The sequence below is a fragment of the Cyphomyrmex costatus genome, unplaced genomic scaffold (assembly GCF_001594065.2).
Source record: "Cyphomyrmex costatus isolate MS0001 unplaced genomic scaffold, Ccosl1.0 scaffold135, whole genome shotgun sequence".
Taxonomy (NCBI): domain Eukaryota; kingdom Metazoa; phylum Arthropoda; class Insecta; order Hymenoptera; family Formicidae; genus Cyphomyrmex; species Cyphomyrmex costatus.
Window position 1 is genome coordinate 678,905 of NW_017275337.1, and position 72,089 is coordinate 750,993.

The 72,089-nt window shown below is 34.2% G+C and overlaps 2 protein-coding genes across 2 annotated transcripts; one reads left to right on the plus strand and one right to left on the minus strand.

Annotated features, from left to right (window-relative positions):
- The first annotated feature begins 35,035 nt into the window (after positions 1–35,035).
- mRpL30 (mitochondrial ribosomal protein L30) lies at positions 35,036–36,517 on the plus strand. Its single transcript, XM_018551198.1, has 4 exons — positions 35,036–35,134; positions 35,284–35,433; positions 35,850–35,976; positions 36,049–36,517. Exons 1-4 carry the CDS (start codon positions 35,127–35,129, stop codon positions 36,340–36,342), a joined length of 579 nt encoding a protein of 192 aa, XP_018406700.1. The 5' UTR covers positions 35,036–35,126; the 3' UTR covers positions 36,343–36,517.
- Positions 36,518–38,942: 2,425 nt separating this feature from the next.
- On the minus strand, positions 38,943–55,896 carry PsGEF (Protostome-specific GEF). Its single transcript, XM_018551208.1, has 15 exons — positions 55,657–55,896; positions 54,669–55,291; positions 53,478–54,232; positions 50,329–50,569; positions 48,333–48,387; positions 46,852–47,133; positions 46,179–46,493; positions 43,831–44,246; positions 43,047–43,259; positions 42,337–42,699; positions 42,088–42,202; positions 41,501–41,904; positions 40,865–41,086; positions 40,282–40,624; positions 38,943–39,218 (listed from the first exon to the last, which is right to left on the minus strand). Exons 1-15 carry the CDS (start codon positions 55,894–55,896, stop codon positions 38,943–38,945), a joined length of 4,863 nt encoding a protein of 1,620 aa, XP_018406710.1.
- Between the last annotated feature and the right edge of the window lie 16,193 nt (positions 55,897–72,089).

Genomic DNA, 72,089 nt, shown 5'->3' on the forward strand with positions numbered 1-72,089 from the left:
CGCTCTTTTCCCGATGCAGCTGGGATCGACAGGAATTCTGTGTTTGACAATACTCGTCGAGCTTGTTTGGCGGAATCGAATGACGTTTCTCGTGACATGTCGTAAATTCATATGGCGAAATATACGTAATTAAACGGTTTCGTAACGGAACTTTACATGATTTTTAATATTTTTATTCTGGGCAAAAATAAAGAGTATAGAATTTTTCTATAAAAAAAAATATTTCAACGCTTCAATGTATTTTCTTGGCAATCTAAAAAAATATTCTTTTATATACCTTAATTCCATTAATTAGTTCCATTAAAATTCTAAAGTAATTTTATCACTCCCTTTGATGGTGATAAATGACTTAATAAATTTAATCATGTGTGTGTTGATAAAGAATTAATTAAATGTATAATTGTAATATTGAAAAAATCAGCAGCTATTCGACAAAATCATTTAGTTAAAGCTGTAAAAAGAATATTAAATCAAATTATATGAGGTTTTGAAATTATAAAATATTTGTTTATATAAATTTAATGTTATTTTATCAATATAAAATACTATCAAAATAATAAATTCTTTCTATTTATAGAGATAATAATATACGTATAGATACATAATTTACAGTCATTTATCATGTCATAGTTTCGTTAAATAATCTCCTAATATTAAAAAATTATTTAATATTAAACATTTATACATTTTTTTATTTATTTTTATCTCTCTATCTTTCTTTTTTATTATAATTAATTTGTATGAAAATATCATTAAATCATGTAATATAGCGTATTTATTCTGCGTTGCATGTTATGTAATTCCACGTTCATTCTGAAATAGCAGTAGATAACTATTTATCGCGCAGTATTTTCTCTTAGCTATTATTCCACTACTCTGTCACAACATATCTGACATCGTCGACATCAAGTCAAGCTCAAGTCCGGCACGCTCGACAAGCACACGTGTGATACACGCCTGCGTACAGTGTACGTGTACCCGGTTCGATACGGTCGTCGCGTACGGTCATCGGCCGTAATACGCAATACGAATTCCACTAAATCTCAATTATGCGTGACTTGGGTTCACTTTGTAATTCCGAATCTCTTCTCGCAAGATGTGAACAAAGCATTGTTACGTAATTCCGTGCACAGGCAATGATCAGAAAATGCATTAACCAGGGCAAATGCATGGGATACATGTACCGAGAAAAAATACTAAAAAGCAAACATTTGTTTAAATAATACTAATTTAACCCAGGATAAGAAAATATTTTCTGTTTGCTGTTAATTTAGAACCATAATGGATCGAAATCTTCGTTATATATTTTATATATAATATATATACGTATATAGTGTGTGTGTGTGTGTGTGTGTGTGTGTAATTATATTAAATTTATAAAATTTGTCTTAAATGTGGAAGAAGATCTAAAATAAAATAATATCCAAAATAGAGCATTGCGAAAGAAAATCTCACGAATTGTGGACTCAACCCATTCTGATCTCCAATACTTCATTTATCATTCCACCTTCTATTCATAGAATAGCATTGGCTGTTCGAGTTCCAAGATATTGATCTATTGTATATGATGCGTATAAGCCTGATAACGCATCCGCAATATTATCATACACTATAAAGAGATATAGAATACTCAAAACCGCCACTAAACGGATATCTTTAAGATAATTAAATAACTTATTATTTCAGTTAATATGTCCGCAGAAAAATTATAACATACTATTAATAAATCTTTTAAAAAATTGCAGATTCTTTTACATTCATTATGCATACTGGAAGAAAGTCGCAGTACTTGGATGCGAGATTTATGTGTAATCGCTCGAATAATAGCCATGAATAAAAATACAATTTAAAAAAAAATGTAATCAGCAGAAAGCGTGACTCGCGTTTATCGGAGAGCACGGTACTTTAATGAACTTCGATTGCGCACAGTAAGCGTATCGGCTTATTTTGGACGTTTTATACGAGTTTTTATTAAAATTGTGCCTTTAGTAAAAAAAAAACGCACAATTGCATGTTGAGGTAATTAAATTAATATATCTTGTATCTGCTGTTTTACGAATTATATTGATTGAAAAACTCTCGATTATGACAAACAAGATGTTCGGATATTATTTCACAAGAATAATTTTATCAGTGTAAAACCAGCATTTTTTATTATTATGTAAGAAATCGTAGTAAATCACTCTGTCTTATTATAAAGTGGTGCAGCGTGAAGTCGAAGGGCAGCAATCGATGGTGTTCAATCTAATTGTTCGATTGACTTTTGTTTAAGATATGTAGATAAATTTCTAGATAATTTAATGAAATCGTTCTTTCCGTGAAAAAGTGTACTTGTATTTCCAATCGCTTTTCCACCTTACAGTTTTCAATAGAACTCGTCGAGTACTATAAGAAACGCAACTCAGAACTACTCGGTACTCTCAAAAAAATTTTCAAAGATTTCTACTATTTTTTTTAAACTTTATTATTCTTCAAAAATGTTTTTTATGTATAAAGAACTCTAGGTATTCACAAAATAGTTCTGTTAAGCTGATCAGAACTATGCGATCTTGAATTTCGTTAAAAAGTTAGCACCCCATTTTTAAAAAATTATTAAAAAATGATTATTAAGCGCATATATCATTAAAAATCATAGAGAACTCTTCGTATCGTCAAAAAGAAGCAGAAATTATCATCAGAACTATTGTATCTAAAAATTAATTTTTCAAAAATTTTTAATTTTTTTTTAATATTGAAAAATTTTTTTACATATCAGGAACTCTAGGCAATCGCAAATTGAAGCTATTAAGCCGCTCAGAACTATTCCACCTCGAAATTCGATAAAAAGTTAGCACCCCATTTTTAAAAAATGTAAAAAAAATGTTTATTGAGCGGAACTCTTGTTATTAACTATAGGAAACTCTTCGTCTCGTCAAAAGGAAGTGGGAACTCTAATCAGAACTCCTGAGTACTATAGTTGGGGTGCTAACTTAACATACCCATACGAATGAGAGTTTAATGAAATAAATAAAGAATTGTTAAAAATTTGTAATAATACGATAGAGATACAGCTTCACACTTGCTAATGCGCATCATTATACCGCTTAACCCGACGACTTTTACTCTTTTTACTAACATAAGATAAATGTCGTACGATTGAAAATCTAACGGGTATTGGCCGCGAAACGGATTCCAGGGTTCATCGCAAATGAATTCCATCCGATTCCTCGTCTTTGATGAGTTAGCGCGCGCGAGCGAAGAAATGGATCCTCTTTCGCGATTCCTACAGGTGAGATGAAACCCAATTCTCTACTCGTCGAAGTAATCTAGATTAGGAGAGAGAAGGCGGGAAAATCCGACGAAAGGAGACGACGCGCCACCGTCTCTGTGAATAACTCGGACTCTTGAGTATCGCTGCGTATGCGAACTATGCCAGCTATTCTGAGCTTCGTCGAAGACAGTACGACTTTACGACACGATCTTTGCGATCAACTCTGCCACGTTTTCCCTTCTTCTCAAGAAATATTCGTAGTACGTAGATACCAACAAAATTTTGCCCAGGTAAGATAAATTCTCTACGTAGACTATTCGTCCACGGCGTTCTCGACTTCATCTATAGATTCTTTAAAAAATTCAAAACTGGTCTTTCTTTGTTAAAAATTCTATTAATTTGTAATCTCTCTTTACTACCTTAACATTTTATGTCAAATATATTAAGACAGCAGAGTTGAAACGTTTGGAAAATTCGAGAAAATTTTATCTTAATTATAGTAGCATCTATCTCGAAATCATACTAGCTTCCTCTAATTCTCTTCTCTTTAAATAAATGCGTAATGCAAGTAAACTCCTTCGCTGTTATACGATATCCGGCTTCATTCGTTAAGACAATGTAAGCCGAGCATGTCGGCTTGCTATTATGCTACACGAGTGCCTCAGAATTTCACTATTATAGTATGTACGTGGGATATTCAAGCTATTTCGTGATTATCGTAAACTGTACGATTTTCCAGAACACACACACCACATAACGTATCCGCAATAGCTATTGGTATGATTACACATTTATTTTATATGCAATATTAGAAATTTACAAGGAAATATATAATACACACACACTCTCTCTTTCTCTCTCTCTCTCTCTCTTATACATATAATAAAGAAGAATTTATAGGTTTATAAAAATCCAGAAACTTTTTAATTCACATTTTCTAAACTGCATATGGTGCAATAAGTTGAAATGAAAAATAAACATATATTATGTACTAATTCAGAGAGTGCATTTCTAATGGCAGATCATTCACAAAAGTTATACGATATTTAGAAAAATACTGGTTTTTATTTTTAAAAAAATGTAAATACAACTATTGAATAATAAGGTTGTCATGCGACCTAAATCCTTGCTCACTAGAGATAAAGAACTTTGACCCTTATACATATGTATATCATTGATAACATGGACCGTAACTTAAGAAGATGTCGACAGCAAAGTAAAGACTTCATGTAACAGAAGGAGGACAAGGAACGAGAGACGAAAGTCTCGAGAAGGTTTGTGTCAGCCTTGCACTTACGACCAGTATATTGTGTGTGTGTATGTATGAACTTCCCGTGTACCTTAGAGTATATCTTCAAAGGTAAATACCTTGAAACAAGAGACTGATTATTTAATTTAATTTGGCCATGGTATCATCGGCCAAATTACAAATTTACAAATAATAAATTGCAATAAAAAATAATAAAATAAATTCTATAAGATATGATAATAGTTATGAAAATGATATAAACAGTTTTTTTTTATTTAACGTGTCTGCAAATTATTAGAGAAAATAAAAAATATTAAAATTTATTAAAAAAGTATTTCTTTAAACTTGTTTTATTTTGATCTACGACATTAAAAAAGAGGAAAAACTAAATTCTCTTAGCAACAAAAATCAAAGATCTCTCATTTTATTACAAAGCTCACGCTTTAAATAATTATTTTCAAGTTAAAATGACAGCTCTTATGCGTATAATATTTCACATCTTTTTTCGTAAAAAAAGAAGAAATTATTTGACTAAACAAAGGAAAGTACACAGAATAATAAATATTCAGGAGAATATAAGTAAACGTAGTGACATATTCGCGCTAAGTCGCTCTAATTGTAAGATGTGAGAAAACCGAGAAGGATTCACGTTCATCGTGACGGATTCTTTCATCGTCTTTCATTGTCTCCTCCCCTCCCTCCTACCTCTCTCTTTCATCTGTCTAATAGTACGGCTACTTATAGCCGCTCACTTTTTCCAACTCAATTGACAATCATATTTCTCATTTTACATGTAAATCTTCCAGCTCTGCCGTCACTTTCCCGTGTTTCTTCCTCGTTTTTATCTGCCGTCTGCCTTTCCTATCCATATTTCGGAAGCTTTATCTTTCTTCTTTGAACCTATTCCCGACATTTTCGACTATAGCCTTGATTCAGTAAAGCCAATCGGTGATTATTTAGCAAACTTTCGAAGCTTCAAAAAAAAAGACTCTGGTATTTTTTTTTTAGATTTTTAGAACTTTCAATCAAGAAAGATAATTCAATCGATCGCCTTGCGATAAAAGTTAATTTGCGGCAACGTTGACTTTTATACAATAACGTTACAGATTGTGTAAAAACTATTTAGATTATGTTACATGCACAAAATCTATGTCATGTCCTTGGTGTAATCAGTATATAGATAGAACTTTATCGTCCGTGTTATATAACTTCGCCTCTTTCTTGCTTATACGTCGTATTTCTCATTATCGTTAATGATATTGGCCATTAATCCCATACTATACATGCAGGAAAATTAACTATTCTTCCGTTAAGCCAGATAATAAGTAATTTAACGACAGAATTATACATTGGAAGCTAGGCTTGAATGACTTTCTCTCGTATTACGCTCGCAGCTTTTACGACAGAATGTCATCGTTTCCATAATAATCCCATTTAATGCTTGAAAAAACAGTGTCCGAGTTGCTCGATGTCTAAAATGGGGCAATTAGAGGAATTCCGCTCGCAAATGAGAACAAGAGTGAGATATGTGTGACGTTTCCGCCCTCCGTCGAGGTAGCACTTGCTGCTAGTACTTGCTGCGAGTAGTCGGCACAGCTCGAATCACGGAGATCGCAATTCGTGTTCACAATTCACATGTCGGAAGCCTGCGTCTCGTAGACCAATGTACTAATACGTGAGCTTTTTCCTATCTCAGCTTGTCGTTCTACTTGAAGATTTAAACAGCACCGCCGCAAGACCGACAACGGCAAAACAAAGACAATCTTCAGACAGAAATGCTATTCGGACATTGCAAAAATAAAAGTTATGGCATACAAAAAACTTGAGCAAGAATGGCCAGTAGAGACCGTAAGAAAATAACGTAAACAACAGCAAATTAATTTTAATTGATTTGCTCATTGCTTACGTCTTATACATTTAGTTTTTCTGTGCCACAGCACGCGCCTTAATTAAATCTATACGATAAACTAAATAAAACAGGTTCAACTTTGACATTACGTGAGTTTAACATTATGAGAGGTCATTAGAGAATTATTTATCAAAAATTGATAGTATTATAATTCTACAATTACTTCTTTTTCATTGTCATCAATTTAAAAAATATTTTAATAATATTAATACAACTATTTGATTAAATTCATTAAACTCATAAGAATGACATGATGTAAAATTTAGAAAATAAATATTTTCAACGATTTTTCTTCCTTACAATCTCTGAATTTTTCTATCTTTTTCCTGAGTGAATTTTACGAACTGACATCGGGTCGTTGCCAAATACCAAGATGTACAGAGCGGACTCGAGTGTCGTCCAGGTACATATGTACATACATACATATAAAACCGGAGGTAGATGCATGGCAAAGAAAAATTTATCTCGAACAAGAAGAAGAGAAAGGAAGAGAGGGCAAAAGATCCGAGAGAATAAGAAAAATTTCGCGACCGTTAACCGGCTACAGGTGAACGTGTGCGCTTGCATGCACATGAGAAAGACGAGTCAGATGCATGTCCAAGACCGGCTGATGCAAGTCCGGTGCGGGCACTCGTGATGGAAAGGCCAGACATGCGAAAGAATTCAGGGTTGAAAGTGTGTAAGTATAACGAGTCGTCGTCGTCGTCGTCTTGCGAGGCTGAGAGGAAGGCCGATTACAGTCACGAGGAGGAGAAAAGAAAAGAACGCTTGCGGGTGGAGGAGGGATAATTGGGCTCAACGGGAATGCATGCTGACGCCGGCTGATGCAACAATCGAGTCTTTGGTCGATCTGGCATTTCCTTACTGCGGAAGGAAGTCTAGTCAGTTGGCATCGTCTTTCTCTCTCTCTCTCTCTCTCTCTCTCTTTTCGATTTCAAGATCTCACAGGCTATTAACTTTCCCTATACTTCGTATAATTAGTTGATGCGGTTAAATATATGGAGCGATTTTCACGCTGCTAAGTATTTCTTTGCGCGTTGCAGATGGAAACTCGTCTGACAGCTCAAATATCTCTAATTTTGCCTTTTATAATGATTCTATCGTGATAGTAAAAATGATAAGAAAGTATTTAAATTTGTTATGGGGATTCACTGTAAATTATATTAATAATTATATCAGTTGTGTTAACAGTAAATTATAACTTTTTTTATATTATTGATAACACAGAATTGTATATTCGTGTTAAAAAAGATTAACAATAAAAAAAAAGTATAATATAACTAAATGGAACAAGATCTTGTTTTTTAAATTTTCCATGTATAGATAGTTCATGTCTAATTATTCTTCATCAATAAATAAGAATTCTTTATGAATGTTATTATTATCTGTTCATCGTTCGAAGGAATGTAGCGCGATGCTTCCGCCATTCACGATCGGAAACAGAAAAGCGTGCATCCCATTTTTCTTCGTTAGGACGTGAGCACGTTGAAGAAAAAGATACGACGTTGAAGTGAACAGGTCTGCCTTTCAGGGGCGCATAGGAAAATATTTGAACCATCCCTATTATTTCAAAAATGTATTTTGACATTTCGCAAATAATGTGTGATAAAGACATACCACATGAAACATTAGGAGATAATCATTGAGATTAATGAAGCATGTAATATTTTTCTTTAATTTAATACAGATTAAAGAAAATTTTTTGTTGTTCTATAGAGTTTAATAAATAAGAAAAAATTACATTTTGCAAGAGCTCATAAATATCTGAAAACCGCTCGAATTATCTTCGACTTTAGGATATCGTCATGTTTGTCTGATTTCGTGATTCTTTTCGGACCAATGTAGTTTTTTGCTTTTTTAACATTTTAATCGTGAATTCGCGCACATATAATCTTATGATTTCGCCCAATATTCATCTGAAATTCCTACGTGCGTCCCTGCCACCTTTGTTTTCACAAGGCGGATGCGGTGATGCCCGTATTCTCGAAGAGCCACGCAAGAGCCGTAAATCTCGCGGTAGCGGAGGGCTCGAGAACGCTTTTTCCGCTAAAAAAGGTGAGAGAAAGAAAGGAAGAGAGAAGGGCAAAAAACGGCGAGAGAAGATCAGATGGAAGAAAAAAGGACTGCAGGAAAGAGCGAACTTTCGCACGAATTCTCTCGCGGAAATCAAGTAATTTCTCGGGGGACACCTACGACTCACTCTCTCACCATCATTGTTCTGTTCACTGTTGGTCGTAAAAAAATGATTATCCAGTGAGACTACGACAAAGGGAAAGTAGCAGGTTCGTTGGAAAAGTAGCGAACGAAAAAAACTAATATAGAATCGATCGTAGATGTACAACCAATCTATGGATTGCAATTTATTTCACATAAACGAGAAAATACGTGAGGGAAAATTAATTTTCTTGATGGAAAATACTGTGTTTTTTCTTTCTATTCTACATTCTTTTAAAAAATATTTAGAATTAAAATCAAAATCTTAATCGATATGGATCATATATTATCGTTATTGATTATTACCTTTATATATAATATCTCGCTAATGTATAAATTTTTTATTGTATGTTACATGCAATACAATAGAAAAACGTAACGCATTAAAATATTTTTCACGATGTCGACGCGTTATTACCGTAAAAGTCGTTTATAACCAAGTTCGGCGACAGTCAGAAGAGGCGCTCTTTATAATTCCAGGCACGAAATCGCACCGAGAAAGTTCCTTTATTTTCCTATCGGAAAATGTAACAGGAACGAGGTCAACTCATGCTTACCCGTTCTCTGTGAAAATCGACAAAAAGTCATCGATCAAAGTCCGCATTAAAAGCATTCGCATTCGTCATTCCTCGTCGACTATTTAAGTCTCCGATACCCCGTTATGCATTCATGTACACAAAGCTGATGAAAGTAAAAACTAACATAGATTTATGCTCGCAAAAACTTTCAGCACGGTATTTCAACGCTAACAAACAAATAGCACATCCAACGCGTTGCGCGCGGTAGCGTTATTTTCTCTTCCAAGCCTTTCGCGTATAGTCAACTTTATTTTGATCAACGTATATACCGATATATGTATACTATTTTACTTCCATGTAACATTTTAAAGTTATTTACTGTATCACACTCGGTTTTCACTATTTAATTTTTCATAAAAATGTTTTATAAAAATTTAAAGAATATCGTTTGAAGATAAATAGCATATGGAGATACAGTCTCTATGGATATACTATACAATAAATATAATTTACCGCGTACAATCGTTCGTTTCCCACTGCCATGGAAAACGAGAATGGAATCACGAATGGTTCAATTCATGAATATCGTAGACAGTATTCGCGGGAGAATAATATACCGCCCGGGAAAAGCCAGAGAATTTTCCATAGTAAGCGAAAAAAATTATACATCCCGCTCGCGGATTGTAGCAATTCTAGAATAATGGAATTACGAGAGGTGCGCGGAAAAAAAAACCGAGAACGACGAATGTACTAATCCGGTGCTTGATCTCTCACGAAGAATCTCGCGAGAAGCACAAAAGCTCGGCGTGAGATTCACAATCGATTCATAATCCTCGTTTTCTTCTTTTTCTCTCGCAAGAACGAACAAGTAGAAATACGTCGTCGACCGAAATACCGGACAATCCGCACGAAAGCTAGAACAAAGAGGCAAAGTAATATGCCGCATAGTAGATGTACGAAAGACATGGCAAAATTTTGAAACGCTAAAGGATGAACTTGTGTTCGCGAACGCGAGTTCGGAGACAGCTCCTTTTCAAATTCAAGCTCTCTATATCTGATATTCAGCCAAAAATATGTAATTCAGAATAGCAAGCAGGAAAATAAAGCATATATTAATGTTAAAATATGTGAAAGACAGGCGGAAATAATTTCTATCTTTGTGCTTATAAATATTTTAATATAATCTTAATGTATATCTTATATATGTAATTTTCATCAACTAAATTAAAGTTTAATTACTAAAATTATCTATTCGTTCTTGTTTATTCAGTTTTTACTTTAACTCTTCATATCTCTTCATAATTATATTTTTATCTAAATGTGTTTGCTAAGAAAGGATTATCCTTGAATCCTTTAGAGATTTTGTCTCTACTCTTGAAAAATAGCTCTCAATTCAGTCGTATATCATTTCTTTGTCACTTTTCGTTTTCTATACACTTTTCTCTCTCTTTTAATTTTTAGTTTTACTCAAAGAAATGCCGATCAAATTTTTTTTCCATAGTTTGATGATCGCCGTTTGTACACTTCAAGCTAATATTTCATGTGATAAACTTTTTAAACGTGTTGATTGGTTACAAAACAGGAGAGTCCGAGGACTTATGTCCTGCAGCCAATCAAATAGACTTGAAAAGCTTCGTCGACACATGAAATATCTAATAAATTCGTCGACGAGACCAACGACGATATTCCGCGACCTTGTCGCTACATTCGCTACTCGAATACATTTCCAGTCGACGAGCTAGTTAAACATACTAATTTCCCCTCCACTCCCTTTGATGTATCGAGTCACAGGCATGACTGATGGATAGATGAGTCGCGCGTGTTGAATAATCGCCAATCTCGCACATTAACAAAAATTACCAGTTGCTCTCATATGATTATACTCGATTTGTTAGTACTGATTGTAATACATGTCAAGCATCTTCGTCATCTAACAAATCTCATTTTGATTATCTATCGCAGTCATTTAACATTACGGACGATCCTTTAATTTATGAGAATTTGTTAAACACAAGAAAAGTTGAGAGCATCCGTTGATATTTGTTTAATTAATAATATTCATATTATTTTATAAAAATTTCTCATAAATATCAACAACGTCCATTAAATTGATTTCCAAAATTTCATTCTTTTTCATAAAAATGCATATTAGAATAATATTTTAAACTTCTTATTGATACCTACTTTGTAATCGTTATAAGTGTTAACATGGCATACTTAATCCTTGTTAAAAGAACGTTAATGAAAATTTAACTGAATATTGGATGACTAACGGAATTTCACAGTTGCGGATTGAACAAGATACTGATAAATAAAGCATAATGATTATAATCTTCTTTATTAATTTGTATAGGTTAATCTCACGACTCGCTACTGTACGAACGTAAGAGACTTTTGCAATTCAACGTGATAAGAACATAAATATTATGCGACGCAAATGTGTCGAAACTCCACGATAAGTTTTGCAAGCTGCGCGTACTGAACTTGACCCCGCGCGATTCGCTATGTCGATGAATCTTGAGGCCTTCGAGAATTCACTTCTAGTCGAATGAAGATCAATCGTGGTTCTTTATTGCGCGTGCTTTATTGGCATGTATATATTAACTGCATAATATCGCAATAAATTTTACTATCATTCATGTCAAGCTAATTGTGAGAGTTGCATATAAATTCTTTATACAGGGTGTACAAAATAAACCATTTAACATTTATATGATAGATGTTACATACCATAGTGATTGAGAAAAAAAGCCTTATTAAACATAGGTTAACCGTTTTTGAGTAACTCTAAAAGTGAAAATATTCATCTTTTTCTTGTATTTTAAAGAGGAAGTATTACTTTGGATTTAGGAAGTTAACACGCCATTTTTAATTTTGATTTTTTAATATACTAAAAATGCAAAACTTTTTTTTTTATAAAAAATTGTAAAACTATAAAAAGTACTACTAAAACTGTCATTATTGTTTTTATTAATAGAAAGCAGAATCCACTTTCGGGTATCCGTGAAATTATCACAACATTTTATTAATAAGAAAGAAATAATGATAGTTTAGTGGTATTTTGAATAGTTCTATAATTCCTTATAAAAATAAAAAAGAATTCCACAAGATTTGCATTAAAAGAGCAAAATTGAAACTATAACAAGAAAAGATTAATATCTCTACTTTTAGTTACAGATCTCATTAATTTGTATATATACGAGTGTACATATATAGTATATACATATTATAGTATAAAATATGTACATAATTATCTATAATCAATTTTTTATATTAAAAAAAGAGGCAAATATGAGTTCAGTATAATTGACACAAGATTAAAATAATTATTATATTTTTAGAAGTAAAAATAGAAATAATTTAATAATTTTAATAATTCAAATATATAGTTCAAAAAATATCCGTATCATTCATTACTTATGCATATTATTTATTAATTATACAGCAATTACTGCACTACATAATTAATAAATATACTGCCTTTTTTATTTTAGAAAGATTTCAGATATAACTTGCATTGTACAATTTTAAGATATCCCTAATTCCTAATTTGCAATAATTCCTAAGAAAAATTCATATAAAAATTGTGTATACTTAAAAAAATTAAAATCAATTGATATGCAAAGCAATTAATAATATATCAGTAAAATATGAGATAGAGAAAGGGTTTACGTAATTTGTACAGTATAATGCAAATGAAGGGTTAATCACACGATTATCGATTACGCTAATTGCATTAATGCAACACATATTCTCATGCGTTATCTAATATTACGATACATATCGCTGGCCAGATTTAAAAGTCGCCTGAAGCGCAATAATATTTTGCAATGTTTACCGAGGGCGATATAATCGGCGCACAAATATTGCAATAGACATGCAAAAGGCGGGTATAAATTACACAATTTCACGATGGCAATATGAAGTACGCCATTATTTATCGTTAAAGCGAAATAAAATCGTCTGAAACACGAAACGCACTCAACAAATAAACTCACTTCTGCCGCTTCTGCCGTTATCTGGAGAACGGAAAGAGAGCGATATTAATCTTTCTCGCCTCGACGAAGAAAAGCCTGTCGTGAACGCACTTGCACTATTATCTTCGCTAATAGAATGTGAAAAATTGATCGGTTCGCGGGTCCGAAAAAATTAGCGCGAATCTAGAAAGAAAATTAATCATTTGACGGAGATAGATTTCTTTTAAGCGTTGTTACTAATCTAGTATTCTTTTAAGCAATATGTTAATGTTTAAGTTTTTTTGCTTTTCGAAAGTAGAGCTTTATAAATTTGTTTTGTAGTACACTACAGATCGTAAAAACTACTTAAAAAAAATATGTGTTAATAATATTATAAAAAAAGAAAGTAAATCTATGATAATATAATGCAATAGTTGACGAGTTAAAAATGACGAATAAAATTATATCTAACATTAAAAATTATAACAAAATTAAATTTGTAGTTATAAATCGAGTTTTACAACAAAATGAGGAAAATCAAACTTAGAAAGACAATAGTTATTTAAAAAAGGAAGACGTTCACAATTGACGCAGACAATTTGATTTTGATAAGATTAGATTTAAACAATATACAATAAATTGTAGTGTACTGTATATACTTTCTGTTCAACTTAATGACAAAGAATAAATGGATTAAAGTTAATTTATACTGATGTGCATGAAATCTCAATTTCGTCGATAAATCCTTCTTCGCAGCGAGAAACCGAAAGAAAACTCTCAGCTGCTGCCCAAGAAATCGAGCAAAATGTATGATAAGGGATTTGAAATTTTCAACCGCGAAGGGCTACACCCCTAAACATTTACAACCCTTAAGCTGTCTGCACTGAACTTTTCCACGAACGTGACTCCAGATTTCATCGCCGGATTTCAACTACTATATCCGCGATGCTATTTTCAGGACGAAAAAGTTTAAGGCCTCAGGCTTTAAGAAGATCAGTGAAAAAGATATGTAAATTGTAGAATAATCGATAATCTTAGGTTGTTGCCGCTTAAATAATCTTTCTAAAAATAAATTCAGGTCGTCAATAATTCGGAATCTAAAATCAATTCCAACCTTTTTATAATTCAAAATATTAAAAATGAGTTCACTTTATAATAATTTTGAAACTTCAATAATAATAAATATAATCCCTTAATAATAAAAAATAGGACGTTGGAAAATTTATTTAACTCGATACATGATATTGATTTTACATATATTACGATCAGAAATTTTATTTAATTTTAGCGAAGTTTGTACTAAATACGTTAAAATCGATTTTCACGATAAAAGATTCTATATATTCTTACATGTTGTTTCTTCCTTCCTGTTTCTAACATAAACTCTATTATTTTTTCAAATTCTCTCTCTCTCTATCTTTTAAATAATTTTAAATTTAGTAAATTCTGTAAAACAACATAATTAATGCAGTTTCTTAACGAACAGGTAAACATATTCTTTATTTACTGTACTTTTATTTAATCATCAAATAATTAAGCACAAATGGTGTTCGTTATAATATTATTATTTATTTCAATTTATCTCATGCAGCAGTAATATGTATACATATAAACATTGATGTTTATGATAAAATGGCGTAAAAATAAATTTTTGAGAAAATTAACCGTTTTCCTCTCATTTTATTCGTAACATTTTTAGACGTTTTATAACATCGACTCCTTCGTGCAGCTGCACAAAGGCGCACGCTACATTGATTAATCTACTTCTTGCGAGTGCTATTACTTTGCTACTGCTTCAAGACCATAAAGGTTAACGGCGACGTTTCGGGATGGGAAATGAATTTCCGTCAGGTCACACGCGATATAAGCGATATTCTAACAGCGCAGCTCGCCAAAAAGGATGGAAATCCAGTCACCGAAATGATGGACGCGCACGCTCGCATGTATTTGAATAAACGACGACGCCAGATGATGTAAACTCGCGAACATGTGCAAACATATGCGCGAACTGTAAATTTGTCGGCTGATGCACCGCTGTGGTGCATCGTAGACATTGTGCTGCTGGAAAAATGAAAGCATAGCCTAGCCAGAGCGAAATTTATGTAATTTAAAAAACTGAAAGAAGAAAGCAAAATCTTGAGGTATAAGATTGAATTATAAAATAAACTTTTCCCGAAAAGAACAGTTAAAGTGATAAATCTTCTCATAAAAAATTTACGTACATATTTCTATTATATTCGTTTCTTTATATTTCTCTATTTTTTAACTTAAAAAATCGCATTACCATATATACATATTTTAAATTCATGCATTAACAATAATTAAAATATATTATTTAAATGACTAATATTAATATTTAATAATAACTGCAATACGCAATTTCCTGATAAATGTATTGTCAGAGTCAAGAGACCTCACAAGGAATGGACAAACAAACATTTCATATATATGTCGTTTTCTTCAAGGAAACATATATATCAGGGTTTTCTAGAAGAAATATATGTTCCAATATTTCTGAATTTTTCGAAAAATTCTTACAGTAATGGCGAAATCAATAATATTTCCTTTAAAATGATACTGAAATAACTGATGCAATACTTATGGACACTCCGAATTTGTAAACGACTCTTGCTATCACGAATTCGAGGAAGCGAGATTACGATCCATGAATTACACCATCGACCGATTTCTGACAGAACTCACGATTGGCGAAAAGTGAAAACTGCATTTATTATGTAAAGCAGCTGCACGCAGCAGACGAAAATTACATGGTACAAGAAAACTACAACGTAGAAAACTTTACAAGGAAACATCGTGCCGCCGAATCGTCGTTAAATATAAATTAGCGAAAAGATTTGTACAAAATTATTTTTAAAAACGGACGTCTAACGATCGTGAGTGAAAGGAAATTACGCGTGCGCAATAACGATATATAATTACAAGATATCGCAATGTATATTGAATACAAACGAAAAAAAATATCGTTGACAGGAAGACGTTGATATGTTGTTTCTGATCTTGTTGCTAAATTAACTCTTTATAGCGCAAATTATTGAATCCCGCGGCAATGTAATAAGTCATCTTTCAGTCAAAAAAAGAAATATACGTTGTTTTATACTTGATTAAATTCTTTCTTTTTAATGTTTTCTTATTATCTTTGAACAGTGATGAATTAGAATTCCTTATCTACATACCATACAAATATTTCTTTTCATCACAATTCTCTCCAAATTAGTTGTAAAAATGTAGATGAGTTTGAAAACTATTATATTAAAATAATATATAGATATTAGAAGAAAAATTAAAATCAATCAATATCAATTTTTCAGTCAAATAATCAATAATATTCTTGGTATTTCGATTTTCCCATCATAACTGCGCAATTCGTATTCGTGTTATTATTTTCGAAGCACCATATCTCAACGGAACGTGTATTTTGAGGAATTCAAACACCTCGCAATAAATATTGACCGATATTTATTCCGAACGCGAGAACGCAGCGAGGATTGATGTACGCGAATAGCTTGACAACTGTAAACATGGCGTTGTCACCATAAAATAGAATGCGCGACAACGCACAATGTACGTCGCACTCGTATCTTCACAAACGAGCGTATACGCGACTTCAATATTTCATCACATTCGATATACGCGTCGTTTGTTTCACAGTAAGGCAGAGCGGCATGACCCCGCGATAAAATCAGGACAAAAACTGCGTGTGATTTTTTACATTTACACAACAATCAATGACCGTACGTGTTAAAAAAAAAAAATAATTTAGCGAACAATTGCACGAGACAATTTTTTAATTTGTGCATCAGAATTATACCTGCATAATTTATCCTTCAATCTCTCTAAAAACGAAATACTATTTATAGATGAATGAAGCCCGGTAAATAAAAATCTAAAAATATCAGGAGACGCGGTAGCGTCTCCGGCCATGTTCAAAAAAACTGTGATAATATTATTCTTTTAAGTATTAACATATATAACATCTGAAATCAAACATTCAAGACTTATTGAAATTTTAGTATTCAGAGAAAAAACCGTTTAATAATGTTGAAATTATGAATATTTCTGAATAAATTGATCATTTCTATTTAAAAAATATAAGCCTTACTTTAATAAAGTATTATTCTACTTTATGTCATGTTTAATTAAATGTAAAAGTCATGAATATATTAATCGATAATTAAACAAAAATATTAATATTCCATTAATAAAGTATTATCTTACGTTATATCACGATTAATCGAATGTAAAAACTCATATAATCTATTATTATAATTCGAAATTAGACCGATGAGAATAAATTAATTTAAAAAAATAATTCAATTTTCCGGTCAAAGCTTAATAACGTTAATGTGCAAATTTTTGCGAATACATTTTTCCAGTCTCTCAGAACTGCTGATTCATTTTGTCGGACTTGAAACGCAGCTAAAGTTTAATATCTTAAACTAAATTGGTTGTCAATTTTAATAATAAGCATCTAAATAATTTATAAATTATTTATTGCAAAAAGTATTACTTTAACCAAGGTAAATAGGATTATTTCACTTGATTGATTTAATCTATTATGTCTGAAATTTACACATGGATTGCTGAGTCCAGCTCTAATTAGTCACAGCGTGCATTAATCACGATTACTATTTGTTCAATAACCATAATCATTTAGTTACTCAATCGAGTTTGTTCACGGTAATCGGTGATTTGGTTGCATTTCCAACTGTACTTTGAATCAATGCAAGTCTTCAGTAACACCGTTGCATCGATTACGACGATCGGTGCGCGATAATCAGCGGGGGAAATCGCGTCGTTTGGAAGTGTTTCATTTGGCAGCAGCTGAGTGCGTTGTTGCGCGAATTACACCGCAAATGCTGATTCGCTGTCTCCTGAGGGAACGTCATGTCTCGATCAGTTCGAAATTGCATTAAGACGAAGGCGATGGTCCTCGAATCGAGGCGCGCGTCCTTAAAGGAAGCGGGCCGTCGAGCAGCGCTCCGAGAATCTCTTCTCTCGTCCCGGGACGGAATTCGATTACGAACGACTTTAGTCGAAGAGATGTGCTACTTAGCAAGACGGGAGCCGAGAGGAAATAGCGTCGTACGTTGTATCGAGAATGTCGAGCGGCGAATAAAAACGACCTCGGACTAGAATTTTTTATTGATTGGATGAAAATAAGTATACTGAAATAACGAATTTAAAATTGCTATGTAAACTCAAAATATAATGTTGTAGAAGATAATAAGAATTTATATGTTGAGGATTATAACAATTTCCATTTTCTCACGTGCGATAAGAGAAAATGTCGGGCTTTAACTTTGTATCAAGTGAAAAGAATTATGAAGTAGAATAACATTACAGATTATGTAACGTAATTAATTGCTGACTGAATATGCAACAATTTAAACGATGAAAATGACGATTCTGCTGAAGTATCTAAAAAATTTAACTAGATATAGATTTGGAAATAACTCTGTTGCACAAAATAACCAAAACAATTGTGTATAAGATGCTCAAATTGGTTGCTAGAATGTAAAAACTTTTTGTAACATTGTCAACAATTTTTGCCAAAAAAATTATTTTCAGGTACACATTTACTTAAATTCTTAGATACTTCAACAAAAAATCGTTCTTTCTATATGCTAAAACATAAAAAGTAACAATCAAGAAGAACTTTGTACTTTTATTCTGCATTTAATCAAATTAAAAACAGAAAAGGACTCACTTTTATGGCGGGAAAATCTACGGAGTTTCTTGAAGAACGGCATGCCGATTCGCTCTTTCCAAACACTACGTCGTCGAGATATTAACCCAATATACGCAATCGATCGCGATTCACGAGCCACGTTCACCAACTGAGAGCGTGATCGCGCGAAATGAATGAAGGAGGACGGTCGCTCACGAGCGTGCCGACTCAAAGTGCTTCGTGATTCTGTCTCGTGTTTCTCGGCGCGCAACACATGCGTGTGTACGTCGCACACTCTCGCGAAGTTTACTACTTCTCCCACGCGGCGGACTCGCACGCGTTGCATCGCTTTCCCACTTAACCCTTCTTCCCCCCCCTCCACCGTGCCGCGATCACGACTGGCGTGGTCATTACGTGCATGCTCCGCACCGGGAAGGCTGACATCGTGTATCTCTCAATATAATTGCTTTATGATCTATTAATGAGACTAACGAGTCACCATCCCGTTCGGTGTATGAATTGTTTGCGATCTGCAATTAATTACTTTACGTAATTCATAATGTTATTCTTTTTCATATTTAAAAGAACACGAAAATTTAAATTTCCGTATAAAAATAACGAGTTTTATATTGTTTGATATTTTTTCTCTATCAATATTTTAGTTATATTATGTCACAGTGTATAATTTCACTGAATATATAACGTTCAAAAAATTGTGATTACAACAAACGCTAATTATTCTCTACGATAATTAGAGTACGTCTTTCACTGTGCGCTTCAATTGAAAAAAATTACTGATTTACATACCGAAACAATTCATTAGAAAGTCAATAAGTTTCTTGTTAATACTAAAATTCTCAAATTGGAAGAGTTAATGTAAATGTAAATACTGCAAATTCTTGAACAATATTCATTCTAGTTAAGTCAAACGAGAAATTATTCACGCGAATGCCATTCGTTAGTACATGCTCCAGTTTTGCACAATCCAATTCAAGTTAAAAATGTTAATTTTAGAATTGAATTAAAATTGAAAATTTTGCAAAATTTATCACAAAGAAAAAGTTTTACAAATTCTACACTAATTAAACATTAATCAAACATGTGTTTGAATTTTAAATACGCCAAATAAATTTATTTCCATTTCGTTTTTTTATACCGTTATTCAAAAGCTGTCTAGCTCAACTCATGGACATTAATTCAATCAGATATCCTCTACTTTTCAGCTTCTTTTTCAGGATCAATCTCAATTCGTGATTTTGTAGTATATATGTATACTGTTATCGGAAATGTCTTATCGCTGATACGATCTATTGAACTCTCAAGACTTAGGAATTGTTCTCGTCCTCGTACCTCCGCTAGAGGATTCGGCAAGAACCGCACAATCTTCTTTATGACCGTAAATAGAACGGCAAGAAGAAAAAGAGCAGGAATTGAACAGCCCAGACGGTGGTTGCGACTTCAGCCCCGATCCCTCTTATCTAAACTCGGTAAAGAAGTTAACCTCGGCCAGGTTAGCTTAGGCTACCATCCTTTGGGTATTCGCGGATCCGTTTACTTTACGATGGACTTTGAGGCGATTGGAAAATACGAAGTCGACAGGGAGCACGATATGAAAGAAATAGAGAAAGAGAGAGAAAGAGAGAAAGAGAAGTAATTGTTGGGTGGAGCCGCGGATAATTGGGAGGAAAACTCAATTAGCTTGCCGAGCGAGACTCTGTTAATTGTTGGAAAGTTCAAGCTCGAAAGGTCGCACTGTAACAGAAAAGAGGCGGCACTGGCTGAGTATTTCGAGCACAGCTTAACCGTAAAAGCACAGCTTTTCCCGAGTTCGAATTAGCAAAATCATAAACGCGCAATAACGAGGTTCTAATATTATTCGTAATTTAATTTCTTATCCAGAATAGAGACAAAGTCTACTTTTGGGAAATAGATATCTATTAAGTATTATATATTACGGCAAAATAAATACTGTGGATAAATATATAAAATTACGTGTAATAAATATGCATGTCAAAGATATAGACGTATGAAAAATTTTATATGTATCGGATAAAATTCTGAAACCTCTTGATATTTTTGAATTTTTTACAAGTCCATAAAAATCTTCAAATTTTACCCGTGAATGCACATATATGAACGTATAAATTTGTTATTATATATATATATATATATATTTGTATATATTTTTAAACAGTTTCGTTAGCAAAAATCTAATTCGTGGGACGTTACATTTAATATATAATGCAATGATGTCAGCCCATATTATTTATCTTAGCAGGTTTTGCGCTTGCTTATCATAATATTACATGTTATATGTATATGGCGCACCACACTATGGATTGGACATATACGAAACTTGGCAAACTGTTTGTAAATAGGCATAAAGTGCAATTTGGAAGTATAATTAACTTAGCAAAGGGAGGACACACGAGGCACAGATGTCACACCTTTCGGTGAAGCCGATCTATGTAGTTGAAAACAGGCGCTCGAGTTCGAGCTTGTCGGGCTTACCACGCGGGACTTTCTGCGTAATACGCTTTTCATTAAAGTTTCACGTCGTTCTAGGTTAATATTGAATAATAACGTTAAAGTAATTTTACATCGTTCAATGAAAAAACATATTTTCTTTATATTTATATTTTGTCTTATCTCAAATTTTTCTTACTAATAAAAACAAGAAATTTTGTAATATTTATAAATAATAAAAAATATTAAATAACATAACAACGAAACGATATAACGTGCAGTTTACGATAATAACTATATGCATGATTTATTTAATAAATTCATATTGTGATCAAACATATCAAAATATATCAGCCCTTGTAAAATATTTATATTATGCTTTGATCATTAATGTGTGCTTAAAACATATTTATTTACATAAGTATAACATTATTAAGGTAAATATTCATTTAAATTATAATTCAACGAGTATGCAAAAAGTAAAAGAAACACAGCAACATAAGTCATATTATTTTTCAACACAGACTCTCTGACTTTCAGAATATCAGCGTTATTGCTTTGACAACTTTCATATTCCTTTGTAATGAAAAGATTTTTTGCAAAGAATATGTAAAAACGAGTATCGATACATTGAAAATCAGAGAGAATAGTTAAAAATAATAGGACTTACACACACATTGCTGTGCTCCTGTTCATTTTTTGTAAAATTATTAAATTATAATTTGAATATGAACCCTTCTCATATATTATATAATATTCTGAATATAGCTGTTATATATACATATATATATGTATATATATAAAATTACAATTCTATAATATTCCAAATATGATAATCTTAATGTGATTTTGAAAAGTTAAAAGAGAGTATATAATCTCTATTTTGATAAAGAAACTAAGTGTTTAATTTATTCCATATTCACTTTGAAAACATGGTATTATATATAATTCAACGAAGAAGCGCGCTCTCTTCAAATGTCTGTAATAAAAGCAAGATTTCTTCTCATAATCGTTGAAACGTTCCGTTTTGCCGACGCTTTTAAAATAAGCAACTCTCGCAGCGACTTTTCGACGAATCGCTTGTAGAAAATGAGTCCGAGTTTCTCGAGGAAATCCAGTTTCGGAGCAAAGTTAAAGCCCTCTTCTTCCCATTCCCTTCTATTCGTAACTTCTGGTACGCGTTCGAGCTGCTACGATTCTCGATTAAAATTCGCGAGCGGCAGCACGGAGAAGAACTAACATCCAGACTTGGAGGAAAAGTCGGTTGTGAGCGCGCTTTAAACCGGCGATTATTCTACCAAGCTGAGAGGAAGGATCATGTGCACGGTTCTCTTGGATTTCATTAAAACCCTCGTCAAGGGAAATTTGAATATTGCCCAGCTGAAACGCGGGATTCATATCACACTCATTCGTTCAACAAGACGGAATGATATAATGCAATCAAGTCTCGTCATGTCGTTATATTTTGCTTTTCATACGAGTGTTGTGTGGAAAGAGAGAGAGAGAGAGAGAGAGAGAGAGAGATATCCATCTTCTTTCATTAATAAAAAAAATTGAAAACAAACATATTTTCTATATATTAATTAAAGAGAATTAGATAAGAAATTAACTTTATTATTTACAATCTCACATAAAAAGCTTAATTTTTTATCTTCCAAATTATTTTATTTTATTTTCAATAAATAATTAATTAACTTCTAGAAAAATTGTATTTTATTTTTAATATTAAGTAATTAATTAAACTTATTATTTTAAATTTGAAAATTTGCTAATTTATGAAAATCTTTTCATGATCAAAACTCGAATCAACTTCATACATATGTATGTACTATATAATACAATTTTTTACAAAAAAATTTGATTGTAAATTTGTGGAAAACGTATTACTAATTTCAAGCTAATCATCCTTGTGGAATAAAATAAATGGACAAGAGAGAGACCCATTTATAAAGCCAATAATAAGATTCTATGGGTATACGATATACATTATATTTTTCAATATTCGTGTACACTCAGCATGCCCTCGATGACTCGACGGCACTCTATGCAATCAGCTAATTGCCACGATTTAATTTAGCAATCGGATTTTCGCAAAATCACCCGGAATTAAAATACCCAATGACAAGCGCGGATGAACAAGTGTACAAAACGATATTGTATTTTAGTGCGAAAGAGTGTTCGATTCTAACGTCAATATCTAAAACCAATTTAATCATTTATTCGGATAATTAATTTCGAAATGATACATGAATCAATTAAAATGATTATTATGTAAATCTTGTCGTTTAATAAGTTTCGTTGTAACTAAATAATTATTAAACAGATTTAGTATCTACTATTTCTTACAGTTCTATAATATATTTGTACTAATTTTGTGCTGAGACTCTCTCTCTAGTTTTATTCTAATATTGAACACCTACTTATTACGTCCTTGAGAAATAAAGACATTACTTTAATAATATTTTAACAGTAATAAAATTATGCTTTTCTTCTTGGATTTAAAATAGTAAAGTAAATGAGAAGAAATACATTAAAACAATAAAATAATAAAATAAAATTTACATGTATTTTCATGACAGCTTTATTTAACCAGTTACATTTAGTATTAAATTCGCGTTAAAAATTTGTGTCGGTTTTATAAAAGCATGTGTATATGTATATTCTCAATACTTATGTATTCCGAAATGTCGTACATGCCAGTGCAAGAACACGGTCAAAAGTTATCTGTCGTAATTTCAGAAAGAAAGTTAAAACTGCGAAGTAAAAAAAGCTTTTGCAAAAAAGTTTTATCTTGAAACGCCCGACACGTTCAACAATCAAAGAAAAAAGAGGAAAAGTCCAACTGTATCTATATACACTGTACGTGTATATAGATAAAGTGTTGTACACGCGCGTGTGTGTAATTGTATATACAAGTCGGACTTTTATGCATCCAAGAGTACTTCAACTTACGCGTTTGATTACGTCGACTAGCTCGTTACTGTTGCTTTCGCACTAATTATCCGTCTACACGAGTCAAGTGAAGATTGCAATTAATTATTAACGAAAGGATATGAACTCCTCATAATTTTACGACCACCGTCACTACATGTCATTCAGATTTGTACAAATTATTTATGTTAAAATTGATTCATTTATCGGAATATGTTTGCAACATGCTATTTATTCATTTCCGGAATAAAAAAAGTAAGATTGTCATGATATTCCTGTTACTTATGTAATAAAACTTTTATTCGTATATATATATTATATTTTTTTTTTTCGTTTCCTAATATATATTTTTTCAAATACTAAGTATATTTATAGAAAAGATATTGTTAGAGTTTTGTTATTTTTTACCCGCGAATATATCGCTCAATATTTTTTCCTTAAAAAGGAAATGATCTTTGAATGATTTATAATAGTTATAATATAGTATATTTTTACAGTTTATGTTTTTATATTCAGCATTTCTAAATCTTTCTCCTACTTTCTAAATATATAACATAATTTACCTATAATATTGTATTTTTCTTATGTATCTAAATATTTCGTAACTCTTTTCTTAAAATTATCAAAACTAATTTATATGAATTCTATATAAACTCTGGAGTTATCAGTATTATGTACATACTAATTTTGGATAATATCACTTATATGAGATATAAGTAACATAGCGAAATACATGTGATTTAGTAGACGTCAAAATCATCTTAATTTTCATCATCTTATCCCTGTGGTATATTCAATAGCAAAACTTTTATCTCGATTCACGCAACGATGTCAACTAATATTCAAATACGAAAAGTTATCACGCGAAAATTCGATATGAGCTTGCGATACTAATATTTCCTGTCGTCGATCGAAAGCCACAGAGTACACTTGAAAGCATTCGCGACAGCTCGAACAAACTTTCTAGTTCGGAAGTTATCCACATCGCGAACTTTATCCAACATTTACCACATCTCCGTAAGGATCTCTTCCTTTTTTGTTCTTGAATGAAATTATACCGAAGAAATTTGACTATCGATTAGTCAGTATCTTGAAACGTAAAAGAAATCATGAAGTAAGATATTGAAAAAATTATTTTAAAAAGAATCTCCTAAGAAATTTGCAATTAGCATTCAATTCTTTAATATAATTTACAAAAATAACAGACATTTTATAAATTGTCTGTTACAATTTTTTTAGCTTGATAATGATTGAAGCCAGAAAGCCTCGTTATGTAATTATCCTCAAAATTCGAACTCAAACTATTCACAATTCTTTTAATATCATAATTCCACAAGCAAAACCATTTCTCGATTTTATTCTATAATACGAACGGGACCATTCAATATTCGATAGGACGTATATTATCAAACCTATTGTTGATGATCTGTATTCTACGGACATGCGACAAGCGCGATTTATTCACGATAAAAAAAAGATGCTTTTATGCGCTACATATCAGGAACTCTAGGCAATCGCAAATTGAATCTATTAAGCCGCTCAGAACTATTCCACCTCGAAATTCGATAAAAAGTTAGAACCCCATTTTTAAAAAATGTAAAAAAAATGTTTATTGAGCGGAACTCTTGTTATTAACTATAGGGAACTCTTCGTCTCGTCAAAAGGAAGTGGGAACTCTAATCAGAACTCCTGAGTACTATAGTTGGGGTGCTAACTTAACATACCCTGCAATCGGTAAAACTTGGCTTTACCCATAACGTTTCTTCCTTTTGAGAGTAAATTAATTATGATCCATATAAATTTCACATCAGACAGCATATTAGATAAGATACTCAAATAACATTTCATATTCTTTACTTTGCAATATTATATTCGCTATGAAATGTTACAGTTGTCGATATTTTTACGCTTTTAACCTAATATGCGCACATACGTATGTCTGATATACACAATATATATATATATATATACATATATGTATATATATCTATCTTAAACATAATTTCCTTGCAGATTATTATCTTGACAAAATAAAAAAATAATGTTACTCACCGGTACGCAACGGCGAAGTTTTGACTACACGTTCAATTCTAAAATAAAAATATATGTAGTAGCAATATCCTGCAGAATAACGTTTAGAAAAATTATTATTGCTCATGTTAAATAATTACATATATAATCACATACATAATTTTGCAAATAATGTGTAAAATAAAAAATAATTTATTTACCCTAAAGTGTTGCTTCGTCGTTGTTTGTGTGTTTCCTGATGCTCCAAAGTCTCCTCCTCCTCTCACTGTCAGATCCATTCGTTGTATTTCTATAACAATGTTCGCAAAACAAGATTAATTATGATTATGATGTATTAACGATCGCATGTATACATCAACACTCCCGATGCTAATCGTACTCAACGTATACTTTATTGTATAATGTAACAGAACCTCATCAAAACATGATTATGAAAATTACAAAATCATACTTATTAATTAAAAACGTTGCAACACCTCTCTACTCAAAGTCAATCAGAAATATCATACATATAGTTTATAGCTAAAAAATTCTAATACTTTATAAATCTATTCCACTGTAAAGCAGATATTTTATGTAAATAATCGTTCTTTTCTTTAGCATTTAAAATGGTGATAGTATAGTATGTTTCTGTGCCTCAAATGACGATTTCTGTCACGAAAATCTATGAAACTTGAATTTAATGAACGAACAAGCAAGTGAACGGATAGAAACAACAAAACCCGACACCGTTTTCACATGACGTTAATTAAATTGTCCTCACGCGCACACGAACATGGCATGTAATGGAGGTAGATGTAATGAGCGTATTTAATCAGGCCGTTTAATCAAGGTGTCCTTTTACAGCCGGCGGTGCAATATCGTAAATAACTCTCGCTGATATTCCCGGTGTGTTGTAAAAACGTAATGCGCATTCACTTCGCGGACGATGGTCGAATAAAAGCATTTCGAACACACAATGGCACATAGAAATACCACCTAATAGTTGTATTTTATTTTTATTTTTCCCATACAATAACAGCCATATAATCGAAATTTTCGGCGAGTGATCACTATATAACGTGCAATTTAAACACGTAAATGTATAAAGCATAAATATATGAATACAGAATACTGTTACGCATAATTATATAATTTCTAAATTAATTTACATAGGTTATGTGCGTGTATAATTGTACAATTTATAATCACATATCAAAATCCGCCTATTAACTGTAAAAGATTGCAAATTTGATAATAATTTGCCGATTGTAATAGATTCAGATAAACAATGATTTATATATGAATATATAGATTTAATATTGCCAGTAATAATATCAATGCAATTTCAATGATGATATTACAGTATTAATTAACGGGAGGAATGCGAATATCGCGCCACTTGGGGGTGCTCTATATAGTCTATATTATGTGATATTGTCCACAATAGACACCGGGACGAGATTATTGCGCCACGCGAACTGCATCACGGTCACGATTGAATTACCTGGGAAGCCATTAACAAATCGGGGAAAGCTCCGGTCGCAATCACGAATAAGAAATGCTGCGACATTATACCGAAAGAAACGCGACGATAAATCTTTGACAGGAATTACTTTCCGGAATGAACCGGAAGAGAAGCGAGAAATGCGCGGGGCAATGTGAAAGAGGATGTAATCGGAGATGAAAGATGATCGAAGGTCGACCAAGCGTTTTGCGCTCACCACTCGCAGTAATTTCCTGCCAAGAGTAAAGGAGAAAAGTCCGTTGCTCTTGCCGTTTCAACAAGTTCGGGTTCTTCATGGTAATCGAGGGAACTATTCAAGACTCAATCTTTACGACCAACGGTTTGTTCCGTATTTATTCTTCCGCCGATAGTTCCACAGCTTTACGGAATTTCGATAAAAGTCAGACTTTAATGAAACTCTATTAACAACTTTTCTTCTTTCCGTTCACATCTGTCTATTCGCTACTATGCAATCTAAAAGTTTCAAATTCACCGCGTATAAAAGTAATTGTAACTTGATACCAGAAAAAAATTTGAAGATGTTTGTATCGTTAGATTTCTCTCTATGTTTGTGTGTGTATATATACAAATAATTATAAATTATTTATAATAATATGAACGTTTAACATTAGAACAAAGCTCTGAAATATTTTAATTTAAAACCATAATCTGTTTGTTGAAATTCTTTGAACGTCATAGGAACAACGCTGCGGTATGACATATCCATTTAATTTGATTGTTTATAATTTTTGTAAAAATTAACATAATGTTAACCAAATTTTTTTCAATTAAAATGTCAGAAATTTGCTTGGTTGTGTTAATGAACATAACATGTACTAACAAACGTATATGTATATTTATTAATAAAAAAGTTAAATATGAGTAAACATTGGAAAAATGTCAAGTATGTCATATCAAAAAGGCGTTCAAAAATTAAAATATTATCAATATTATACTGAATTTTGAGCCACTCGATCCATCAATTAAAACCTGCTGCGGAAACATGTACGTGTTCCATAAATCATGATCTGATCAATGTTTTAACCACGAGTACGGTAGCCTCGTATATGTAACGCCTGGCGTTTCGGTGAATAATTTCATCATTGTTACAGTCGAGTTACTGAAGCGAATCTCGAATGTTCGAATCAAAATATTCAAATGTCACGTTCTAACATTTGAATTTAGAAGCACAAACTGCAAATAAATATTTCTCTAAGAAATATAAATATCCACGGAAAATAAATAATTTAATTAAATAATTATATTTAAACAAGTTAAATGTTTAAAATATTATATATATAAACATAATTATTTTTATTAAAAAATGTTTATTTATTATATACGATATACACACACAAATAATGTTTTCATCTTACTGCAAGAGAAAATCATAAAAAAATCGTTTATCTAAACTGAAACGTTGAGAAACTCTATACTATACCAAATACTTAAGATTTTCATATTTTATTAATAAATAATTTAATGCAAAATTCTATATTTGAACGCTTCTAATTTTTAAATCTTTCACGCGTATTTTATTAATATGTATATTTTACATATAAATATCAGAATATTTCTCTTCGCTGAAATGCTTTTAAAGTACTAAAGCTTCAAATCAGAAATAGTATACCCAACTATTGCAATTTTCCGATTCTATAGTAATTATAAAATAGAAATTGTAAATTCTCTTGTGTCGCCATGAATAAGCTATGTATTATACTGTATGCTGTCGCAAATGGCATGAAATGGATTGCAGGTTTCTGTCGGCTACCACCAAAGATTTATGGGCGCTTTAAAATGCTCGATGTTGTCGACCACATCGTTAGAACCGGCGGCAAAAATCGATGCACCGGCTAAATATCCCTGTTAAAACTCAAAGCGGCGTGGCGCATCCGACGTGCTCTCGCATGCGAACAAGAGCTGAGCGTTCTCGACGAAATATTTTTAATCCGTCTATAGTTCGCAAAGCCAGTATTTTCGTGTGACACAGAAACGCGTCAAACCTTCTTTTATGTTTTATAAAAATAAACATAGACAACTGCTTTTCGAAAGTTTTCAGACAAAGGTAACATCAACGTTCCTAGTATGATTTCTGATAATAAAATACATAAACAATAAAAAATCAAGAATTAGAAAATTTCAATATACATATTTTTTTTTACAAAAGACTTTTGTATTCTCAATAAAATTCTCTATTGAAATATCTCTATTCGAAATTTCTTTATTGAAAACCTTTTATAACATATTTTTGTTATTAGAAATTTTATAAAAATGTTTCCAAATTTCTTTGAAAAGATTGCGATATAATTTATGATATTTTTATTTAAAAGTACATTGATACATAACAAAGAAAAAATATACGTTACTTCAATTTATTTTTCAAATAATTTCAACTCACGCAATTTATTTAATATAACATTTATTACATGTTCAGCCAGAAATCAACCGATAAATTTTTAATAAAGACAAAGTATTGTTTCGCATGTTAACAAACGGACATTAAATAAATTAATTTTTCTCTGTATAATAAAAATCAGTTTTATAAAGCATTTATTTATTTACCTCAAACAGTTTTGAATCGCTGTCATTTGAACTATTAAAATAAAAACGAAAAAAACCGTCGAAGAAAAAATTATTTTCGAACGATATATAACGTCAATATAACATCGCGTGTATTACTCGCCAACTATAATGTATCCTCTGGCGAACGACGATAACGAGAGAGCAACGATATCACGCTTATAACGTCGAGACTCCCCATCGAGAGCGGAAAAGATAGACAGAAAAGTGGGAAGATGCGATCCTCCAAGGTCCAAGGAATCAGGAGACCGTAATATCGCATCTCCAAAATATAGAAGAGATATAAATAAAAATAAGTTACGTTTTTAAGAAATATTTAACATTCTCGTTACCTGAGTTAAAATAACAATCAAATTAGAAATGTTTCAACAATAACTCTTGTGATGGCACAGCTTTCTATTTACCCTGTGTCTACAAAAGACCATAAAATAAAAGAAAGGGATAAATAAAAAGTTGCTTTTTCAAAAGAGAAAGAGAAAGAAAATATGATGAGAAATTCTTTATACAAACTCTTGCATACAAACTAAGGAGTTTCAGAATAAAATTGAAAATTTTTAAAGCAATATTATTGTAGTCACATAATATCGAGGCTATTTCTTTTATTATAGCAATGCAGGGAAATGGAATATTGTAATAAAGAATAATGTAAAGAAAATGTTATTGTTTAGAAGAGTGGCAAAATGCTTTTTACATTTTATCTGAAGTTATAATAAAACATTTTCATATAAAAACAAATGAAACCTAAAAATAAATAACATGATATGTAATGACTCCAAAATAAATACCACAAATTTATATATATCGAGTTTTTGTAATATCAACGATAAATGTAACGATACCAACATGTTAAGAGACATTTTATATCCCTTAACGTCTTGGTATCATTATGTTTATCGTTGAGCAGTTTTTTTTTTGGTAAAAAAAAGCTGCAGCATCATCGTTAAAAGAGAGATGCACAACATAGACCCATATACATATTTAAAAAAGAATAGTTAATACAGATTTTCTACAATTCACTTCAAACTGTTATACATCTCATTCATTTTTAAAAAATATTTTCTAGCACTATCTGTTTTTCTTCTTATGTAATATTATATACTATACATATATGTATATATCTAAGCTTTAAGATTTCTTATCCTAACTCTATGTAAAAGATAAAAACATACTGTCTCCTTTAAAAACTAATTTATGTAATGAGAGACTAAATTACTCTATAGATAAAAATTATGTTGCAGATATCGCAAAGAGCATTGTGCGCGATTTGTGTACGGTACATAGAGTTCGTTAAAAGAACGTTGCCAGATGTACCCGTTTTTCACGCGCGCAAAGTTTTCTCGCTCATTCCCCTTTCTTCTTTGCTCCTATTTTTCGTAAGGGCCAGAAACCCTTAGGCGTCCCATCGCCCCAGCGGAAATGAGTTTTCATGAGAAACTTTCGAACTCAAGTCGAACTTACCGCCGCGGGATATTTCGCATCTTTGTCCCCCAACGACCGAAGTTGTTTTTTTTTCTCCGTGGGCTCACGGCTGTCACTGCTCCGCGAAATTTCATCCAATTGAAATTGCACAAATCCCTCCGGAAAATATACGTACACATCACGATGAAACCGATAAAATATCAAACACTTTTACGCGTGAAAAAAGGCAGAAATAATAATTAAATCTTTTCGTTAGAATGATTTTCTGTACAAATAAATAAAGCGTAACGTAAAACTTAAGCTTTTCATAGAGGACAGAGAAATTAATAAATCACGTTTGAATAATTCAATCACACGATCAACTGTACGATTAGTCAATTCTTTCTCTCCATCCGAGATCTCGGACTGATTTCTAGCATCGTGGACACAAGACTTAAACAGATACGAACCACACCTGATCCCGAGAATTCATCGACGAACAAATGGCGATGATTGACTCAATCGAAGATTGGATCTCCTCTCTGCTACTCTCACTCGTGCTTGATATTCTCGACACGTCTGAAGTGTTCTCACTCCCGTGCGGAATTCACGAAAAAATACGCGAAACAATCACAATCGAGATTTCGGGACTAAACGCGACACGACGCGACGCGATATGCCTTGCGTTGGCACGTTGCGCGGCTGACGTCAGATGATCCTGCGAAGTCAAAGCACAAATAGACGCTGGCGACGAGCGGAGCGGCAAGCAAGTAAAAAATAAACAAATAAGTCCGTTATCGGCCGTTGAACAATTGACTATAAATGTTACGTTACCTATAAAATATAATATAATGTACTGATTCTACAACTATAGTAATTAACTATCGTCATAAAACCGCACTGCAATTAATGCAATTAAAATACTAATTAAAGTTGTTATACAATCAAATAAGGTATTTAGTTAATTAATATTTTACTCGTTGTCTATTCATGTATAATTATATCATGTTCGAGCACATCGCGATAACAATAAGAATCAAACTTCGATTTCAATTTGAATATATATATCACGCGCGTGTCTATTTTTTACTTGACTCACGTAGTAATAAGTTGCTAACTTCGCGTTGCCGCGAAACGAGTCAGATCGGACGTCGGACTCAAACACCTCGACTACCACTTCACGTTTCTCCTATCATGAACGAACTTCAGGGTACGCTCAAGTATCGAAAGTGATCGAAAGTGTCGGGATGAGTGACTAGCTGTCGTTCTTGCCGCGAGCGATCGCGAATTTCCCTGAATTTTTCAGTCGAGTGTTCAATTCAAAGTCGAGAATGCTGTACAAAGTAACGCGCGATTATAGTGGACGCGCTCGCGAGTGTAATCAGCCACGTTTTCCGGCGATTTTCTTCTACGCGACAGTGAACGTCGAGTATCCAAAGTAATGGAGCGACGCGGAGCAAGAGGCAAAGAAGGATATCAGTAATGAGAGTATCAGAACGCAGGAATGGCAGAGATAACAGCTCGCTTGCATCGCGAGTGGTGAGTATGTATATTTTGTTTGTGTGTGTGTGTGTGTGTGTGTGTGTGTGTGTGTGTGTGTGTGTGTGTGTGTGTGTAACTTATGGGAGTAATATTGAGTGTTTTCTATTTGGTGGCAGAGTCAACACAAGTGTCGTTCTATCTTTGCAACGTTCTACTTTCTGACAATGAATGACAAGAAAGATAGGATGATGCGTGTGTCACTATTAGATACGTTCAGAGAGATGTTATTCCGTCTTCATCGTTTATTAGATATAAACAAGAATAGAATGATACAATAGCGACTCCTCAAACGCATCTTTATATGTAAAGTTACCCATTAATTGTGTAGTGAAAAATTCACCAATCATGGTCCATTATTCTTTTCACATTCGATTGTGATTAGTTTAGATTTGTGCTACATTGTGCCGCAAGAATTAATGACATAACTCAAAAAACAAAACGTTAAATTGAAAAAAACGTTTTTTTTGCCAGCACCGCCATTTTGTTTAATCGGCGAAATAAACATTGTGCTGAGTTGTGCTCGATTTGTGCTACAATTGATTAGTGAATTTTTACAATCATGCTTACACAAATGTAGAATAAACTTTAAAATTGTACAACTGCTGTTTGTTCGTCGTTCCTGATTGCGACGACCACTTGGATTATCCTATAAATATTATAGTACAGTCATGTTTTTCCCTGCAATTTTTTTCTTAGGCATAAATTGCCTATCGACAATGCACAAATCATTCGGTAATGATTGGCAACATGTTTGTTCGACGGAAATGTAAATATATCTACTGAAAAACGATTGTGTTTGGCGTCAATATTAATTTTTCGCTATGCCGAATTCTCTGGACGTTTTTTAATGAATTTCAGACGATAAATCGTTTCTCTTTGTGTGTTATATTGGTAAATTTAGGTAGAATAAAATTGAGGCCGCTTCCATTATATTTGTCGTTATCAATGCATGACCGACGATTTACTCTGTTTATTAGTAAAGTGCATATTGCACAATGAAGCGAAACGGGATGAAAATGAGGTAAAATTTGAAAAATAGCTTAATCGAGCGGGAATATGATTTAACTATTATTAGATTAATTGTATGTTTACTATGTGTGTATATTTTATTTTATAAGACCCCAAACTTGTGTTTTAATAACCACAAAATTAAACATCTAAAGAAAGAGAATATTATATTTTTTGAGAATTATGGAAGAAAGGGAAACATATATATTATATATATATGTACATACAAAGAAGTATACTATACAGAAACAAAGAGGAAAAAAGCAGGAATTTTACAATAACAATTCTATATATATATATAATTACAGAAATTACAAGATTTTAAAATAATTTTAGACTATTGTAAATAAAAAAGTCAAGTATCAAATATTTAATTCTTTTATATTTTATCTCTTATATATTTTGTAGCTAATTATGTTATTTTGCTCCTGGCATATATTTACTCGCCATCATCTTAAAACAAAATCGTATTCGTATTGACGTATTTTTTACGTAATTTCTTTCTTAAATATCCTAACAATTAAATTACTAAGTAACCCTTAATTAAATATTTTCGTTATATTAAATAAAAGAGCTTAAAACAAATTGGAAAAGTAAGACTTTGTTATTTCGAGATTGATCATAGAATTCTGCATGCATACACATCTTATATCTACAATTATTACGTTTCAAGCATCTAATATCTTGGTCGGTAAAGATGAATTCAGCGCAGCAAGATACTGTTGTTAGGTATTGCTCGTCCATGAGATTTCTCTATTGGTTTTTCCTTCGTACTCACTAGTTGGCGCTATAGTCGCTATACATCAGTTATGCACAATGCACGTAATAAATTACTAAAAAGTTAGGATTGTGTGATATTACGTATAATAAATAAAAATAAACGCGAGTATAAAAGGACAATGTTTACGTAAGTAAACAAATTGAGGTTGTTGTAATTATTTGAATTACGATAGAAACAATACACACGACAGTTATTGACTTTTACATACTCCAAAACAAGTTAACTCTAACCTATACATAGATACTCAAGAGTTACGAAATTATTTTAATTTTTAGCTGCAATGTGACAACTAAACTGACTGGTGCACCTACTTTCTTAAATTTCGTACGTCATATGACCGTCTTTATGAGACGGAGAATTAGGTATAAAGATGCAAAGGGTAACCCCGAGGGGATAAAATATGAACATGTTACATATTTTCCAAGGTATGTGAGGTTATATTACATCGTATTTAATTTTTTTCGACATTCCGCTGTTCATGAATTATAATAAAAAAAAACAGTATATTTACTACGAAGAGAAATTATCAGTCTTTTAAATTATATACATATTTTTAATTATTTTTTACATTTCTAAAATTAAAACATATTTTTGAACTTTTGCCGTTCAAAACAAATTCACTTTTATGTAACTAAAAACATAAACAAGAAAAAAACAATATTTAATAATTTGCGAAAATTTAAAGTTTCAAAGGAATTTTCTTTTAAACGTTGAATTCCGACAAATTGTTAAATACTGAGCAAAATACATTTTGAATTCTGAAAGAACTATGACAACTCTCACAATTAGTAAATCTCACGATTGCTACTCTTGGTTTGGGTACTCAAAATTACATTTGTAGACATCCAAATCATGTTGATCCATCATTCGAACCGAGCAAGTTGTTGTTAGTGACACGAGTAAAACCTTTTGCGGGTAATCCATGGTGGGAGAAAAGGATGCTCAAAAATATAGGTTTCGATGATGAGGTAGTCAAAATTGTATACATAAAGCGTAGGATAGTCTTTAACAATCTCTTTATTGACTTGCTCGTCTTACAGCCACACAAAAATGATCCAGTGATCGTAAAAAACGCACCAGACGTATGTGCCATGCTCTGGAAGATAAAGCATTTAGTAAAGATCGTTCCCATAAAGTTGCCCGACAAATTGCCAACGCCGGACGATCTAAATGGCACATATTTACACGAGAATGGCACGTTTTATGTTGTACCGAAAGTAGATCCTATTCGCGAAGAAGCCGTGGAACAGTTTATAAACAATCCAAAGAAGCTGAATCGTGATATTATACAAGAGAAACTCAGGCTTAAGTGGTTAGAAGGAAGCTTGATGTAATTGAATTAGATATAATACAAATAAATATTTGTTAATAAGTCATTGATATGAATCTATCAATGGAGGAACCTTTAAAATAATCCTTTGGTAATCCTCGGTGAAATTCCCTTCCTGAGTAAAAACTTTCGAAATATTCTGTATAGTAGTAACAAGAAATTTAGTCTGTTAGAAGCAGTCTGTGTGTATGTGTGTGTAAAAAATATATAAAAATAATATTCATGAAAAATAGTACTTTTGCACTTTAAGAGATACAAAGGAAAGGATGATTTGAATAAATAATATAGTTTTATTTATATTTTTCATATGCGGTCAATCGACCATTTTACAACTTACTAACAATAATGTTAAAATTTTAGTGTTTTATTTAATTCTTAATCTGTTTAAAGCATTCCACATTCCTAGATTGCGTAATAAAATTTTTCAATTCATTTCAATCTTAACTTTATTAAATTGATTCCAAAACTTAATTCATGAAATACATTTAATACTTTTGAAAATTAATGTTAAATTAAGATAATGACTCTTTGATAAACTCTCGCTAAAATAGATATGACTAATGAAATTTCAATTTTAAAATCTATGACTAAGCATCCAATGAATTTGTAGAACTCTTTCTTGACCAGGAGTAAAATCTATAAGATGCCCTGCAATAAGATTTTATTATCTTAATCATGGGTTTTTCGATTCACTTTTAGCCAAAAAGTTTAAATATAAATGTTTAGGTTCCAGTTTTTACAATATACATATAATCTTACGTTCAATTAAGTTACAATTAAATTTAGGACTCATCATAGATCATTATTGCATAATAACGACTGTAGTATAATAATAAAAAAACACACTTAAATTTAATATATTTTAAAATTTATTAAATTAAATTAATTATTATTATATTACAGCCGCTCAGAATAATTCGTACTTATTTATCTCCTTGACATAAAGTAGCTTCAACCTTGCGTAAGATAGCAGCTTGTTGCGGGACACCTAATATAATAAGTGGAAGATAAATGCCGCTTTGGGTCAGTCGTGCGGACCTACTTAGATACAGTGTTCCAAAAACAAAGAGTCAAAATTCAGAAGAAGTCTACATTCACGAGCGGAACTCGCCGATTCCAACTGCCGCCGATCAGCTCAAACGATCCGGAAACGATTCGCTAGGCCGTGCCCAGAGGCGTCCTGTCCTCGCAAGGTTTAGCAAGCTTACTAATAGCGCGATTCTGAAACTGTACTCGACTAACCCTGAAGTTGCGTTTCCTTTGTCACTGATAGAGGACCAACTGTAACTTTTATTCCCTTGCGGTACTAAGAAGTGAACTAGATTGAAACTGCAGTTAAACCTAATATCAACTATTCGTATTCACTACTACCACTCTATGAAAACAACTTCGGCCTCTTACATGCTCGAGCAGAATTCAAAAAATCTCGATAAACACGAATGTTTTGGAAGTCCTAGTAACGGAGAGGTAATGTGATTGCCTTTCTCCCTCGATTTTCCCCGTTTCTCGCAATATTTTCTTTTTAATATACATATAGTATTTCCTGAGTGACAGTTTACTCGTGTGTCAAATCTTATTGATTCTTTGCAGTGTTATCTTCAAATGTTTTTGTAATCAAGTCTAATCGTCCTCTATGCTATCACAGTAATTATCATATACTTCAATATGCTAATACATTTTAATATATTATCTAATATTTCTCCAAACTAACACGCGACTTATGAATTTAACGTTTTGTATCAAGATAACTATTAATTTTTTGCTTTATTTGCAATTTTGATGCTAAATAGTTATCTCAATGATCTCATTGTAAAACACAATACCCTCGATACCGATAGCCTTCATTTTTTCGCATAGAGCGACGTGACCTCTTTCATATACTCGACAGCAAGAAGCGTGACACACGAGTAAAGCATCACCCACACGACGATTCTTGTGAGTTTACGCGGAACTGGTTCGTCTCCGATTGCGCAATTTCCAGAAACGCCTGTCCCTTGACGTATGATGAATCGAGATTGTGTTCTGCGTTGACCTGGCGCCGCCCTTTTCCGGCATGTACATCCTCAGTAGTCGCGCTGCCCTCTCCTCTTGCGATCTGTCCGCTGCTTTTCCGCTCAGGAAACTCAGTAGCTTCATGCTCCGTCTCTTTAGCCTCAGTCTGTTCAGAAAATTTGTCTCGCCAGTGCTGGACGGACTCGCTCTCTCGTTCTGATCGTCAAAGTCTTCTTCGAACCTCTTTGACCTCCTTAGCTGATCGGTCCTTTTACTTCTGTGTCTTCTTTTGTCGTTCGCTTCGGCGGAGTCTGCCCTCCGCATCTCTTCCCGCCTTTTCTCGGCGTTCATCTCTTCGACGTTGCGAGAATTGGTCTCCTCCGCTCTTCTTGCGACGGCTTCCAGCTCTTTAAGACGTTCGGCCTCCTTGGAACTTTTTGAATTAGGCGAACCGACCATTTCCGACGCTGCGTCCACGTCTGACAGCTTGCGATGCAAATCGACGATCTTCCGGCGGAACTCCTCGTCTTCCTGGTTCAGTTTAGCGAAGACGCGGTCGCGCTCGTCCGCGTTCGCACCGACGCTCGACTTGGACGTCGTTTGAAACCGTTGTCACCACCATCCGACCTGGTGTTTACCGCTGCCAGGCGAATCCTCCTCTTCGGGCAGCGGCTCCAGCCGTCTCCTGCCGAGAAAACAGCGCAGCGAGCCCAAGCTACCGCTACTGCCCAGTAACTGGTCCATGCTCAGCTCCGGCAACGAGCAATCTTCATTCTCTGATTCCTGATCGACATCGTCCTCCGCTGACAGATTTAGGCCGTAATTGTCCTCACCGATGGCACCGGCACCCATCGCGCCACCGCTACTGCTGCAGCCGTTCGGCGGCGGCTAGGGAAGTCAGGCACAGCTCGGGCTAGTGATTCTTTGCAAAAAGAAAAACAGAAGGCAAGCGTCGTCATGCAGGCAAGCGTGCGAAGCTTATTTTATCTTCTTTTTATCGCTGCATTCCTGCGTCACATATGTAATCAAGGGTGAAAAGGCCCCTGATTTAATGTATAATGATTCCATATTCAGTGCTAGGTGCGACCATTTGATTCTATGGTTTTATACATGTCTCAAGTGAGACAGTCGCATTTGGGCAATAAGTACGACCTGTAATTTAGAACAATACTGTCGCAAAAATTTCATCGAATTAATTCCATGAATTAAAAAATAAAACTACTTGCCATAGTATTGTACAATACATTAAATTTCGTACAAATTGTTTTCAAAGTACAGGCGGTTGCAATTTTTATATTGAATGCAGAGTGCAATTTAAATGAGTTAATGCTCCGAAACTAGATGTTATTTTCAAGCAAGCTTAAAAACGGTCATACTCATACGTATCAAGTGATCATTATTTATTTATGCAATGCAATATAGATTACAATTTAAAATCCATACTGTAATAAGTTTTATTGAGAGTCGCCGCGATGAAATATTTAGATTAGAAATGTTTATAAGCTATATTGTACTAAATTATTTTAAAAATTAATACCGATTTCTTTTTTTATTGGAAAATTTATTTCTAAGTTGTTTTAGATTTGTTAAAAAAAAATAAAATTTATGATGTCTCTTATATGATTACATTCATCTCTATATTACATAGATCAGTCAGTATTCATAATCAATTTTTATATTTAGAACCATCTCAGATATAGTTTTAAGATGTCATAAATCAATGACAGAGCCATCGACATCTTAAGACATTACTTAAGATCTTGAAATAAGAACTGACTATAAATATCGATTATATTCTCCATTTCATGAAATGAGTATTTAATATATAATATCTAGAGATAAGTTTGTCAATTATGATCACTTGATAAAATCTTTCACATTGGGACTTCACTGTGCTTCTAAACTATTTGGATATTATAATATCGTGTATTATCGTTGCAAACATTATTACCGAATTGGCGGTGAAACTTTCATCATCCGGTCCGCCGGAGGTCGGCGTGCCCCATATATCATCACCGGAAGTCGCCCCGGATGTAGTACCTTCTTCGTCGTTTGGGTCTAACGAGAACTCAGTTCGTTCCGGGGGTACTGGCGGTTGAAGAAGATAACCGCCGACACCTTCGCTAAGTTGTTCGAGCAAAACCATCTTGCTAACGACATAGTTGCTCGCTCGAGCAGTCCATGCTCTCAAGCCAGATGGTGGCGACTCTGTATCCCGGTTATCATCGTCCCCTTGCTCATCCAGCTCATCATCTTGATCCAGGCTGCTCATTGTACCAAACCGTCTCAAAGCTCTGCGTGAGAACGATTGTTACGGACAGAGGAAATAAAAAAGTCGCTTTAATCTACGATAGGTTTCATTGAATTTAAATATTTTTAATGTTAGATGTTTAGGTTCAAACAAGTTTGACTAGTTTTTTATTTCTCTTTTTAATAACTAAAAAGACAAATCTTAATATCGATGTTTTTGATAATTACATATAAATTAATCAGATAAATAAATATATATAAGAAATATAATTATAATTTCATACCTGTAAGGGGGTTCTCCGTCACAATCGAGATCGTCCTCACTGCCGTCTTCGGTATTACCATCTGCAGGCGTATAACTAGGACTGTTACGTCCTGGGCTATCGTGTAGCCCATTTCGCAATCTATGCCTCGTACAGAAATCGGGAGTTGGTGGAAGAACCGAAATCTTTGGTGGCAATGGAGAAAACGGATCCCTTTGCAATGGCGGCGTAGGACAACCCAATCTGTAATTAACGATTATACAGATGATAGAAAAACCATTCAGCATTTATATGGTAGATAGTACATACCATTCTGAGTAAAAAAGCCTTAGTGAACATATATCGAAATCTTAACCATTTGTAATGTAAATGTTGAATGGTTTTTTTAACAACCTGTAGTTTATTATAATGAACTTAACAAAATTAACAATAATTTTTAGAGTACATTTTTACAATTTACATTAATAATTTTTAGGTCCGGTATTTTATTATTTAAAAAATATCTTCGGTTTTACTTGCATTGTTTACAACAAATACAGAGAGCCATGGAATGAATAAAAAATTAAAAATTTTTTAGAATGCATTAAAGACTTTAAAAAATAAAATATTTGAGTATCTAATAAATATTTAAGTTTGGTTGCGCGTTAAAATTAATACCTATGACATCTTCGACAAATGTTGATGGAACTCGTTGAATTCTCCTTTGTGGGTATATGACTGCCGTTCTTTCTCGTCATACTGTTCGATTTTACAGTACTTAGACTTGCACTCGATGCAGTGCTCTGTTGCTCCACGTCGGAATTCGCCATGGTGACTTCCTCTGTCGCGGTATCCTGACTGGTCGACCGACTATTGCTCTCTCGGGGAGTTCTGGCCGCTAATTCCTCGGCTGTCCATTCCTCAAAGGAACCCTCGTGGTCAGGAGGAGGAATTTGATGCGAATTGCGCACCCATTGCGCCAAGTGATTATTCTCTCGAGAGTTCTTCAGAATCGTCTCCAGACTCTCGCCAGAATGCGATTCCTTCTCCTCTTCGTTAGGTTGTCGAGGTTCTCTTGCGATCTATTACATTCAGGCATCGATTTTGGAATTTTGGAGAAAATAGATGCTTAAATTAATGAAAAAATGATCTTAATTTTTAATTTAATTTTTTTTGTAATAATATATGTGAATAATTTTTCCCTCAAAATAAGGTAATCAATAGGGTAGTTTCAAATATCGTAACTGTCATTATTTTTCACTAACCTGCGAACTTTCCATGGTTTCTCTGGTTGCGGCGAAATTGTTACCAGCAACCGGACTCTCTTCGGGGCTGTCCTGATCCGACGAGCTCAAACCACAGCCTGTATTCACATAGATGCTAAAATGCAATGAAAATTGGTGCTCATGAATTCTACTTTGTCCATTCGCGCGACTCTCCGCTTATACCTCGATTCCCGACAAAATATTCCGCGACGCGCACACGCGTACTTTCGCGCCAAGCCCGCCACTCACATTTGCCGTTGAAGAAGATTGTGCCAGACAGCCTTGAGCTCCGGGGTGGGCGCTCGAAGGATAAGAACACGTCTTCGGGGTCGACTGTGTGGACTGCAACCGCCGCTGTTTATCGTCTCGGCGTGATCGTTGTCCACGCTGCCGTTCGGGTGTATGGCGACCTGCAGCCTAAACTCCGTCGGTCTCTTTCGTACGGTGAAGCATGCCTCAGCGATGCTGGACAATCGCAGAGGTTCTTCGGTGACGAAAAGCACACGGTCTCGCGATACTCGCGCGAATACTAAGAGATCGGTCAACAGTAAAGCCCATGACGGTTGTAGACGCGCTCGACCTTCAACTTTAGCGAGAGCTCCGCCGAAAAGCCTAAAACAGATTTGATATTTTAATAATTATCGAACATAGCTTTTCACATAGCTAAAAATGATCATAAGTTGTTACGTCAATAAACTGATTAATTCCTGATCTAATTTTACAGAATATCAAAAATGAAATTAATAAATAACAATCGACTGGAAAAGTCGATTTTACCAAAAAAAAAGAGTAAATTTTTATTCTTCACTGAAATGCAAACAGCATATTTACTAAAAATTAAATTTTATATTAATTAAAGTTATGTATAACGTTGTTCGTGAAATTCTTAAGAAATTAACAAATATATTATGTAAGTTTTATATATTATCACACAATACATTATAAATTAGAAAGCTCACCATCGTCTTCCTGGTAACGCTAAGGTAAACGGCTTGCATCTCGCGAATACCAATCGAGATTCTACTTCCTGTAAACTTAGTAGGGGCCTTCCGGTATCTCGCGGTGGTTCCATGACACCCGCGTTTGCCGTAGCTTCTCTATAGCCCTGGGCCAAATCTCTTGCTTGTTGGCAATTTCGTGGGGACGCCTGGCCCAACAATCTTGTCATCTCTCTGCAAGCATGAATTTACTACGAAAATGGTACGGTTTTCGCTTTCTCAATACTAGTAGTCAAGCTTTAACTTAAGGTTTGGATAATATATTGCACGATTTATGAGAAAATTATAGTATTAAAAGTATTAAGATATTATCAATCTCTATAAATCAATAATCCTTTAGTAGAGTGTTTAAAAATCAAGAATTATTAAAAATACGAAAAATTCTTAACATAATAACGAAACTATATACATCACTATTTATAAATTTGATTAATATTTGTCTTTTAGTTAAATTACCATAATTGTAGCAAATATAGCAATACTAAAAAAAAAACGAAGAAATTTTAAAGTAAAATGAAAATAGCGATTGAATAAATTATTTTTTTTTTATCTTCCAACTTTTTATATTAGCGACAGCTTTATAAAAACACATATACTTATGTACATCACAGTTTAATTATCAATCCTCGTTTTTAATAATTAAATTTAAGCAGTTTTATTATTTCTTACAAGATGTGTGGTTTTTATCAAATAAAAATGATCGATAAGCGAATTAGATCTCTTTATGAAGGAAATTCGTGCCAACCTGTAGTGTTCTAAAGGTAGAAGCAACACCCCGGTGAGATCGGGGCGTCGTTTATGCGGCACGGCGGGCTCGCAGACTAGCTTAGCGAAGGCCGCGTTCCGCCTGAGAGCGACCAGCAGGCAGCAGGCACGTTGTAGGCCACTGAGGTATCTTCGATAGGCAGCTGTGATTTTAGGAACTCTACACAGATAGCTGTCGACACCGCCGCCCTCGTCTCTGATCTCCTCGGACAATTTGAGCAACTCATCCAAATTCTGGAAGAGGATCAGATAGTCCGTCGCCGACAGAACATCGCGTCGTTCGCACAGCGGGACCATGAAGCGCGTGTGTCCGCTCTTCAAGACGCCCCAGTACCTGGTCTCGCGTACAGTTAATTCCTCCTCGGGTGGCGCGTCAGGTGCCAAGCTTGGAAAGACCTGTTTAAACGAGTCGCGAAAAGATTTTGGACGACTTTTTACAGAAAATCAAAATATCATGCTTATTGTTTCTCGATGGATTTCAGAATTTTCCCGTTTTATCATTCTAAGACGAAGCTCATAAATGATATTTATATATAGACAGAACTACTCTTATTAATGATTACATAATATAATACAATGAGATTTTTTATCAATATATCTATGTATTATACAGCAATAATTAAATATGCAGGTAAAATAATTTTGTATGATAATACTTGAAATAATTTCGAACAATCGGATTCTTAATTTTGCTTTGTAATTTGGTATAAGATAATGTTAACACCAGCTGTAGTAAGAAGTTCTCTCTATCAATAACGAGGCAAGAAATACATTTTTACACAATAAGAAATTAATTTTTAAAATGACTGATAATTAAACCAAAATGATGATTCGGTAATCAAACATATAAGAACGTATAATAATTAAAAATTTCTCAGGATAAGGGTGGCAAGGATATAATAAATAAACAGAACGCATGGTTGGAAACAAAACTTGTTGACAACAAAAAAGAGCAACCTGATCAAGGTACAAAACATAACCGTATCATAACTTAAACGGCATCCCTCACGTGAGAGACGCGCGCGCTATACACTACACGCTCCGCTACAATAAAGTATAATAAAGAAAGAGAAGAAAAAAACAATACATGGGTGTATGACGCTTTTCGCACTATTTTTGTGACGAAACCAAAAAATAAGCTTTTAATAACGCATGCTAATGACGTCTCTATTAAATTCGCATATTTCCGCTATGATCCTTATAAGTTCTTCATAAATATATAAAATTTTTCCGCGATTCCTTAAATATGATTCTAATTTAGCATTAGAATTTTGCAACATTTTTGATTTACAAGTGTATCCAAAAAATAACAATAGACGATTAAAAATTTTACAAAATGGTTGACTATACATTTGTCAGACATCTATCGCGATCTCTAGAATATTAAACAATCATAAATGCGAGTTTACATAATTAAATCTTGCAGTATCGCATTGTTTGAGCTATCTCAATTATCACACATCTTTCTGATCGTTTTTTAAATATGATTTATAAAATTGTAACGATACTTGTGATAAAAAAAATGTATTATCAGACACGTTTGCAAGTTTATAGTTTCGTAAAATAACATCAACACTCAGAGACGACAATATTTAGCAATATCAATAGCAATTAAATGTATATGTTTTTTTTATATTCTCGATGTTGAATTGAGAATAATTAAAAAATTATCTTTCCTACGATATCATCTTTTCATCATGTTGCAATTAAACTTTGTTAAATTACGTTCGACGCATTTCTCTACTTGATCAATTATTTTGTTAGAAATGGAAACTTCTTTAATACACTTTCGATCTTTAATTAATTTAGGATCGGCGTAATTATGCATTCAATGGCAAATTTTAGTGACACTGATAGTAGCGGTAATCTTTATATTGTACTAACTATATTTGTCAGTATCTTGAATCCTCAGACATATATCGCTTGTGATAACTACAGTAGCAATTAAAATAATTTTATACAACTATTTCAGACCTAGCGGTTTATTTTTTGCCTATAGGTATGTTTAACTTCACTGATTTTGAGATTTTAACTAATTTTAATCTCTCTTTTAAGGAACACGTTTAAATTAGAAGCAATTAAAATTAACCTTCTACAAAAATTAAACTTCAGTAGTACACTTAATGTTGGAAAGAAACCGGGGCACATGTAAAATACAAGAGAATAGATCATTTTATGTCTTAAATAATTGATTAAGGTATAGCATCACGCGTCAATTTTTATGCTATTATTCCATGCGACGTTTCTTCGTAATCAAGATACCGATGAATATTGTATCTATTAGTACCACTACACAGATAACGTTCACACGAGGACGCCGGTACCGACCTCGGCGTTGAACGTGACATGCTGGACATTGGAACTGGCGGAGGAGTATTGAAGTGTGGCGTTCACCGAGCTGGGTCTGTGATGGGCACCGGACGAGTGAGCACCTCCTCTACGATACACCTCCAGCACCAGCTGATTTGTAGCGGCCTGGATAAGGCCTAAAATTTCATCTCGTGGTCTCGTCACGACGTTTGTTGTCTCCACGAATACCACATGATCACCTGGCCGTAAGCCGGAACGTTCCGCCGGACTTCCCGGGTCCACGCGCTCCACTCGTGGTGGCCTGCCCCACGACAACGAAAATCCCCATGGAATCTGACGAATGAATAATAAAACATTCAGTCAATAGTATTGTTATAAATATTAGCAGGCACAAATATTAAATTATTTTTAACCAAATTTCTTTACATATTCTTATAGAAATTTAATATCGATTTGATGGGTGATTCTGACTAATTATTTGTTTCGGGTATTAAAAGTTATTTAGTGCTTTTAATACTCAAAATAAGTAATTTCCAATATTAAATTTACCACTATTAAATTGAATTTCTGTAGGACGTTATACGTGAATGTACTACAATATAATCATGTCCGTGTGGAAAGGAAAAATGTATAATTCAGCAATATTTCGTCTAACTCTGTTTTAAATAATTTAACACTTTTATAAACGCACCTGATTGACCGAAGTTTGCCTTATCAATCTTCTCGTGATAGTACAGGGCGTTCTGCCGCCTCTCGCGGTGAAACCCGGGTGCAAAGGCAAACCTGTCAGTGGATCAACTGGTTCTAATTCCAAATGCCTCAGATACATCAGATCATCTGTCCCTGAGTTGTTATTATCTGATTCGCCATCCTTGGATAATGGCGGCGACACGACGCAGTCTTGAGGTACACCCGCGAAAGGGGTGCTCGTGTTTCGGACGGATCCGGCTTCGAGAGGATGCCATGTCGCTTCCTGCAATTTGGTCGTTTTTTTTCCTGATTTAGTCTTCCAAAAATTCGGACGCTTGTTCAATGTATTTTTTTATATACACTCTATAATTAAATTTAGAAATTTAAATAAGAAGATATAAGAAATTAAAAAAATCGCAGTAAAATTGAAAGTTGAAAATCATGCTCGATTAAATTTTTTTCGCTAAGAAATTTATTATTTCAGATTATTCAAGAAAGAAAATCAACAAATCGATAAAGACTAAGAAATATATGTTCAAGACTTAGCGAACAAAATTTACTTAAATTAATTATTGTGACGATTTTTTTTTAGATATAATTGCAACAGCAGCTGCATAAGAATAGTTTAGCAATAATTTCTATCATCTTATCAAAATATAAAAATTGTAATACTGCAGTGCATTACATAATTGATGAACATTATTCTAAAATGAAGGACGCATGTAGGATATTATTTCAACGATAGCTAGTATCAGATAATGCCTGTGTTCATAGTGAATAACCCACTTAACATGAAAAAAACATTTTGAATTATTGATATGTCTGTGCAACAGCCATTATACTTTAATATCCAAGGTAGAAAGATCAGATTACGACTTTTACACGAAACAAGAAAAACTATAAGAACTTTTCAAATTCTGTTTAACTATCTATAAATTTATTTTATTTTATTTTATTGTATAATTAATATTTGTGCTGTATCTATATTATTTTCGAGAATCATTATAGTAACCAACGCTAAGGAACATTTCAATTGAGCATCGTAATAAATAACTAGTCCAAGTTTCTCATACTTATACTTTTTCTTTGTGAGGTTTCAATGATTTGTAGCAAAAAAAAAAAACTTTCTAGACGCCACTACAATATTCAAGGATTAATATAGCAGCAAAGTTTAGTAGACGTCTAGACGCATCCGGTGGTGCAATATACTTGGATAAATCGGCAGCAGACGTCTCAATCGAAAGTCTTTCGAGTGAATACTTAATGTTTCGATATACTTACCCTTATCCTGCAGGGAAACGCAAACTTTTAATAATTTATAGTAAGAAACTTTTCGAAGACACTGAGAATTAATACAGCAGCAAACTTTAGTAGACGTCTAGGTACTCCATGATAGACGACGTACACTTACGAAACGAATCGAGAGCGGATGTCTCTCGATCGAACATCTCGAATATATACTTGAAGTTTTGTGATATTTACCTTATCCTGGGACAGAGGTAGAGGAAGAGTCATGCAGCCCAGCAACTCGCTACGTCTGAAACAAGCAGAAAGGGAAACACGCATAAATTTCCGTTGTCCGGAAAGGCCACAAATTACGTAGGCACGTTCGTGTAGATGCATATACATGCATATGCCGTATACGAGTATCGTCCATACGCGAGAAGCATGTATATACAGCGTGACCGTATAATGTCTCGCGTACTGTATGCGAACAGTGGGTGGAGGGTGAGAAATGCACGTGGTAGACGTGGTGCGCATGATCTTGGGGAATCGATTCCCCTCCTACCGCAAAAGGGGAAACTCTTGGATGCCCCCAGAAATTACAATGGTTCAGACATTCAGACGGACCATCGACCGAGAAGGCACGCGGTTCGGAATTGCATAATTTTCGGCATTGTTAAAAACCTTTCAAATCTCAATCAAATACATCATAACCAAGATTGTGTCTAACGACAACATATATTACATCTGCAATATATTTGAGAAATATTAAAAATATGCTAAATAAGATGTGCTAATTTTGCACTTGAAACAATTTTGTATTAAAGCAATTTAATAAAATGCAAAACTGTGACGTACAAAGTTTCAATTTCGGTGTTTGTATAACACAAGCGCTTTCCTTCCGAAAAATGTTAATCTGTGCAAAAATATTTCAACTGCAGAATGAAAGAGAGCTTAATTATAAAACGTTATTGTTAAACAAATGTTTACGCAATTGCTATTGCAATTAAAGCTAAAGTGATTCAAATAGTATATTCATGTTCGAAGAGTGTATTGTCTTTGCGAAAACAAAAGCTTCATCGAGACGGCATTTTTCCAATAGGAGAATTCTCGGAACAAGCTTAAAATTAGGTTGACTGCTTCGATTGGACAATCCAAAGAATAAACAAGCCAAGGCCGAGACGGTGGTAGAAATAAGATTGATCGTCAATCGAATATTGAACGAGGAGAAACGCGTTTTCTTGCGAAACACGCCATGTTGACGTGCATGCGTAAAAGTAAATGCAGTAATGGATAAACGATCAGCTAATGGATATAAGTAAATAAACGGATTTATAGAGAGGCACGACAAAAAGATAGGAGATACGGGAGAAATAAATTCGTTGCTCCAATAACATAAATACCACGGACTACTCTAGCTCTTATGTGGTTCGTGCTCGCTTTACGAATTTCACAGGATTTTCTCACGCCGTACTATACCTCGGCGTACCTCGAGAGATTACTATCTCGTACACGGTACGAGGCATCACGTGCTTGTTAAGCTCCGTAAGTTAACGACGTATAGTTTACGAAGCTTTATCGGGACCAATTAAATCGCGGCTGATTCGCCGACCGAGGTTAATTTCTCCGTTTCTATCCTCCTCTATTACAAATGAAATAGCTCAAACCTTATCACGGCAACCTGCTTTCCAACCGCAAACATGTTCTAGAATTCGCTGAATTTGTTCTGTTATTCTTCGCTCTTTGTTCTCTCAAAGAAATCGTATTGTACAAAAATATTATGTATAAATATATTTGTCTATACACATAATTAAAGTTTTGCATGTAAAATTTTTTCATAAAAGTAACTAATATGTATTTCTTCAAGAGAACTTACGAAAAAATTCATTTTCATCTGATTTCATCTAAATCAAAATTTTTCTCGAATTATTTTAAAAAAGTAGTTTAGACTGTTATTCTATTTTTTTCAATCCCTTCGAATAGTTCTTCAATTAATCATGCATTAAACATAGCTGTCTCGCACGTATGGATTTTCTGAGAAAGTCATAATTAATCTTTCTTCCGTAAGAAAGCCGCGGGGCACTTGTGTTAATAAATAAATCTCCAGGAAACGGGGAAGATTCGTATGAAACTTTAGCGCGTTCGCCGCGGCCTCGCGAGATTTACGAACATAATCTGCGTCAGTATTTTCTTGCACCGTAGATATCGTAATCCTCCTATCTCTTTCTCTCTCGTTTTCGCGGAGCATGCTCACCTCGCACGACGATCCCGGTGCCAGACGGCGATGTCCAGGGACGTGGGCCTGTGACCGGTACAGTGACTATTGTATGCCGGGCAGGGAAGTATAAGGGTCTCGCGAAACACCGGATTCGGTGTAGCACGGTGAACTGCGGTTCTCTTGACGACTCCCTCGCCGCTAGTGTTCTTTAGACTCGCTTTCACGTACGCGTGCACCGGTCCTTCGTATGCTCTCCTCAGGTCCTTGCACCTTATCACTGCAAGAATTACAAAATTTTCAGAATATAAAGGATTGAAAAACATACATATGCTCCGTATTGTATTATGTTATGTTTGTTTTACAAGTCTTACTCTCTACTTTGAAACTAAAAATAATTTTATCTAAAGATTTTCATGATATATGAATAAAATAGAAATGTGTGTAAAGATTACAAAAAGTAATAAACTTATATTTATGATTTTTAAAAATAAGGGTTGGTCTCTCTCTCTCTCTCTCTCTCTCTCTCTCTCTCTCTCTCTCTCTCTCTCTTTCTTTCTCTCTACTCCTTCTTTAACAACTAATGAATGCTTTTTATAATAACTAATGAATATTAAGCGTGCGAGATTGGACATTTTACAGTTATAGTCACCTTGGTAGCTTTCAGACGTTCTTTTAATTTATATTTGCATAGTAAGGAGGGACTGTCTAATAACGTAATGAAAGAATCAGTAGGCTGTTACGACCTTTGCCCTATTTCATTTTCATTCCATTTACCTACCCAGGTTTTATCGGTGATAGAAAGGAATTGCAAAGACGGAAGCTTAATGAATAAGAAAGTGAATAAGTAAGCATATCGGAATAATCAAATCCAGTTGACATTTTCATTGTCAATAATCAAAGTCAAAGTTTATTAATGTAACAACGTCTAGTTTGTAATTATGGTTGTAAAAACAGTCATATAATTACAACTATTATATAGCTATGTTTTCCTTAAATTAAGGCTTTTAGAAAGACCAAGAAGTTGTCAAGGATGATGTATGTGTAGCACTTAACACGTGCGGTAATAAATTCCGCAGTACACAGAACATATTTTGCTAGTTTCCTTTGCTATCGTAAGTTCCGCTACATTTAATCAGGACGTGTAGTCACTTTAATTTGCCGTAATTACATTATTTCGCAATTATTTACAACTCTTATCACTGTTTCCATGAATTTAGTAGTGTTTTAGAAGCTAATGAAAGTAATCTCCACAATGTATGATTTGTCCAATTTTAAAGAGTGAAAGTGTTTCTCGTTTAAATTATAAATGCAAATATAACTTTGCGTACTCATAATTGTTATGTAATTATTCCATAGTTTCGAAATTGTTAAAAGAGCAAAAATGTTTAATATTCTACGCTCGCGTATGTATAGTATATTTTATTAGATAAAAAGACAATTCTTCCTTTGTTAATTATTTATTGTTAATTTTTACTTTGACGCATTCAAATAATATATACAGAAACAATTAAATTGCGTCATTATTTTATTACTTTAGAATATTGAAACTGCTTTGATGACTGCTTAGATATAATTTGTGGTAGATTTGCTATGTAAATATAATACATACAAATTGACTTAAAAATCTTCATTAACGTCAGACTTTAATATCTAATTAAACTAAACTGTTCTAAAATAAAAATAAAATAATCGTATATATACAATCGAATAGAATACATTTGTTCATTCATACACATTGTGTTAAATTTTGCATTGTGCGACGGTACTGCGGACAGGAGGAATCCCGGAGAATCGACGCTCCAGGCTCGCTCTTACGGCCGACTGTACCGCGGCACTCACTACTTGCGCCCGAGGCCGTCTGGCCGATGCGGCATTCGCCACTGGCTCCATCCGTGCCGAGGATTCGCATCGCACGATCCACTTTTCGGCGATTACCACGCACCATGGCATCGTGTTTCAAATAATCTCAAACGAATAGTTTCGCAGTAATAAGCCGACGAGTAGATTAAATTTGCAAGAAAAAGACGCACATACACACACATCACTATTCGCATGCAAATAATTATTTTTCCTAAAGTAGATACATTCTTTTTCCTGAAGTAAATATATATCCATAGAGAAAATGTTTACACCAAAAAGTATTGCGGCATAAGTAATATATGAACGAGATTTCCAGAGTAAATCGTGTCGACGTGTGCACTGATTTTCTTCGTTTGTCAACTCACCCTTGTATATAAAAATTAAGCGGAGATTTTTGGATGACGAAAGATGAAGGAGCTGTGATGTCGCGAGAAACAATCGCAATCGAGGATGATTAACCAATTCTATGAAACGGTTACTAGACGCGTCAGCAAGCGGCGCATCGACCGAATGCGACGCATCTCGCTCTAAGCATGGAAAGAACGGCTAGCAGAGCGAATCGATGGAACCTCTCTCTCGCCGCTGAGAACGAGAAAGGATCGCGACTGTTTACGCAAAGACAACGCAATGATGATCAATGTCGATGGGCTTACTAACCGGAATTGAGTCGCCGGGAGGGTCTGTGGGTTACTGGCACAGTATTATGCCGAGTGCAGGGGTGCCGAGCGCCCTCGAAGCACCTCCTCTCACGACACAACTGGCGCATGTCTCGTGACGGCGAAATTTCAGGGGTGTGCAAGGGTGGCAAGCTACCCCATGACTAGACATAATTGGAGAATAACGAATATCTCTCTTATTGTTAGAATGAAGCAAAACGTTTTGTCTTTAGGGAGTCAATAATGTTTAATAGTTGCAGCAAAAATTGCATAGCAGTAGTACCTTTTTCATTATTTTTAGGTAAACATTGTGCAAAATTATTATCTTTGTTTTTTCACAATATTTTATTTAAACGTAGTGTGTTTTAAATTTGGTTTTCGTCTTTGGAAAGGGAATATATTTGCATTCTCCTCTAACTCTAAGTCTCCATTAACCTGGGAATAATTATCTGATTTCTTTCTTATGTAATTGATTCCTTGTCTTTACACTCCAGTTAAATTCTAACAGTATATGATATATAGTATATTACTACTTGATTTTCTAGTTTATTAGTCTTTGAGAACTTTATGGATATAAATTTAATTATAGATGTAAAAATATCTCAGGTGTGACTATTCCCGAATTAATCACTATCAATATCTGTATATAAAATATAAATGTGAACTTACCTCGAACGTGTATATGCTCTGCCACGAGAGAACACTCGATTTCGATCGATCCGCAACAACTAGATCTTGTTGGCAGTTCGCTCTCGGGACTGAACTTTAAACATCTTCTGACAGTCGCAACCAAGGGCACTTCCGGAGTTGTCGACATAGAAGTGACAAATGATTTCGAGCTATGCAGATCATCCATCATGGATGACTTGGGGCTGTCAAGGTCCCAGGAACTGGTCTTCCTGCTAATATCGTCCTCCTTACGATCTTCGACACCGTAAAAGGACGTTTTCGTCGGCATATGTTTCTCGTCCAAGGTCGAATCAAGATCCGTCTCTAATGCGAGCTTCTTCACATTTGGATTGATGGCCTCGACTAGCGTGACCTGATTCTCCTTTGTCGAAGGGCTACATGTCCTCTTGGCTCGTTTGCCGTCCACCACTTTATCGCCGTCCTTTCGCGGACGTTTCCGGCGAATGCCACGTTGCCTCTTCAACGTGAACTCACCATCGAGGTCATTCAAAGGCGACGTGAATGCCCAGGACACCGGTGAAGGGTCCTCCAGGAGTTGACTGACCGACGATATGGAGCTGTCGTTGCGTGCCGGCGATTCTTCTTCTATTACCTCCGCGATAGTTTCATACGTATGATCCGTCATTTTTGATTCCGGCCGTTTTTCGCACGATGCCTCCAGAACTTTGTTTCTTTCCTCGGCGTCGCCCAGGAGAATTTCCGCTACGGTTTTGCTTCCAAAGTTCTCTTGCTCTCTACACACACATCGTGAATGATTTTTAATTTGTAGAATTCGTGCCATGATAAATTTATATATTCTTTTATTATTTTCTAATTTTTTAACTTTTCAACATCGGAATTGTTTTACAAAAGTACAATATTGATTCATTCAAGTCAAAACTATATAAAATATAGCAGTCAAGAATTAACACGTATTTGTTCCTCCTTGTTCATTGAGTAGTAAAAGTCAATGAGATTTTTAGTAATACACGACAAACCAAAAGAAGTTTAAAATTTTAAATTTCAGAAATTGTAATATATTATTTCGACATGTCTGTACTGTTTCATATTATATTGACAAAGTTCTTCCAATAGTTACAGGTTTTTTGCCACATTACTTGTATCCATTGCAAAGGTTTATTATATATCGTCACTTTACTGAATGATCTCTTTCAATTATTACCACCTTACCTGTGAAGCACCTCCGTAACTGTGTTGTCCATATTCTCATACTTCGGCAAATCTTGATCTATGGTGAGACTAGACAGCTTTCCAGCGAGCGGTGTCTGTCCCTGAGTTACCTTCGTCTTGAAGGGACTGATTGCTTGAGCAAGTTTGGTGTGATACGGTGTCCGGCATCGCGCATGAATTTTCGTTATCTTTGCTAGCTTTGGTAAATACGGCGTTCTTACAAGCCGCGTCTTTTGCTCTACGTTTTGGGAATAGACTTTAGTCTTCGTCCCCAGGGGCATCGAACCCGCCTCCATCACATCCTCAGGGCTGGTCGCCATCGAGATCTGCTGAAAGAAGTCGGAAACATGCGATTGCAGATTTGCTCGCGCCTCGTTAACAACATTTTGTGGCAGTTCGTTGTCACTCTGAAAGTTCTTGGCACGATTGTTCATGAAGAGCGTGGGGTCTGTCGGTAGAGTCAAGGCGGTGGAGCACTTGCTACCAGGTGGATAATATGTGAGCGGTCCGATGTCGGTGTCTACTCTTGGCGTACTTTGATAAAAGCTCTCGGACACCGGGGAATTCTCTCCTGTTTGTGACATAGATTGGCGTTTACTTGACCTTAGATGTGGCTTTGTTGCCTGTAAAATACATTAAGCAATATATTTTCAACAAGAAAAGTAACCTGTTCTTGGGAGAGAACACCTTACTTCATTTTTTTTTTAAAAAGTAACGCTATTAAAAGAATTATGTGGCAAAGTAATTTTAGTTAAATTGGCTGAAAATTAATATTTTATAGTTTATATATAGGAGGACTGATCAAAAGTTTCTATTAGTATATATAATACTAAAAAAATGGATAGATTTTGCTGATAACATTTAAAATTTTGGATCTAATCGAGTTTAAAAATATCTTTGAGTATAGTACACTGTTGTTTAACTGTATGAGCATACTATTATCATGTTATTATAAGAGAAAAGAAAGAGTGAATTTATTATTAATTACCTGAAAATACGTCCTCAAGTCAGTTCCACTACTTCTACACCTTCTTCTTCGAGCCGGCGTTGTTCTAGATGTGTTCGACGCATTCTGAGTAGATACTTGTCTTGTTCGGCAGCTAGCAGAAGTCGGCGGTGTGTTAGACAAGTCTCGAAAAGGCCGACGAGGAGGCTTGTTCAAAGTGGGCGGACCATGAGGTGTCGAACTGGTTGTCGACAATGATCTCGAAACCGTCCACTTCAGCATGTCTAGATGCTAAACGAGAAAAGGAAGAGAGTGAATGATTTTTAAAATAATTAAAGAGATTATTAATACACGATTTTGTTGAAGTATTTAAAAATTTAACTAGATACAGATCTATAAATAATTTTGTTGAATTACCAATATAATTGTAGGATGCTTAAGTTAATTAGAATACAAAAATTTTTTGTAATTGCTTATCATGCTTGAGTTTTTTTCTTAAATATTTTGATGGCCAACAAAATTATTTTTAAATGTGTGTATCCTAGCTAAATTTTTTAATATTTCAACTAAATCATTCTCTTTTTGTAAGAAAAAAATTTTTTTCAAGAAACTTCAAAATCAACATTGATATACATCCTATCTCCCACATAAAAAGAATAACATAGCAAATTAATTATGCTGACGTTGAGAATTCTCAATTGACGATAAAATTCTCAACGTCAAGCATAATTAATTTTCTAGGCTATTCTTTCTACGTGTGAATTACTATCCTTTTAATTCTATAATATGTGTCAAGTGTTCCGGAAACCGCAAAGTCACGAAGCGATTATTTTCACCTCAACACATCACTTTCCCCTGTGTGTTCATCATAATAACATTTCATTAAAGAGTCCTTCACATCCAATCTAGTTATTTCCTTCGTACAAAGGAAGTTCAAGGGCTGGGCTGAGCTGTCATTAATCCACGACGCACGCGTACGGCGTACGTGAAATGTATGGGAATCCACATGAATGGGAAAGTCGTTGGGTTTCGCTAAGTCTCGATAAGGTCGACATTTCGTCAGGTACGCCTATTGGTCTTCCGGCTGAAAGCGAGGTGTGTGTGTATGTGTGTGTGATCGCTTGTGCCTAATTATTATGATGTAGGGAGAAATGTGTATACGACACGAAACGCGACAGGAAACCTCGCGACGAAATCGAGAGAAAGGAAGAGAGATAGTGATATGCACCTGTCGCGACATACGGGAAATAGCGAAACAGGTGAAAGACGCACCTGAAAGACGGTTTCACCAGTTAGCACTTGCCTAGACACCGCGTGTTTAACGATCCCTTAAACGGCTCCTAAAACCGAATACCGATGCCGCCCTTTTTGTCTTTCGTTCTTCAGAGCGTAATATCGTAGGTGAGAAGAATCGAGCGCGAGCATAACGGTTGAGAAAAAAAGGACATGGTCAAGCGTACAGGCTGAATTATTGTTTCGTTTGAGCTCTGGTTGTTGTTGCTGCGCATGCAGCCGCTGACTCGCGAAATTGCTGATCCGATTAGCTTGCATGAACGCAGGTTCATCACGGCCGGGTTGAATCCAAGTTTTTCTTTTATAGCGCGATATTCGCATAACTTGGTTATTCGAGATTGAAAATAGCGAATTTTCGTGAACACTTGAATTTATTTATTTAATCTCGAATCGGTACCGAACTTTCTTTCTCTCCAATACTGTTTTAATCCTTTTTCTATTAATTGCTTGTAATCTTTTATTAGTAATATATACATACATTTGCTTCTTTATTAAAAAATAAAGATATATATATTTTTAATATTCCGTTACGTTTTCCTTCATATCTTGCGTTTCTATTGAAAAAATCCTTTATAATGTTTCTTTATTTTTATGAAAGTTAAAAGCAATTGAATTGAGTTGCATATGGCCGTATTCACAATCAGTGTGTTTTATAAAAATTTTATTTCCAATTCATTATTTCCCAGCAAACACATCTATTAATAATAACATTAGTTAATAATATCTCATTTGACAATCTAACTGTAACAATACAAGCATAACATGAATATTAGATTACAATTGTATTATTGAACTGAAAATTATACCACCTGTTATGTCATTTTGTCAGTTGACGTGTATCATGTCGTAAAATTAATCCCTCTCTATCAGGTTACGAATATTTTCGGTTATAACTAATATCTCACTTTGCCTTTTATTTTAAATAAATTCTAGATCAAATCTATATTTAAGATCCAAAGAAAGTGCTATGTAGATGTATATTTAGGAGATCCTGATCTCGAGTTTGATCTTGACCCTGAAGGAAACTTTCTAAAAAGTCGCGCGGTCGGAATCACGTCCGGGGTAGCGCGTAAAAACGGTGGCAGCAGCACTAGCAGTAGCAGCAGCAGCAGCAGCAGCAGCAGGTTTTCACTTTTAACGGTTCGCCGAGGGGGGGTGCGGCGCATTGTACTAGCTAGGTATAAAAATGCATTCATTTGCATACAGGCTGTTGCCATGCTGCGCGCGCGCGCGTTCTCTCCTGTCCTGCACTTTTTCGCGTGCGCCCGCGTGTGCGTGCTTCTCGTGTATCGACTCGTGTATACGAATGTCTGTCTGTCGCACGACAGTACCACTACCATTTCTACCGGCCTACGCGCGTGTAAAAACGGTCTTGGCACCTGCCCATATGGTGGTGAAACGCGCAGTGGGTCCCATCTGGTATCGCTTAACCCAGCGCTAGGTGGAACCCCGATGTCGATACATGGCGAAGATGATGGTTATCTGACATCTACGAGGAGGATTTCCTCAACGTATTTCTTCGGAAACCTCGCGAAGCGCACGTGTCACACACACAGGGGGAAATCTTTCGTACAAAAGAATACGGAAATATCCGTTATAGTTTAGAAATTTGATATTTAACACTTTTTTATTTATTAAATTGAAAAATAACAAGGACTCTTTACATAAATAATAATTAATAACAATAAGAGGGCAAAGTAAGAGTCAAATTAAGATTAAAATTTTGAAAATGTTGACATATTAAATTTTAGACTAACAATATAAATTTATTAAAAATATGATTACAAAAGAAATCTACTTAAATTCTACTTATATATAATGATGAAATAACGATGTAACCAGTTTCGACTCTGAATAGAACTTTTATTATTTATTATTCATTATAAATCTAATGTACATTTAGTTTGATTATTCACTAGAATGGTATTATTTTACTGTATTCTCTTAAACAAGATGATAGTTATCATCATTGAAAATATATTTTTTAATTCAACACAAAACTGAACGACCACATCTTACCGTTGTGTAAAAAAATCGTTTTACTAGATGTATGAAATTACTTAAATTTTGATTAAAAGAAAAAATTCTATTTTTTTTCTCTCATTTAAAAGAATCTTTTTATTAAAACAAAATCATTTTCTAACGCATTTCTGAAGATTTTAAGAAGTACATAGCCTCTTTCAACATTCGTAAGTGACGAGTCATGCTTGGTAAAATGACATGCGGAATATCTAAAACCTTCGAAATGTTCATCGGTGACGACTTCCTCTCGGATGAGTGAGTACAAGTACAAGTAATAGCGACGAAAGCTATTTGTCTGCATAATTAGACACTAGTTCGTCATTCGAAATAAACGGGGTATGACGACCAACCTGCACCTGTGATAAGATACAATATTTCCGACTGTGTGTTTCCGGCTTGCAACTATACGATATATTGTATTATAGTACACACTAAATTGTATACCTAGCGTTTCACGTTCGTACGTTTGAATGAAAGACTTCGCACGTATATGTGTATGTCGTTTTACTCCATGAGAGACATATAAAAACGGTAATGTCACAAATTATGGTGTTGACTAGAAAAGAACTGTAAATTTTTATAAAAGTATACATTTTTAGTGAAAAGAGCACTTTCGTTGTCATTACTAAATTGCTATAATAAATTCTAAGAAATTCTAAAAATATTTGTCCAGAAAAAGAGACTATTATATATATATATAACGTATTTCTTTCTGAACTATTCTAGATAAATTTATATTTTTCTAAAACAAAATCGTGTAATTCTTTAAAACGAAAATAATAAAAATTATTGACAATAATCATAAACAATAAAAAGGGCGACGTGAGAGTCAAATCAAGATTAAATTGTAGAAATGTTGACATATTTAATTTAAAACTACGAATACGTAATTATTAAAAAATAAGAATTAATCGATCAGACTTTGTTTATAATGGGAATGTATGCTTTGTGGAGACCTTCCGTATCAGTCTGTAAATTTAAACTGTGTTTTTGCTTTTTAATATTAAGCATCTCCGACACTATGCGCTTACTATAGCAAGGTTCTTCATCCAAAATTTTTACATTATCCCATTGAAAGTTATGAAAAATTATTGAAAATTATAGGAATTTTTTTTTATCAAAGAACGACAATATTGGTAATATTCATAACTTATTCTTCTATTCTATTACTACAGATATGTATATATGTATGTATACAATCCCTGTAGAATGATGGCAGATAAGAATGTACTTAATTTGATCACATATACGCCACCTGCATACAAAATTCTTCCCTTCGAGATCCTCGCCATGACTACGATAGATTCGATTAGAGTGCCCATGGAGTTCTATTAAGCGAAGCCCAGGGGTCCGTCGTCGTAATTACGAGTGTGCAATAAATCTTAAGGACCCTGCGTGTGTGTTGTATAAACGATATAAACATAGAAAGGGGAACCACTATATGTGGTCCACCTGTGAATATTATCGCTTCATCTGATCTTCGATATGCCTCACGAATGAACGACCGCTATGAAAGATGATTATTTTTTGTATATAGTTTTACCTCGGTAACGGAGAACAAGTGTAAGATGCAAAAAAGTAACTTCAAAGATTTGCTTCAAATACTATAAGAAAAAAATCACATTAACTCAGCATAAAAATTCTTTTTATAAATTTTTTGCAATTGTTTTTAAGACAGTGTCATTTCTTTTTTATATGTATCAATAGTCTTTATAAACATATATAGTTTAGTAGATAAATAAAAAAAACTTTAAAAAATGTACAAAATAATCTCTTAACTGACTTATAATTCTATTATATTAGTCCACCAACAAAATATGATTAAGATTACCGAAGGGTAAGCTCCGCTTTTTCATCAATTAGGATATATGTCATATTTCAATGTCGAGAAATAGAGACAAGTGTACAAAGCGCTAAAGACACTGAATTGTTCCGCGTCTTCTCAATTCCCCATATACGTCCCTTTTATGGGTCTATAAGGTGTTCGCACGAGGTGAGTCGCGTCGTTTGAGGTCGCGTTGCGAATGTAAGAATAGTCCCCACGACGAGTGGCCCGGAATAACAACATCGGGGCCTTACACCCGTCCCGACCCGGCTTCTATTCCCGCAAGATGCAAGGCAGGATCGACCTTGTTCCTGTATGCCGCGGAAAATGAATAAAATAGAACGACGGTTAAAACCTTGACATGCTTGCAAGCATGGTCGACAAGGACCCTCGTCCATAATGTATACTATAAAAACTGTTTTTAATAAGAAAGAAGTAGACGGATTCAAAGAAGTAAACGAGATTGATTAAGGGTCGAATCTCGCTTGTGTTTTTCTAGAGGGCTCTTCTTCCCAGCCTTCGGCAAAACTTATTTGCAAATTCTCCATCTGCCATGTTCGAAATGTGTTGTATAAAATATATATAATTGTGAACCTAAGACATCATGTCCTTGGAGTAAAATTTCAATTTATTTAATACACTAATTCGATATTTAATTTGCATCTTTTATAATTTTCGTTTAAAAACGTATTTCTCTTCTCAATCCACAAATCGACAGATGGATATATGTAGGTTAACCTAGCAGATTTGTACACAATACTACTTACTGTCTCAAATGAACAAAGATAAAAAGATGTAAGAGAACGTACTTTGAAGCGTTAATAATCACTTGTCGAGACCGCACGAGACTAATGGCGGATGCGGCGCGAAAACCGCCATCACAATGCGGATTATTCACGGGCCCGAAACAAGAAAGACGGTGCCATTAACGGTCTTGATGCGCCCCTCGTCTTGAGGTGCGGCATGGAGAAAGCAAGAAATACTCCGAAAAGTAGCGCGTGTCGTCAAGATTAGGCCGACATCAAGAAAGGGACCCGATGCAAGTTCCCCAGTCTATCTAGGGTTGCGTTGTGATAAATTTGATATACTACCTAACATGCCCTTAAAAAAAACCTATTCGTACAAACTTCATTTATAAATTCTTCAATTAATTTAAAAATAATATTCTATTAATAAAAATTTAATTAAACATTTTTTTAATTTTACATTTTTTTAAATTGAAAAACGAAATTTATCTTCCATACACTCGTCATTTTAATACATATAAATATAAGTTACTAGTATTTTACGTAGATTAGGATGCTGAATAAAATAATACTAAATCAATTTTTAAATGAGCATTTAAGGGAGACATAATTTTAAAAAATTACAGACTATCTTGTACATTTTTACGATACAAATTATTGACATAAATTTATTATTTATTGACACTTTTTTACTTTTTTGTAAACTTATTGTCCTAATATTTGTTCAATAAAAAATTTTTACCTCAAAATAGGTATTCTATTAAAATAAATATTATATTAAAAATTTAAGAAGTTTTAAGAAGACGTTAACTTCTGAAAGAAACACCAAAGTCTCCCTCTTTTTCAGTTTCTCTTTTTGTCTCTCTCCAGGACATCCTGAGAGCTGACAGGAAAGGGGGAGGACAGCTGAGAGAGGCTCGTGTGTTCCCCGATTTCTTTTCAGGACCGCGCAAACAATCACGCACGATCTTACATATGCAAACACGCCCGCCGAATGTCGCTTAACAAATAGTGTCTCGGTCGGCTCACACGGAGATTTGAAGTACCTAGGTGCCTCGGAGACATATTACTTCTCTCCCCCTTTCGACAATTTATTTAGTCTCTTTGAAGTTTCCGAAGCTACAGATTTTTCTCATTGCATCTACTTGTTTCAATTGACAGGATAAAATTATTGATAAAATCTAATTATCTTATGAATACTTTTTTCAAACTAATGCACCACAATATTTTGAAATGCATAATATTGCGTTTACATTATAATTATTTCTAAGAACTAAAGAAAGAGAGAGAGAGAGATTTTTAAATAATTTGTTGTATGAAAGGGAGTTCTATAAATTTAATTTGCTTATTTTCCGTTATTTTTCAATGGACAAACAGAAATAAAATGAATGATCTAAACATGATGTATTAAAAGGCACGTGTATATGTCATTGCCATGTGCATATGATGTGACGATATCTGATAAGAATTATTTGCGAAATATATTTTTAAACATTAAATACCGATGCTGATAACAAATAAATAAAAGTTTTTATTATGTATTATATGAACAGCGAAAATAAATGCGATGCGTCTTTAGTGATAAAAAGTATGAATAATCCATATTCTTTATCCATATCATCTGTTTGATATCTAACAATAGCCACTTGTGAACCAATCTCAAATCCTCAAACATCAAAAATAAAAATGCAAAGAACGTATCACTTTCAAATCTTTGAAATTTTAACACGAAAGTTCGTGAGCTTCAGAAGAAGAGTTGTCTGTAAGACTTATCAAGAAACCTGATAACGAATTCCCCTAACCCTTGTATTTCAAAAAGATCTAGAAATGATTCGACGTCACCATCAACATATAAGAAAGAATAACGGCCGTCGTGTTTCAAACACGGGAGAAACTCCAAATTCCTACCAGAGAAGATCTTTGGGGCCCGCTAAGAGAAGCGAGAAGAAGGGGGCAGGTGAAGGCCTCGTACCTGATTCTCTTTCACGTTATCACGAACACACGGACGAAATGTGCACATACGCGAGCATCTCGATGTATATGCCGCGAGCGGTTCCGAAAATACTCTATTCATCGTCGCCCCCTTTCTTCTGAACCTCCCCCCACTTTGATTCCGCACATCTCTCTCTCTCTCTCTCTCTCTCTCTCTTCGACTAAGTCTCAAGACTTGGTTCTGATTTATATTGGATTGACCCCAGGCGCACCTTTTGCTAGCGCCATTTTCTCGAAATGCTCCCCGTGAAGGGGGAGGGTGGTTTTTAGGGACCCAACCGACGACAATCAAAGCCGCATTCACTCGCTAGAGGCTACTACTCGTTGCATCAGCGACAGTGAGAGATTAGGGGAGCGGAGTTTGGCAACGAGAAGGAAGGAGACGCGCGTCTAGAGAGAAAACATGTCGTGCGATAGAGGAGAGAGAGAGAGAGAGAGAGGGAGAGAAGACGCTTGAAGCCTTGGGCTCACGCGTTATTTGGAGCACACCTGTCCCCCCGGTGATCGCGCATGTTCCCATGTCGCGCGCCTCCCCTATCCGAGCCTGATCTACGTACGTTCCTTATGATGGTTAAAACCCCACAAGTGTCAGCAAGCTTTTCCGATCTGTGAAGATGCGTAAATTTGAGATCGAATTTCTACGGCCGTTTTGGGGGAGGAAAACATTTCTTTAAAAATGTGCCTGATTTTAAAATACTATGCAAAACTGATTTTTTGCTAATTAATTGTATTAAATCTTAAAACTCTCCTTACAAAGGCCAAAAAAATAATAAGCGATTTAAAATAAAAATTATCTTTCTCGAAAATTTTCGATTATCAAGCCTGCCTTCTTTCTTCATAAAAATAAAAGCTATAATCTATACTATACATAATGTATCAATACATTGTAATATTAATTCATTTAATTTAATCATCAAAACGCTTATGTAATGATATTTGAATAATTAATTATATTTGAATCCTCATTTGGGGCACATATGACTCTCGCAAGTATCCTCTCTCGAGATTATAAATCATTTTGATATACCTTGAATTATTCAGACTTGAATTCATGGTCCATTATGTATTCTGCTCACTGTATTCCATTATGGATGTCGATCTTGGATATGTACCGTGATGTACAAGCCGGGTGGAGCCAAAGTGGAATTTAATTTTCAAGATACGATCCACTCGACGATGCAAAAATGCGCATGAAGAAGGCGGCTGGCTGACCCATCAAACAAGAAGAATGACCCATGGTCGAAAAGAGAACAAACGCGGAGGTCGATCGAGAATAAACTGGAAATTCGCGGATCGCGAGTGTGTGACGTCTCTCACACACGTATATCCGTATCCTTCAGAAGACTTCGGAGAGATATTCAGGACGAGACTCGAAAATAAAGTAGGAACAATAACGGGGGAAACGAGTCCTGGCAACGGCGTCCGAGGGGCATTTAAATGACGGAACGCCAAAACCGAGAGAAGGGCTCCTCGAGGTGGACCCACGAGGTCCTCACCTTCGACGCAGGAAAGTTTGTATAGGACCCACGAGACTGGCCCCTCCCCTCCCCTCCCCCTTTTCAGCCGTCACCATCTCCTTCTGCCCCTCTTCGTCGTCGTCTTGCGAAATCTCCCCACCTTGCCGGCAGATGTACGTGCGAGGCGCACGCGTGCTTGCCCTTTTCTCCCTTTGAATCTCGTAGGCCCGCGTGTCGCTTGGATCAAAAAGGACTGTCTTACAATTAGACGAGGTTCTAACATCGCTCTCGAGGACGCACTTGTCCTTTGTTCGACCGGTCGACCGGCGAGGAAGCCCGCTCTTACTTTCCGGACACTCCTCAACGACTCCCGATCTCACCCCTCCCGGAACCCCCCTCGCTACCGCGATTTCGTTCGCGAGGTTGGCCACGTTTTCGCATGGTGCCCATGATTTTGCACCGTGAATAAGAACGAGCGTAAGCTCATGTCCGGCGGATTTCCATATTAACCCTCTCAGTGCTGTGAAGGGGGCTTATTATAATAATATAATATGATAATATGCGTAAAGATATAATACGAAATTATTCTGTCCGCAAAATTTCGCATAATTTTATACTGAGTGATATGAATAAGAATGTTGGAATTTCTGCATAAAAATTTCGAAAAATTAATTCTGAAATTAATTTTGCTATTAATATTACAAAATTGCATTATAGAGAATAATATGATATAAATAATATCTATAAAACAAGTAATATGGATGCATGGGAATAAATTGCTTGGAAGTTTTATATAATTCAGCTAAATAGTTTAATAGACTAAAATAATTTTATGTATATTTCCCTCAAAAAAATGTTGTCAACATAAATTAATTATAATTACATTTTACTAATTATTTTTCTAAATTAATTGTATTTTAGTAAATTATTACAAAAAATTCTGTGAAGATTGCAATTTAGTTAAAATTTATTCGAACTCCCTCTAAATAAATGTTTTAAAGATTGTATATTTGTTCACATAAATAAGTGTAGCATTTCTCTCTTTCTCTTTTTCACTCAAGTAATCAAAGAAAGGTTGCATACCTGATTTTTCATGCAAATATTAATCATGTACGTATCTGTGTAGATATACATGTGTATAGACGAAAATATAAATCAGTCACTTAGATAAATTGTACTAACTCCGATTAATAATTGTCGTATCGATGGAAAAATCGGTATTCCTTCCAATTCATTAATAATTTCTCCTCGGTTTGCTTTTAAAATACGAATGTCGATAGATGAATCTTGATGATAGATACGTTCGATCAGTGATCCGTAAAAATCCGAAAGAGAAGGAAGGGTGATTTACATAAGAGGGAATCCCTCGGTATTCCGCCTGGGAAAGTGCTAAACAATCGCGCACCGAGACGGATTAATATGACAGATAAAAGAGGGCACAATCCGAAAAGGGATAGAAAGACTCGTGAAAGAAAGAGAGAGTGTGCGAAGAAAGGAAAAAAGAAATGAGCGCACCCCTCTTAACCATACATAATAGCTGCAATGTACAAGCAGGCAGGCGCCATTGTTTCGCCGGTAACTTTCAGATCTGACATGAGCAAAGCACAACCGTCGAGCAATTACGCCATCGTTTACTCCCTCGAATAGAAGAGTCATGAGATTTCTGGCAATATGGAAATGAAGTGCGATTTTCTGACGTTTTGAAATATATCTTTGGAGACATTATGAGAGCCACATGAATCTTCAAAAATGTATCCTTTGAATTTATTTAAAATTTCTACTTCTCTGACAAAAATTCAAATTTAATTGGACACTGTTACATTAAAATGTGAATCAATTAATGAAATTTAAAAAGATTTATCATGCATATAATTAAGTGCATTAAACAATTTTTAAACTTATAATTATTCAAAATTGTTTTATAATGAATGTATTCATCTATACCTCATATTGTTTAATAGTGAATATAGACATTTTTACCAAATAATCTCGGTGATAATATATAACACTTGCAATTAAAAATAAAATTTGTTAACTATTCATTAAGTTACATTAACTATCTTAGTAGTTAAATCAGGAACTAAATTCTCGATTAAGGTAAAAATATATAATTAATTTCCAAATAAAATTATCTTTTTTACTTATTTAATTTTTTGGTACTTCTTAAATTATAATTTTAGACATTAAAAAAAATGTTCAAATTTTGGTAAAAATTTTGCAGAAAAAAGTTTATAAATTTATTAAAATTGTATTAGTATATAATTATAAAATACAATAATATAACAAATTTTAATTAAAAATTGAAGAAAGATATAATAAAATTATATTTTTCTAGACTAGACTATCAATTAATTCTAAGCTCTAATTTATTACTAATTAAAGACAAGACCAATCAAATCATAGAAAATATTTTACCGGACAAAAGAGAGAGAGAAGCACGAAGTTTTTTAAATTTATATTCTCTTCGCATTCCGTCGAGGATGCATTCCTTTCTCCTACTAATCTCGAGTTTCGCACTCCGACCTTTGCGTTAAGCTTCTCGAAACCGGTCAGCACCCACGTCGAAAAAAAAGAATATGAACAAGATAGGCTACTCACTGCGTCCTTGGCACCAGAAAGTTCAGCTAAACATCAGACACAGCAACTAAAAACGAATCACTTTTCCAATAACACGATGTCCCACATAACACAATTTTCAATTGTCCACACTGTTAAGAACACGTTCGAAGTATCGTGAGGCACTAAGGTGTCCGTAACGTGGCACTTCAACGGCCGCCTCTACACTGACGAAGTGGGGTGAGAGTCGGGGCCTTATGTAGAAGGGGTCCGTAGGTGAACCCACAGAACAGGAGAGACCAGCTTGCTGTTTCTGTTCCTCCTGCTGATTGAAGGTGTTCTCTGTTCTTCTCATACCCTATTCCCCTTCTATAAACCTGGTTTGACCACGTCGACCATTCTAATCCCAGGATATAGGAGATCCAATGATATCAAAGATGTTAGTGGGTGTCTTGATTGTCTGATCGTATATTCATATCCTTTAGCTTTTTACACTCAAAAGAATAAATATTGAACTAATAATCTTGAATTGTTAAATAAAACTTTTTACTTAGAATCTTTTGTAATAATTTATAATAATTTCACTTTTGAGAAAAAAATATGATAATATTTTTAAAAATTATATTCATCTTATATCAATTGATAGATAAAATATTATTATTGATATTCTCCAGAATTAAAACATCAACAGAATAGAGTTCTATTAAACCGCAAGTCAGTCACTTCATATCAAAAGATTTTGACTTGGTTGACCACAAATAAACGAAAGCTTCAAAGTCATGCGACCGCCAATATCACGGCTGTTGTTCCGAAAAGATGCAAGAATTACAGTAAGACGAATCCTGGGACGACTCAAGGAGGAGTGTCCTTTGTGAACTCCCGTGCTTGGCACGTGCCAAGGACACCCACCACTTCCTTTCTTCGTCTTCCATTCAGAAGCTCCAATTACTCAGACAGATTCGTCCTGTCCTCGACTTGGCGGTCTGGGTCTTTTAGTCCAGGATTCTTGACAGATCCATTACGAGCCATTGAGGCCCGATGTAACAGCTGGTGGTTTTATGCCAGCTGGGAATTTGTAACATGCCGATAAATTTTTCCATCCTGCTTTTCAATCTTTTTCCATCGAGGATTCCGCCAGAAGGCAATTGATACGAATCAAAAATGATTTACTGACAGAATCATTGATTTAATCCATCAGATAAAATAACACGTTTTTTAACATCCGTTTTTTTTATCGATTTGTCGTTTTATAAAAAATTTAAAAGTTTATTGCTGTAACTATTTTTTAATAAAAAAAACTGTTACTATGTCAAGTAAATATTTAATTAAATTTAAAATCTACATTCTACATAATATGAAAATAGGATATTTACTCTTGTCATTTGATGTCACAATTGAGCAGCTGTGATCGAGATATTCTCTTATCTATAAAAAAAAGCGCTTTTATACATTGATATCAAGCTTCGACGAGACTTGACCTCATGTGTTAGCAAGCTGCATGCATCGAAATTGCATCAGAACGTTCTTCAGACATCCGATCTGTTTATCCAGGCAGGGTGAGCAAATATTATTCTTTCACCATCCCAGCCGATCGATTCGACATCGAAACGTACGAAACTTCGCAAAAGTTTCACGACGGTGACGTGAAAAATGGCACGGAACCGTCCCAAAACCGCATCGGATCATTTATAGATCTATACCTATAGGTATAGGTACGAGTACATGCGGGACAGCTGCATTCTAAGACGCCTGTCACATGTATTTGCAAGACCTTATATTTGTTTGATTAAATTATTATCTATTTGTGATCAAGTCGCAAAAATTAAACATATACCTATATATTTTTTATTTTTTAATTTATGAATGTTACATATTATGGATTGTTTATATATCGATTATTATAATGACTATGACATTTTGGTGAATTTAGAACTTAACAGGCGTAAACGCACCACCCGTGTACTATGTAATGTACTCGATCGTGCGAGACATAGATCAATGAGGGATCATGGTAGTTAATATGATCCTGTTATTCAGAAACAAGCCGCTGCTGCATTACGATGCTACCACAAGGCCCCGCATGTTGCTGAGGCGCGTAATTAGAAACGGTTTGCCGCATCAACGTTTATGAACACAAAGAACCCGTTCATCTAACACGCGATCGACTGTTACGCTTGTCTTCGACTAGAGGCTAAAACATGACGAGATGACGACAAAGTCATGTAGAAAAGCGTTTAAATATCTTGATTATTTTAGCTAGATTGAAAAATTCTTTATTTTATTTAAACTTCAAATATCTATTTAAAAATTATCTTTCTAAATTAGCTTTTACTCCAAACTTTAGATTTATTAAACAAAAGTAATCTTTTTATTACATCTTTATTAGGTATATTATATCTTGTTCCTGAATTAAACATTCCTGAAATTAGCAATATTATACAATTTATCATATATCATATATTATGTTATTAATATAATAAAATTAATAAGATCAAAGAGGAATAAATGAAAGAACACTCTTCAATAAGCCAAAGTTCATTGAATAATTTTTTTTTCGGCAAGATACAAAATGGAAAATCTCTGTTTTTTTCATTTTTTTTTTTTGCCGGGTCTGGAAATTATAGTGACAATTGTTCGGAAATCACGTGGCTGGAAGTAATTCGAGAAAGAAATTTTAAGAATAGAAAAGAGTTTATGTAGCATCTGCACGATGGCTTCTTTTCTCGTCGTCTTCTCTTTCGCTATACCCTTTGTTATCCTGTCAATGGGTTGAGTTCACCAATTTTAAACTCTTGATCGATTTCCCACGTTCACGTTACAGTTATTCAATAACGTATTATCAATAATTTCATTTAAATCGGAATGATAATTGAACTGTATTTCAAATTTTTATTCGACTGATGAGAATTATTTCTAGCAGATAATTTTTGTAAATTATACGCGTTACTCAAATATACAACTTACATATTTATAATAAAAATTTCTAAAATGCTTTTTTCTAAAAAAAAAGGCTATTTTGTAAATACAATACCTGCATATATTGCCACAAATTATCATTCATTAAATGCGAATGTTACGCGTAAGACACCCAGCATTGTGAAGACAGCTGCACTTTTCATTGCGAGCGATTGACATCGATTCGCTCAGAGTAAATAAGACCCGCCTTCTGAATAATATTTTGCGATCGATGCAGGTGTACGATGAAGTCTTTCCATGACGGCAGGTGATAGTGTATTTTGCTGCGGGATTTAAAAATGTTAATTGTATGAAAATCAATTTAACCGATAGCGTGCTCGAGTAGGCATTTCGTTACAGCTGCAGAGAAAATGCATGCAGTTTTAACAAGAGAACATATTAATGTGTATTCTTTTTCAATATATTTTAACTGAACTCTTATTATATAACTCTTAATTGTACCTTTTTTAATAGGTACCTTTTATTCTTTATTTTACTTTTTTTTTTAATTTTAATCTGATAAACAATTTGAATAAAAAAATTTCTATCTATTTATCGAATAAGTGCTTTTATTGTAATATTAATAAAAATCTTAGCAAAGAAAAGCCTCTATATAAAATAGATGGAAACATGTCAGGTAGTGGAAAAATGTAAAAATGATCGCGAATAGTGGATGAACATGTCACTTCGACAACGAGGCATTGATAATCGTGGGGCATGACAGCATTTATTCGCACCCTAATATAACGCGCGAGATGCTTCATCCTGCAGTTGCGGCTTCAATCATTTATGGTCGCTTTACTTCTAAGTCGTTAAATTCGCTCCTTTTTTTATCCAAAATACGTAGACCGTGTGATTTTTCTCCCTTCGGCTTCTCTTACATCAATGCAAAAGAAAGGCATGTGTACAAAAAAGTGATGTAAGAGCTATAACAGTCGCAAAGATTGGTATGTAGGTACGTGTCGCATTTCTATCAAACCTCTCTTTCAATTCTTGACGTCGCATATGTTATACCATATCTAGTAGTGACGTTGTGTTATTAATAATACACACATTATAAACGGTAATACATTATTTAATAGGTACAAATACTTGTATAAAACAATATATCATATTAAAATAATTATAGATTTGATTTTATTAATAATTGAAATAATAATAATATATATCATATATATAGTCTAATCTAATAATTTAATAAATCATTAAGTTAACAATATGACTTGTACAATGCAATTTTTATTGACAATAGGATATTCTATCTAACTTCCGGAAATGTATTATAATGCATATTACTAGACGAACTTTTTTTTTACCGGATACACGGGGGTGGAACGGGGGAGAAGGCTGAAATACACAGACTGATTGGTACACGCGACCACCCGTCGACCGAAATTGCATATTCATGCTCGTACGCGACTCCTGTTCCTTTTATTTCGGAAATAATATAATAGTGGAGAGAGAGAGAGAGAGAGGGGGAGGGGGAGGGGGAAAGCGTGTTTCCGTAAATCCTTGACAGGTGTTGGTCTTGATTCATACCCCGCTGCCACCGTATCAACCACATTAATTGGCTAAGGGTGCCGCGGACCAATACCGGCCGGTCGCAATCTAAACGAACTATCGTCTGAA

Excerpts from the sequence above, each read along its gene's own strand:
- mRpL30 (XM_018551198.1), top strand. Across the intron at positions 35,434-35,849 it reads CATGTTACATATTTTCCAAG|ACATCCAAATCATGTTGATC; the intron begins GTATGTGAGGTT and ends TTACATTTGTAG. Across the intron at positions 35,977-36,048 it reads ATATAGGTTTCGATGATGAG|CCACACAAAAATGATCCAGT; the intron begins GTAGTCAAAATT and ends CTCGTCTTACAG.
- PsGEF (XM_018551208.1), bottom strand. The coding sequence starts at position 55,896 with ATGCTGAAGTGGACGGTTTCGAGATCATTGTCGACAACCAGTTCGACA. Across the intron at positions 55,292-55,656 it reads ACTTGAGGACGTATTTTCAG|GCAACAAAGCCACATCTAAG; the intron begins GTAATTAATAAT and ends TGTATTTTACAG. Across the intron at positions 40,625-40,864 it reads GACGGAGAACCCCCTTACAG|AGCTTTGAGACGGTTTGGTA; the intron begins GTATGAAATTAT and ends GTTCTCACGCAG.